We start from the raw sequence: 72,089 nt of genomic DNA, 5'->3' as shown, positions 1-72,089 counted from the left end.
TGGAGATGATTCCCCCTCCGGCAGGGTGCCAGAACGGGTCTAGATTGGTTTTTGGTGGCTACGGAGCCCTGCGGCAGCGGAACTTCTGATCTAGGTTAACCCCCAGGGTTTTTGGTATTTATAGGATTTTTCAGAGTTGGAATCACGCGAAGATGGGCCTCGTGGTGAGCACAACCCACCAGCGCACGGATGGCCCACCAGGCGCGCCCTGATGGGTTGTGCCCTCCTCGTGCCTCTTCTGGCCCTCCCACAAAGCTTTGGGGGTCTCTTTTGTTCCAAAAAATTATCAAAAAGTTTCGTCCAATTCTGAGAACTTCTATTTCTACACAAAAAACAACACCACGGTAGTTCTGCTGAAAATAGCGTCGGTCCGGGTTAGTTCTATGCAAATCATACCAAAACCATATAAAATTGTTGTAAACATGGCATGAATACTTCATAAATTATAGATACATTGGAGACGTATCAGCATCCCCAAGCTTAATTCCTACTCGTCCTCGAGTAGGTAAATGATAAAAGAAATAATTTATGAAGTGTGAATGCTAGCAAAGTGCACAAGTTTGATCAATGACAATTTCAATCACTTTCCTACCATCATAACAGCAATTCTTTCTTATAAAACTTCTCATGTTATAGTAGCAACCAATTCACATGTTAAGGTTCAAACAATGAATTCTCTTGAAAATCAACAACCTGTGTTATTAGTCGCCAAGCAATTGCAATTCAACTTATTCAACGGAGTTTAAGTAAGAGCTCCACATACTCAACCATCATATAGTCTTCTATGATTGCTAACACTCACCTTGTACACATGAGCAAAACGTCTCAACCGGACACATAGAAAGATAGGGGCTTATAATTTCGCCTCCCAACGTATTCACCTCAAGGGTAATATCAACAATAATAACTCATGCTACCCATACTCAACTGGACATATGTGCCTAGATCTTTCCTCACCACACGATGCTTATCAAAAGAGGAAAAAAATAAAAAGGAATAGAGAGAAGAACTTTGACTCTTTGCATGAAAGTAAATACATAAAAGTGAAACACAGGCCGTTCGCAGAGGGAAGTAGGGATTTGTAGAGGTGCCAGAGCTCAAAGCAAAAATTAGAGATAAAAACATTTTGAGAGGTGTATCCATCCCGCCAATGAAAATGACTTAGATTCCCAATAATTTCCATGCTTAGATATATCATAGGCGGTTCCGAAATAGAAAATAAAGTTTATTCCTTTTTGCACCATACTTTCACTTTCCATGGCTAACCGTATCAACGGGTGCCCTCCATACCAACACTTTCCAAGGAATTTATTATTTGAAAACATAAAATAAATTCAATTTTTTTGCATTTTGGGACTGGGCATCCCTAATACCTTTGCCTTACTCTCGTGCAATGGCAAGTGAATAAACACTCATCTTGAGAATAACACATCTAGCATGGAAAATAGTAGCCACCCCTCACCGCTCCGCGAGCGAAACAAACACACAATAGTGAAGTTTATTTTGAAAATTAGAGATGGCACATGCAAATTTGCTTAAAACGGCAAAAGAATACCGCATATAGGTAGATATAGTGGACTCATGAAAATAAGATTTGGGTTTAAGGATTTTTGGATGCACAAGTAGTATCTCTACTTGGTGCGGAAATTTTGGCTAGCAAAGATGGGGGGAAGCACCACATGTTGAAGGATCTATGACAATATAACTTCTATGTGAATATGAACAAACATAAACCATTACGCTGTCTTCCTTGTCCAACGTCAAAAATTTTGGCATATAATATTTTGATGGGGGCTCACAATCACAAAATATTTCCATGATAGTGTATTTATATGTGAAAGTTCTCTTCCTTATACTAATTATTCGTGAGTTGCTTGTATGACCAATATTGTGATTGTCAAGCCTCAAAAGATTTCACTTTCTAAACCCAATGTGAAGCTACCACTAGGCATGATATGATTTCAACTTCATGGCATTCAATTTATTCAACAATTTACTCATAGGATATAAGTGAGGCACAAGAGTAAATGACATGGAAAAGAGCTTTGTTGACGGGATGTGAATACCGCTTACTTAGCCTCTCTGGCAAAAATTGTTTGTCCATGAGGCATTTATCCAGTGCGTGCAACAGCAAGGTTAGGTGCCGTAGATGTTTTCGGTTGGGACACCGGGCAAAGGGCTGTTCCGATTCTAGTCTATATCCCTCTTACAAGTGGGTCCCACGGAGCAAATCCACCGTATCTAACCGGTCTACTAGTTTATCGGAGCGGGACTCCTCGATTTCTCCCATAGCTAGACCGGAGGGGTCTATGCCCAGTCCAATCAAGCCTGCCACCCCGTCCATCCCACCATTGCCAGTTGAGCCACCGCCCACAACGCCTCTGCCGCCCACCTCACCACCGCCTTCAGTCGTCTCGACTCCGGCTTTGGATCATCCCTCCCCAGCTCCGGCAATGGCCAACTTCCCGCTGGACCCGATGGATTTCCTCCCGCATGGCTTCGACATTATTGATGGAGGGGAGCTGCGCCTGCCTCGCACCTTCTTTGCGCCGGCGGTGGCTCCGGATAGACAGCATGAGGAGTATGCCATTGCCATTGTCGAGCCGGCTCCGCTACCTGAAGAAGTTGCCATCTTCCGGAACATGGTCAGTGATTTTGTTGTCAATAATCTGCAGAGAGCTGTGTTGGATGCCCAGCCGTGGATCCAAGGGGTTGGTTTGTTTAGATTGTGTAGTGCTCTGGCCCGCCAAGCATTAGTTGATCATCCTCCTTTCAACTTGGGCAACGATAGATTTGTCAGGTTTATTCCGCATGATGAAGGTATCAACTACAGAGCTGCACAGGGTTTTAGAAGGGGATGGGTTATGCTACTAGGCGTTCCTTTGGACTATAGGCGCTCTCAATATCTTGCAGATGTTATTAGTACTTTTGGCCGTTTTCATCATTGGCACCAGGATGATCCGATGATGGTCCGATCATTGGTCTATGTGTCTTTTCCTGCGCCGACTATGGTTCCGAGATCAGTCACATACAGAGAATTTGCAGACTTTGGAGGGGTTCGGATCTCTTGGTCGGCACCAGTTTATATTCTATCTACGGACTTTGCTGATATCCTACCTGCTGATGAGGACCCAATGCCCTTCAATGGCAATCCCCACCCTCTCCCTGGCAACATGCAGTTCAACAACCATAACTGGGTCTTGCCTGAGTTCCCAGAACTGGGCTGGAACGATGTGCCTGCACCTGACAATGGGCAGCCACAGAATGAGCCCCCACAGTTTCAAGAAGTTCTGCAGCAGGATAATGTTGAGGAAGTTCAGTCTCAGGAATCCATCGTGCTCCAGCTGTCTGAGGATTCAGTTAACAATGCGAATGATGCTGCTGAAATGGCTGTTCTCCAACACCCAATGGGACTGCAGCAGCCTCCTCTGATGATCGGACAAGTTCTAACTACTTTTGGGCCTGTTATGCCCCCTGTCATGCAGTGGAAACGTACTTTTGAGAAGGTACTGCCACTTATGGGGATCTCTGATATCCCAAAGTTTGGCTTCCGATCTGATCTTGGTGCTTTTCTGAACAAGCAGTCCTGGGCGACTCTTTTCAACAGTCCATCCCCAAAATTACAGCTTCTGCCTGCACCTGTTTCTGTGACTCAGTCTATGGAAGTGACACCTGTTAAACGGCCGGTAGCCCGAGCTCTTTGTTTTGATGATATTGATGAACCTGTTGCTGAAGCATTTGAGTTTACGACTGTTTCTAAAGTTACTCTAAAGCGTGGGAGAAAGCCAAAGGCCTCTCGAGTTATGGTGGATTCTGAGGTCAGGCGCAGTGCTCGTCTTAGTGCGATGCGTGATGGATATCGTCAGGTAACTTCTGGCACATCTCCTAGGAGGCCGCATACACTGAAGAAGCGCAAATCTATGCCTTCCCAGCCCGACGAAGACTCTACAGTGCCTTCTCTGATGGCCATAGTCGATCTTCAGCGAATTGGTACTCGTCTTCGTATCGCGCCGGAGAAGATCATGACGGATAAGCTTGCAGCTAATCCTACCTGCTCCAACAAAAGTGCAAGTTCAGATGATTAGTTGCTTCATCCAGGGTTTAGGTCCATGGCGTACCATAATCGCCATTTATCTGTTCTTATCTGTTTGGAACATTGCTGTTTTCGTCTGTTTAGTGGGTTGTAGGCCATTGCGTGGCTTACTTTTAATTGTGTGCTCTTTTGGTTTGTAATGAATCAAACTTCGTTTAGAGAGTGGAAAGTACTTTGTTGGAATGTTAGGGGTTTGAATTCTAAAGCGCGTCAGCTCGCTGTTAGGCAAAAGATCAATGAAAGTGGGTGCTCTGTTGTTTGCCTCCAAGAAACCAAATGCATGCATATTGATCAACGCTTCATTAGGAAATTTTGTCCTTGGTGTTTTGATAACTTTGTTTATGTGCCATCGGTTGGGGCATCAGCTGGTATGGTGGTCATATGGAATTCATCCTTCTTCACAGGCAATTTAATTGAGGCTAAGTCATTTGGTATTATTATAAAGTTTCAATCTAAGCATACATCAGAGACTTGGTCTCTTGTCTCAATTTACGGTCCGTGTCAAGGACCGGCGCGCGATGATTTTGTACAGTGGTTATATAATCTGGATATTCATTTTGAGGATAATTGGCTGCTTTTAGGCGATTTTAACTTTATGCGGTCGTTTGAGAACCGAAATCAGCCAGGTGGTGATGTGAATGATATCTTTTTGTTTAACGAAATAATTGGTCATTTGGGTCTTGTTGAGCTGCCAATAAAGGGTCGTCAGTACACATGGTCTAATATGCAAACCACACCTCTGCTAGAACAAATTGATTGGTTCTTTACATCTGTGGCCTGGACACATGATCACCCCAACACAATGGTCCTACCGCTTGCGCGCACTGCCTCTGATCATGTTCCGTGTGTGGTTTCCATTGCCACTTGTATTCCTAAGGCAAAAGTATTTCGCTTTGAAAACTATTGGGTTGATCTGCCTGGTTTTATGGATTGCGTATCTGAGGTTTGGAACAGACCTGTGGATAGCTCTTCATCTGCATTAATCATTTCTACTAAATTCAAAACCCTTCGTTGTGCTCTTAAGAAATGGCATCTCAACCTATCCACAGTCAAGGCTCTCATTTCGGATTGCAACAAAGTAATCATGTTTTTGGATAATATTGAGGAATTTAGGCACTTGAGTTGGCCGGAGTTCAATTTTCGCAAGATTGTAAAATTACATCTTGAAGATATTTTGCGCTGGCAGTTCATTTATTGGAAGCAACGTTGCACGATCAGAAATATCAAAGTTGGTGAGGAAAATTCAAAAAATTTCCATGCTATGGCAACGGGAAGGTATCGGAGAAACACCATCTCCTCGATCAAATCTGTGGATGGGGAGGTGATTTCTGACCATCATCAGTTAGCAGGGATGTTTTGGTCTGATTTCAATAGTAGAATGGGCCAGGCAAAAGGTATTCAAATGGGTTTTGACCTTGACACATTACTTACGCGGATTGATGGCTTGGAGAATTTGTCCTTGCCTTTCACGGACTCCGAGGTGGATACGGTGATTAAGAACATGCCTTCTGACCGCGCTCCGGGCCCTGATGGGTTTACTGGTCTTTTTCTCAAGAAATGCTGGAATATTCTAAAGCCAGATTTTATGAAGCTGGTCAAGGAATTTTATGAGGGAAAGTGTGACCTGGAGTGTCTAAATACATCTCTCATTACCCTTATTCCCAAGAAGTTGAGCCCGGAGTATATTGGTGATTTTAGGCCCATTTTGTTGACAAATACTTGCCTCAAGTTTTTAACTAAACTTTTGGCAAATCGTTTACAAAGTGTGGTCTTAAAATGTATTCACCGCAATCAATATGGGTTTCTTCGCTGTAGATCCATTCAAGATTGTCTCGCATGGTGTTTTGAATATATCCATCAGTGCAAGGCATCCAAAAGGCCTATAATCCAACCCAAGTTGGATTTCACGAAGGCGTTTGATACCATCGAGCACGAGCTGATTCTCAGGATCCTGAAATGTAAGGGTTTTGATGATCGCTGGACAGGTTGGATTGAGAGCATCTTGTCCTCTGGATCCTCTTCGGTTCTTTTAAATGGTGTGCCTGGTAGTCATTTTGTCTGTCGTTCGGGTGTGCGTCAAGGAGACCCATTATCCCCTTTGTTATTTGTGATTGCTGTGGATTTATTGCAGTCTGTGATTAATGAGATGTGTGCAAGAAACATTCTCACACTGCCCATACCAACCTCTTCACGGGACTATCCGATTGTGCAATACGCTGATGACACTTTAATTGTCCTTCCTGCCGTGGACAGCCAGCTCATTGCTTTCAAGGATATGCTTGAGACCTTTGCTAAGTCTACGGGTTTGCGGGTTAATTTTAGTAAATCTTCATTAATCCCAATGAATATGTCAGATGAGGAGGGTAAACGTGTGGCTGCTTTGCTTGGGTGTGATGTTGGCTCCATGCCATTTACTTACCTGGGATTGCCAATGGGTACTGGTAGACCCACAATTTATGACCTGCTCCCCTTAGTGGACCGCATAGAGCGAAGATTGTCTGCCTCCTCTTGTCTGTTGAACCAGGGCAGCCGACTACAACTCTTGAAATCTGTTCTTTCATCGATGCCAATATATTTCTTGTGCACTCTCTCATTACCTCAAGGAATTTTGAAGCAGATTGAACGCATAATGCGGTAATGTTTGTGGCGAGGCAACTCTGATACACCAAGACAATCATTGGCAGCTTGGGAGTTAGTATGTCGGCCCAAGAGCCATGGAGGACTTGGGGTTCTGGACCTGGGCATACAGAATGATGCCTTGTTGATCAAGCATCTCTTTAAAAAAATTAACAAGTTGGATGTACCTTGGGTTTCTCTTATCTGGGACACATATTATGCTGCTGCACCGCCCCAAGTAACTCGAAGTTGTGGTTCGTTTTGGTGGCGTGACGTGATGAAACTGTTTGATAAATTTTGTAAATTGGCTGTCCCTCACGTGCGCTCCGGAGACTCGGTGGTTTTTTGGCTGGATCGGTGGCAACTTAATAACGAGGTGGTTATCATGCAACAACGTTTCCCGAGGCTTCATTCTTTTGTGATTGATGACACGCTTACCATTAAGGAGGTGATGGAGTTGCCAGAACCGACCGACAATTTTCACCTGCCTCTATCAATTGAAGCTTTTGAGGAATTCAACCAGCTCTAGGCTTTAATGCCTCTGATCAATTTGCATGAGGGAGTTAATGATGTCTGGAAATGGCCTTCAAGGACTGGGGATTATCGATCCAGGATCTACTATCAGTTTTGTTTTTCCGAAGTTGTGGTTGACCCCATATTTGGGTGGATCTGGAAATGTTCTTGCACCCTCAAACTCAAGGTGTTTGGCTGGCTCCTTTTGATGGATCGTCTAAACACTAGGAATATGATGCAGCGACGACATTGGATTATTCAGGATGGTACATGTGCTATGTGCTCCTCAGGTTTGCATGAAGATAGAGCTCATCTCTTCTTTGCTTGCAACTTTAGTCAACGGGTCTGGAATTATTTGGGCATCTCATGGAGTGTTCACCCTAACCAGAATACTTTTGAAATGGCTTGCGCAGCCAAGAAGGAATTTGGTCAGCCTTTTTTCACTGAGGTTGTCTTTACGGCTACTTGGAATATTTGGACCCAAAGAAATGGAAGGATCTTCAGAAATGAGTTGCCCACTTTCAGATCTTGGAGGAGGAATTTTATTCATGATATTTCTCTTTTAGCTCATAGAATCAAGTGTAAATATAGATATAGACTAACCTCTTGGATAGCTTCCCTTCCCTAATCCCTCTCTGTGAGTAGCCTTTCTTTATCCTTTGTAATTTTGTACAGCGTACCTGTTGTTTTTAATAAAGGGCTGTGAGGCTGTTGCCTTGCAGTATATAGTCAAAAAAAACTATTTGAGGACTCTAATTTATTTAAAAACTTTCAGATCTAAGTACTTTATTTAAAAAGCAAGAAAAAACAAAATAAAATGACATTCTAATAATAGCATACATCATGTGAAGAAGCAAAAACTTAGGCTCAACCGATACTAACCGATAATTGTTGAAGAAGAAAGGTGGGATGCCTACCGGGGCATCCCCAAGATTAGATGTTTGAGACTTCTTGAAATATTATCTTGGGATGCCTTGGGAATCCCCAAGCTTGAGCTTTTGTGTCTCCTTAATTCTTCTCATATCACGGTTTTCCTAAATCTCAAAAGCTCCATTCACACAAAACTCAACAAGAACTCATGAGATAAGTTAGTATAAACTGATGCAAAAACCTTATCATTCTCTACTATAGAAAATCACTAAAATTATTATTCAAAATTTCTTACTGAATTCCTCTGCATATGTAATACTCCTATCCACAAATAGAATCATTAAACAAGCAAACATATGCAAACAATGCAACCATAACAGCAATCTGCCAAAACAGTACAGTCTGTAAAGAATGCAAGAGTATCAATACTTATTCAACTCCAAACATTATGAAAATTTACCACACTGTAGAAAATTTATCAGAGCTCATTCTGCAAAAAGTTTCAACATTTTATCACATTCTAACTTTTGTAGGGAATTTTTGCAACAGCGGTAAACTTTCTATTTTCAAACAGCAACAAGTATACTTGCAAAATAAGCATGGCAAAGGCTATCATTGCCACTTTTATTGAAATAAAAGATGCAAAAAATTATTCTAAAAAACAGAAAACAAATCCTAACAAAATAAATTTGTGCTCCAAGCAAAACACATATCATGTGACGAATGAAAACATAGCTCCAAGTGAGGTTACCGATAATATTGGAGACGAAAGAGGGGATGCCTTCCGGGGCATCCCCAAGCTTAGTTGCTTGGATCTTCCTTGAATATTTACTTGGGGGTTCCTTGGGCATCCCCAAGCTTAGGTTCTTTTCACTCCTTATTCTCCTCATATCGATATCGCACCCAAAACTTGGAAACTTCAATCACACAAAACTTATCGGAACTTTGTGAGATAGGTTAGTATGATAAAGAGCAAACCATTCCACTTTTGGTACTGCCAAAGACAAGATTCATAATTGTTCTCACACAATGACTACTGTATCATATCATTTCTACCATTTATATTGAGAAATATAAGCCATAGAAACTAGAAAACAAGCAAACTATGCATTGAAAACAGAATCTGTCAAAAACAGAACAGTCTGTAGTAATCTGTACTCAAACCATACTTCTGCTACTCCAAAAATTCTGAAAAATTAGGACAATCTGAGAAATTTGTCTACTAATATTCTGCAAAAAGAATCATCATTTTATCATGCTTGTGTTAAAAATGAGAATTGTTTTCCTGAGCGCAAAAGTTTCTGTTTTTCAGCAAGATCAAATCAACTATCACCGTAAGCCATCCCAAAGGTCTTACTTGGCACTTTATTGAAACAAAAGCAATAAAACATGATTACAATAGTAGCCTAATCATGTGAACACACGAAAAAGGTAGGTAAAAGTGTTGGGTTGTCTCCCAACAAGTGCTTTTCTTTAATGCCTTTTAGCTAGGCATGATGATTTCAAGGATGCTCGCATAACAGATAAGAATTGAAACACAAAGAGAGCATCATGAATCACATGGCAAGCACATTTAAGCCTAACCCACTTCCTATGCATAGGGATTTTGTGAGCAAACAATTTATGGGAACAAGAATCAACTAGCATAGGAAGGCAAAACAAGCATGACTTCAAAACTTTCATCACATAGAGAGGAAACTTGATATAATTGCAATAAGCATATGTTTATCCCTCATGACTTCAAAACAAGCAGCACAAGTCAGAACACACATCAGGATCAAGGGGGCGCGTCTGCTGGTCAGAACAAAAAGCAGCACAAGTCACTTCGGCTGCTGGTCAGATCCTTTCCCGGCTACTCCGGCTGGGTCGGAGAACCGAGGATCAAGCAGCGAAGACGGAGTGTACTTGTGCTTCTTTTTGTTCTCCGCGCAGACTACTTTCCTGGCTACTCCGTCTTCGCCACCCAAACCATTGAGGCCCATCGCGAGGCGCGCCGGCAGGTGGGGGCTGAAATCGCGCCGGACGCGAGCCGGACGCTCGAGGAGCAACTCTTGGCGGTCCAAGCCCGGCTGCAGCCGGCTCACTGTATGCTCCGCCGCCTCCAGCGCGCCGGGGCGCATGTGTTGGCCGCCCTCTGGCCAAGCGAGACGATTCCCCGCACCCCGAGTCGGACTGCCGACTGGCTGGAGGCTGTGGTTGGCCGCTTCGAGGCCTCGAAGGCATCGGCAGCCCGACTTGGAGCTGGGCGGGCGCTGGAGTTCGTCCGAGCCTGGTATCCGGGACTGAACCTGGACCAACTGTGCACCTGGCGGCTGGAGGCCGACGAAGAGCTGGAGGAGGTGCGGCCCGCTATCGCTTAGCGCGCCTCGACGATCGCCGAGTGTACTGACATCAGCGTCTTCGCCCCTGAAAATTAATGACGACGGCGTTGCCCAGCCGGAGGAGTGGTTCGGGCTGGACCTGGCAGCGGGTGAGGACTCGGCAGAGGAGATCGCCTCCAGCGATGAAAGCGAAGACGACGAAGGAGAGGAGGGCGAAGACGTTGAGCCGGCGGGTGAAGCGGCCAGCCAGCCTCAGCCTGATCGTGCCTCCAGCAACGAGGCGCATGCTAGCGCGCCCTCTGCGGGAGGCGGTGATCATGCCGAGGTTCGCCAGCCGGCCACTCCTCCAGCCGGCACTGCCGTCTCCTCCGACCTGCCCGACTCGCCAGTCGCTCCCTTGGCTTAATCTGCCGTCCTTGTTTTTTCCTACTTGTTGCCTTTTGAACAATTTTATTAAACTTGCGCAGTTCCACCCACCGGGGGTGTATTCAAACTATGTTGAATGCTGGCCTTTTGAAGGTCTTTTATGTAAATATTATTGTGTGCGTGTTTGGCTTCCATTTACGTATGCTTTTTGTCCTTAGGCTGTTTCCTTTGCCGCCTTCCCCTTTTGGGGAGGTAAGTACTTGAGCTTTTTTAGATTGAAGTGAGGTGAATGGAAGCCGGCCGGCCGGCTACTCTGGTAGTCGGTCGGTGGTGGGAGAAAAACCGGCTTTTGTTATATTAGTCCGTTAGTCCCTAGCTGTTTTTCGTGTGGGCGTCCTTTCCTGCCTTTAACTCTTGCCAGCCGGACAGCCGGTTCTTCAAACTGCGACTTTTGGCAAGAGAAGGCTTGGGTGCCGGCACACTACTTGTCTGACCGCGGGTAGGACTTCTAATATAACTCCAGGCGGCCAGTCCCCGGGCCGACTAGTCGAACCCGGTGCCGGACGGAAAAAGTAAATGTAATGACAAGGTCATAAGCGTGATACTCTTCATTCATAAATAAAAGATGGCAGTCCTCGAGCTCTCCTCGGGGGGCCTATTGTCTCGTACTTAGTACAAAAGTTAGCGTGATACATACTGTATTTCAACTGTAAAATCTACGGAGGAGGTTGGCGTTCCATGGTCGTTCCGACTCCTTGCCAGAGTCGTCTCTCTTTCGTGCCTTCGGCTTCTGCGCGTCGATTAGGTAGTAGGAGTCATTGCCTAAAGCTCTGCTGATGATGAAGGGGCCCTCCCAAGGGGCCGAGAGCTTGTGCTGGCCGGCTGTTCGCTGGATCAGCCGGAGCACAAGATCGCCCTCTTGGAAGGATCTTGGCTTGACCTTCCGGCTGTGGTAGCGGCGCGGGCCCTGCTGATAGATGGCGGACCGGCTGAGGGCTAACATCCGGTCCTCTTCCAGCAGGTCGACGCCATCTTCTCGTGCTTCCTTGGCCTCCGCCTCCTTGTACATGGTTACCCGAGGTGAGTCGCACTCGTTGTCGGTTGGGATGACCGCCTCGGCACCATACACGAGGAAGAAAGGAGTGAAGCCGGTTGACTTGTTTGGGGTAGTGCGCAGACTCCAGAGGACGGCCGGCAACTCATCGAGCCAACAGCCGGCTGAACGCTCCAGTGTTACGACCAGTCAGGGCTTGATGCCGGAAAGGATGAGGCCGTTGGCTCGCTCGACCTGGCCGTTTGACTGCGGGTGGGAAACGGACGCTAAGTCCAACCGGATGCCTTGCGTCGCGCAGAAACGTGCCAAGGCTCCCTTGGCGAAATTCGTGCCATTGTCAGTGATGATGCTGTGTGGCACGCCGTACCGAGTTGTTATATCTGCGATGAATGTCACGGCAGTCAGCCCATTCAGCTTCTTGATCGGCTTTGCCTCAATCCATTTGGTGAATTTGTCCATGGCGATAAGCAAATGTGTCATGCCGCCGCGCGCCGTCTTGAATGGGTCCACCATGTCCAGTCCCCAAACGGCGAAGGGCCAAGTGAGGAGAATGGTCTTGAGTGCTGAAGCCGGCATGTGTTGCTTGGAGCTGAAGAGTTGGCACCCTTTGCAATATTTAACTAACTCCTTGGCGTCATCCAAAGCAGTCGGCCAAAAGAAACCATGGCGGAAGGCTTTGGCGACGAGTGATCTTGAGGCCGCATGGTGGCCGCATTCTCCTTGGTGGATATCTCTGAGGATTGCGATGCCCTTCTCTTGCTCGACGCATCGCTGGAGGACTCCAGTGACACTGCGCTTGACGAGCTCTCTGTTGACGATTGTGTATGCTCCGGCTCGGCGTTGGACTTGTCTTGCCTCTGTTTGGTCAGCTGGCAGGTCTTGGTTTATTAGGAAGTTGAGGATGGACTGAGCCCATGATGGAGCTGCGACTTCTTCTATTGCCAATGTGGCTACTGCGACCAGGGCGGGCGGGCTGGGTGGTGAAATGCTGGAGTCGGCCGCCGCCTGTTGTGTTGGTGCAGTCTCCGGGCCGACTACCGCAGTCCCCGAGCCGGGTGTGGCGGTTCTTGGGTTAGGCATAACTATGGAAGTCCCCGAGCCGCTTACTGATGTCCCTGGGCCGACTATCGAAGTCCCCGGGTCACCTGCTTGGTTCTTCGAGCCGGACCCAGCTGTATCGGGGTTAGGTGGTACGAAGATGCAATCGGACTCTGGAGACGGCTTGATAGACGGCTTGAGGAGGCATTGTAGAGAGACACCGGTTGGTATTGCTTGCCGAGTGGAGCCTATTCGAGCTAGGGCATCAGCTGGCTCGTTGTCGGCTCGCGGTACGTGGAGGAACTCGCATCCTTCAAAATACCCACTGATCTGCTGAACGAGGAAGCGGTATCTTGCCATATTTGCGTCCTTGGCATCCCAGTCACTGGATGATTGCTGGACCACCAAGTCCGAGTCGCCATAACATAGGATCCAGCGAATGCCGAGCTCTTTGGCAAGCCGGAGCCCGTGTATGAGTGCCTCGTACTTGGCCACGTTGTTGGAGGCGGCAAAGTGAATTTGCAGCGTGTATCTGAGCTTGTCGCCTTTGGGATAGGTGAGGACGATGCCGGCTCCCAAGCCGGTGCGCATCTTGGACCCATTGAAGTGCATGCGCCAATGAGTGGAGTCGGGAGCCGGCGGTAGGTATTGGGTCTCGGCCCAGTCGACGAGGAAGTCGGCCAATGCTTGGGACTTGATGGCGGTGCGAGGCTGGTAGAAGATCGTGTAAGGGGCCAGCTCGATGGACATTTTGCCACCCGGCCGGATGCATCCCGGCTGCCTATGATCTCGGCCAGCGGGGCGGTGCATACGACCGTGATGGGATGCTCTTGGAAGTAGGGCAGCTTCTTGGCGGCGAAGTACACGCCATAGCACATCTTCTGGTAGTGCGGGTAGTTCTGCTTCGAGGCGGACAGTACCTCGCTCAAATAGTACACCGGCCTCTGGACCGGCTGGGCTCGGACCTCTTCTGGGCGTTGGACTACGATGACGGTGCTGACCACCCGACTCGTTGCGGCAATGTAGAGGAGCATGGGCTCTTTCTCAGTCGGCGCCGCCAGGACCGGCGGTGTGGCCAGCATCTTCTTCAGCTCGTGAAAAGCTTGGTCGGCTTGGTCATTCCACTCGAAGTGAGTGGTCTTCTTCATGAGGCAGTAGAGGGGGAGAGCTTTCTCTCCGAGCCAGCTGATGAAGCGGTTCAGGGAGGCCAAGCATCCGGTAAACTTCTGGATGTCTCGAAGTTTGGTGGGAATCGCCATTCTCTCAATGGCCTTGATCTTCACCGGGTTGCATTTGATGCCGCGTTCGGAGACCAGGAAGCCTAGGAGCTGGTCGGCTGGCACTCCGAACACGCATTTCTCGGGGTTGAGCTTGATTTGGAACCGGCATAGGTTCTCAAATGTTTCTTTGAGGTCTTCCAGCAAGGTGCCGCGCTTCTCCGTCTTCACCGCAATGTCGTATACGTAGACGTGGGCATTTCTGCCGAGTTGCTTGAGGAGGCACTTCTGGATGCAACCCTGAAAAGTGGCACCAGCATTTCTCAAGCCGAATGTCATAGTCAGGTAGCAGAAGGCTCTGAATGACGTGATGAAGGCGGTCTTCAGGCAGTCAGCCGGATCTAACTTTATCTGGTGGTATCCTGAGTAAGCATCCAAGAAACTCAACAGCTCGCATCCGGCCGTGGAGTCTATCACTTGGTCAATCCTCGGCAGGGCAAAGGGATCTTTGGGGCAGGCCTTGTTGAGGCTCGTGTAGTCTATGCACATGCGCCACTTATTGTTCTTCTTTAATACGAGGACCGGGTTGGCGAGCCACTCTGGAAAGAAAACTTCCATAATGAAGCCGGCTGCCAGAAGCCGGGCTATCTCCTCTCCCGCAATCCTTCTTTTCTCCTCCGACAGTCGGCGGAGGGGTTTTTTGACTGGTTTTGCGTCTTCTCAGACGTGTAGTTTGTGCTCGGCGAATTCCTTCGGAACACCCGGCATGTCCTTGGGGGACCATGCAAAGATGTCCCGATTCTCACGGAGGAAATCGGCAAGCTCGCCTTCCTATTTGCTGTTTAGGTTTGCCCCGATGACAGCAAACCTCTCTGGGTGCTCGGGGTCAAGAGGTACCTTCTTCGTCTCCTTGGCCGGCTGGAAAGATCCTTGGGCATCATACTCCTTGGGATCAGGGGACAGGGCCGACTGTTTGCCGGCCATGGCCACGACTCGATCCAACATCTTCTTCTCTTCGGCAATCACAAGGGACTCGGCCAGCCGGCTGCTGGCTGCTGCGCACTCGGAAGACTTCTTGTAATCGCCGGCTATGGTGATGACGCCCTTGGTGCTCGGCATCTTCATCTTGAGGTATGCATAGTGGGGAACTGCCATGAATCTGGCCAAGGCAGGTTGGCCAAGCAATGCATGGTAGGGGCTCTCCAGGTCCACCACTTCAAACCAGATCTCTTCCCGGCGGAAATGCTCCTTGTCCCCAAAGAGTACGTCAATCTTGATCTTGCCAATGGGGGCGCAGGACAGGCCGGGTATGATGCCATGGAACACTGTCCGAGTAGGCATGAGTTGCTTCGTCTTGACGTTCAGCTTCTCCAGGGTGTCACATTATAAGATGTTGATGCTGCTCCCTCCGTCTAACAACACGCGGGAGAAACGGGCGGCGCGTCTGTCTGTTGCAAGGGTGGCATCTAGAACCAACGCATAAGAGCCGGGAGATGGCATCACCTCTGGGTGGTCGGCCCGTGTAGGATCTAGAAGTAGATGTGTCTAGAAGGCGGGGTTAGACACTTGGTGCTAAAGTTGCAATTTTTAAGCTTTTTCGATTTAAGTGGAGTTTAGGCACAATTTCAACACACACAATACATATCAAGCACGCATGCAAAGAGTATATGAGCAGCGGAATGTAAAGCATGCAACTTGCAAGAATGTAAAGGGAAGGGTTTGGAGATTTCAAACGCAATTGGAGACACGGATGTTTTTCCCGTGGTTCGGATAGGTGGTGCTATCCTACATCCACGTTGATGGAGACTTCAACCCACGAAGGGTAACGGTTGCGCGAGTCCACACAGGGCTCCACCCAAGGGCAACAGTTGCGTGAGTCCACACAGGGCTCCACCCACGAAGGGTCCACGAAGAAGCAACCACCCACAAAGGGTCCACGAAGAAGCAACCTTGTCTATCCCACCATGGCCATCGCCCACGAAGGACTTGCCTCACTAGCGGTAGATCTTCACGAAGTAGGCGATCTCCTTGCCCTTACAAACTCCTTGGTTCAACTCCACAATCTTGTCGGAGGCTCCCAAGTGACACCTAGCCAATCTAGGAGACACCACTCTCCAAGAAGTAACAAATGGTGTGTAGGTAATGAACTCCTTGCTCTTGTGCTTCAAATGATAGTCTCCCAAACACTCAACTCTCTCTCATAGGATTTGGATTTGGTGGAAGGAAGATTTGAGTGGAAAGCAACTTGGGAAGGCTAGAGATCAAGATTCATATGGTAGGAATGGAATGTCTTGGTCTCAACACATGAGTAGGTGGTTTTCTCTCAGAACATATGAGTAGGAATGGTGTGTGTGTTCTGATGGCTCTCACTTCGAATGAGAAGGAGGTGGAGGGGTATATATAGCCTCCACACAAAATCCAACCGTTACACAAAATTTACCAATCTCGGTGGGACCGAAGCAGAAAACTCGGTCTGACCGAAGTAGTAAACCTAGTGACCGTTAGGAATTTCGGTGGGACTGACATGCAACTCGGTAGGACCGATTCGGTTAGGGTTTGGGCATAACGTAATCTCGGTGAGACCGATTACACAAACTCGGTGAGACCGAATTTGGTAATTAGCTAACCAGAGAGTTGGTCGGGCAAACTCGGTGGGACCGATTTGCTCTTTCGGTGAGACCGAGTGGAACTCGGTGAGACCGAAAAATTACAAAGGGGAAACACTGAGTTTACATTGCAATCTCGGTGGGACCTATTCGCTCTTTCGGTGGGACCGAAAAGTTATGAAAGGGAAACAGAGAGTTTGCAACCCCATCTCGGTGGGACCGAGATCCTTATCGGTAGAACCGAATTGCTAGGGTTTGGTAGTGGCTAATGACAAGTGAAACTCGGTGGCGCCGGATGGGAAGAATCGGTGGGACCGAGTTTGGCTTAGGGTTTAGGTCAAATGTGGATATGGGAAAGTGGTTGAGGATTTTGGAGCATATCATTAAGCACATGAAGCAAGAGGCTCATTAAGCGACACCTCATCCCTCCTTGATAGTATTGGCTTTTCCTATGGACTCAATGTGATCTTGGATCACTAAAATGTAAAATGAAGAGTCTTGAGCTTGAAGCTTTAGCCAATCCTTTGTCCTTAGCATCTAAGGAGTTCCCACAACCTTTAGTCCATGCCACTCCATTGTTGAACTTATCTGAAACATGCTAGATAGAAGTGTTAGTCCAACAAGAGATATGTTGTCATCAATTATCAAAACCACCTATGTTGTCATCAATTATCAAAACCACCTAGGGAGCACTTGTGCTTTCAATCTCCCCCTTTTTGGTAATTGATGGCAACATACATCAAAGCTTTAGATAAAGATATAAAGAACAGCAAGTAAAGCTTTGGAAGAACATGTAGCAAGCATAGGCTCCCCCTACATGTATGCACTCATGTAAATATGAAATATAGAGGCATGTGAGAGCATAAACATGACAGAGTAGGCAATGTGTTACATGTATCTTGGCCATATGCATCAGAGCAAAAGATTATCAAGAAAAATACCTTCATGCTCATGAGTCCTTCTTGCAAACAGTATGTACATAAGCAAGAACTCCTCATACTCATGATTTTGATGCATATACTTACCTTGTGGTCTCGAGTTGGCTTAGGATGGAATGAACCTGCACAAACAAGGTTAGATAACACAGGTACGTCCACTAGCCAGAGCAAACAAAAGAAACCACAAGAATACCAGGACTGGGATGACATGTAGAGAGTGAGTACAAGGTACCACATTGGATTCAACATGTCCCCACGAATAAAGATATGCAATGAATTTGGCTGATTTCTTTTCCTTTAGGTGTCTTGCTCCCCCTGAATCTTACATGGGATATTGGGAGAAGATAGGAAACAGAAAATCAGAGCTGAATAGAACTAAATTCAAATGATGTTATATGAACATGTCTTTCCCCAAAAAAAAACATGTGGCATCTCTCCTCTTGAACATCAAGCGTCTGGGATCCTCGAGACTTTCTCTCCCCCTTAATACTTTCTCTCTGTCCTACAAGCTTTGATGTGATCTCTCTCCCCCTTTGACATCAATTTCCAAGAAGGTTTTTCCTGGAATCCGCCAAATAGGTTTGGTCCTTGAGATTCAGCACAAAGCAGAGGATAAAATTGTGATGCTTGTGGAGGACAAGATTCATTGAGTGGAGCTGGATCCGAAGAAATGTAGAACAAGTGGCAAATTGTTTTTCTGATTGTAAAGTCGGTGGCACCGAGTGGCATATTTCGGTGGTACCGAAAAGATTCGGTTGGACCGAAATTTGCAAGTCGGTGAAACCGAGTTTACACAGAGAAAAACATTTGTCACCTCAGCTCACTAGACAAGTAAGATCTCACAAAGATTTGCAATGAATTAGCTGAAGGATTTGCAAGAAATTTGATGCAGAAATATGCAGAACAAGAGCAAAAGGAAAAGAGTGAAAGTTTCTAGATGAAGTTTTTTTTTGTGTGAGAGAGAAGGAAATAAATATGCAAGGAACAAATGCAATAACCAAAAAAAGAACATAAGAGAACTTCATCTAGAATTGGGCGGTGACATAGTCACCTATGTTAGAGTATATTGACTTAGGAGTTAAGTGAGGACACTTGATCATAGGTCATACTCATCGTTTAAGCTCAAAATGGGGTTACCATTTTTCGTTTAAGCATCTTGATGTATTCACATCTTGTTGAGTTGCTTTGACTCATGTCTTGGAGTAAAGCTTCTCTAAGATGGAACAACATACCTTGGGTGGTGGTGTGGTTCTTGCTCATGTAGTTGAACTTGTGTGGGTGCTCAAGGTTGATGTAGCTCATCAAGAGTTGGGAGCACCACTTGGAGTTTGAGTTCATCTGCCTACATGGGTTAGTTCTTGCAAGGAAGAGCACTTGTGTATCCAAAAATGACAATCATGAAGCTCAACATAGAATTTGTCAAAGGATATGTTTGAATGGTTTTGTGCTTCCTTGTCTTCAACCACCATTGTGTAGAGTCTTGGTGATGTAGAGATTGCTCAAGATGTGAGTGAGTCGCAATCTCATGGAATTAGATTCAACCAAGTACCTACATGGGTTAGACAACATGCAAGGTGCAAGTATATCCAAGACATAAGATAGTTATCATAAGAGATACATCATGGATTAGTCATAAGCTCATGTCTTGCATGTATCCAATGGAGTTCCTACTCCAAATTCGAAGCATCAATGATGTTCAATTCTCCTCTCAACCTGCAAAACACTTTCTCATCAAGCGGTTTAGTGAATATATCCGCCAACTGCTTATCGGTGCGAACATGCTTAAGATTGATGTCACCCTTAGCAACATGATCTCGAATGAAATGATGACGAACTTCAATATGCTTAGTTCGAGAATGTTGTACAGGATTATGACCAATTTTGATAGCACTTTCATTGTCACAAAGCAGGGGAACATGTTTCACATAAATCCCATAATCTTTAAGAGTTTGAGTCATCCAAAGTAATTGAGCACAACATGAACCAGCGGCAATGCATTCAGCTTCGGCAGTGGATAAAGATACCGAGTTTTGTTTCTTGGAAGACCAAGATACAAGAGATCTACCAAGAAATTGACAAGTACCCGAAGTGGACTTTCTATCAACTTTGTCTCCGGCATAATCCGAGTCGGAATAGCCAACAAGATCAAAAGAAGACCTCTTAGGATACCAAATGCCAAAATTTGGTGTATGGATTAAATATCTCACTATCCTTTTCACAGCCTTAAGATGACAATCTTTAGGAGCAGCTTGATATCGTGCACACATGCATACACTTAGCATAATATCGGGACATGAAGCACATAGGTATAACAATGAACCAATCATAGAGCGATAAACCTTTTGATCAATTGGTTCACCATCTTTGGTTAAATCATTATGTCCACTAGTAGGCATGGGTGTAGACATACCTTTGCATTCTTGCATATTGAACTTCTTGAATAAGTCCTTGGTGTACTTTGTTTGAGAGACAAATGTACCTTCCTTAGTTTGCTTGATTTGCAATCCAAGAAAGAATTTGAGTTCACTCATCATAGACATCTCAAACTTCTCTGACATTAGCTTTCCAAACTTTTCACTAAAGAGAGGGTTAGTTGAACCAAATATGATGTCATCAACATAAATTTGGCATACAAAAAGTTCTCCATTAACCCTTTTAGTAAAAAGAGTAGAGTCAATTTTACCAATTTCAAAACCACTTGTAGTAAGGAACTTGGTCAAGCATTTATACCATGCTCTAGGAGCTTGTTTAAGACCATAAAGAGCTTTGTGAAGTTTGTAAACATGATTTGGTTTCTTAGGATTAACAAAGCCGGGAGGTTGTTTGACATAAACCTCCTCCTATATTTCTCCATTTAGAAAAGCACTCTTAATGTCCATTTGGTACAAGGTGATATTATGGTGATTAGCATAGGCAAGTAAGATGCGAATGGACTCAAGTCTAGCAACGGGAGCATACGTCTCACCATAGTCCATACCTTCGATTTGTGTGTATCCTTGGGCGACGAGACGTGCTTTGTTGCGGACCACTTGTCCATCTTCATCTTGCTTGTTGCGAAACACCCATTTGGTACCAATGATGTTGTGGTTGTTGTCGGGCCTCTCAACCAATGTCCAAACTCGGTTTCTCTCAAAATTATGTAGCTCTTCATGCATAGCGTTTATCCAATCCGGATCTTCCAATGCTTCTTCAACCTTCATTGGTTCAATGCTAGAGATGAATGAATAGTTTTCACAAAAGTTAGCTAAACGAGTTTTTGAGCGAGTGATTCTCCCGGTTTGTATATCATTGAGGATTTGCTCGACGGGATGATCTTTGGCAATTCTTGCTCGAACTCGTGAGAGCTTTTGCTTGGGTCTTCGTTGAACATCTTCTTCATCTTGTTCTTCTTCTTGGCCTTCTTCATTGTTGACGTCGTCGTTCTCTTGTCGTGGTGGAGAAGGAGGTTGTTGATGTTCGTCTTGACGTATTTCCTCGTCTTCTTCATCTTGATGTGTCCCACTTGTGGATGCTTCCGTATCGATTCTTGGTTCACCTTGACGTGAAGTAGAAGCTTCCACTTGGACGGATGAAGTACTCTCCTTCACCTCCGTTGGACGAATTTTGCCAATGGACAAGTCTCGAATTGCTTCTGAAGGATCTTTGTCTCCTACATCAATTGGCAATTGCTCTACTTGCGAGCCATTAGATTCGTCAAACTTCACATCTACCGTCTCTTCAACCTTTCGGGTGAAATTGTTGTAGACACGGTAAGTGTGAGAGTTTGATCCATAACCAAGTAGAAAACCTTCATGAGATTTAGGAGCAAACTTTGAACGACGATGCTTATCAAGAATGTAGCACTTTGAGCCGAATACTCGAAAGTATCCAACTTGGGGTTTGTTACCGGTGAGAAGCTCGTATGCCGTCTTGCCGAGTAGCTTGTGAAGATATAAGCGATTTGTTGCGTGACAAGCTGTCTCGACCGCTTCTGCCCAAAAGTGCTTTGGCGTCTTGTATTCATCAAGCATCGTTCTTGCCATTTCGATGAGCGTCCGGTTCTTCCTCTCAACAACTCCATTTTGTTGAGGTGTGTACGTGGCCGAGAACTCGTGTGAAATCCCTTCTTCGTCAAGAAAGGTGTCCACATTTGCGTTCTTGAACTCCGTACCGTTGTCACTCCGAACCTTCTTGATCTTCACATCAAACTGATTTTGGGCCTTCCTAGCGAAGTTTCTGAAGATCTTCTGGACCTGCGACTTGTCATTAAGAAAGAACACCCACGTAAATCTTGAAAAATCATCAACTATAACTAGACCAAAAGAATTTCCACCGAGACTCTTGTAGGGGTTGGGACCAAAAAGATCCATGTGAAGTAGCTCGAGTGGCCTTCTTGTGGTCATGATGTTCTTCACGGGATGTCATCCTCCAACCTGTTTACCTGCTTGACAAGCACTGCAAAGTCTATCCTTATCAAATATGACATCATTAATTCCAAGGATATGATTTCCTTTAATAAGCTTGTCAAGGTTTCTCATGCCAACGTGACCTAGTCGTCTATGCCACAACCAACCTTTTGAGGATTTAGCAACAAAGCAAGTTTTAGGTTGGGCCTTTTTAGAGAAATCGACAATGTAAAGATCACCTCTACGCATACCAGTAAAGACCATTTTATGATTGTCTCGACGAAATACTTGGCAATCTACCTCAGTAAATAGGACATTCAAACTGAAATCAGCAAGTCTAGATACTGAAAGTAAGTTGTAGCCAAGAGATTCAACGAGCATGACATTTTGAATGGAACTATCATGTGAGATGGCCACCTTACCAAGGCCAACCACTTTACCCTTTGAATTATCACCAAAGGTGACATATTTTCGAGGGCCGTTGTTTTCAGCAAGCTCACGAAACATCTCTTCATCTCCGGTCATATGATCAATACATCCACTATCAAGAACCCATTTCTTTCCTCCTGATTCATATCCCCGAAGATTTTCCATAAGACCAAAATGTCTCATTGCATCGTCGAGATCGAAGTCACTATCATCATCATCATCATAATATTCATGTTCATCATGATCTTGTTATTCATCATTTCCTAGAGAGGGTAATTCATCAGACAAATGATCATCAAAGTGGTCACTTTTATGAATTCTTACGGCTTTGAGTATGATATCATTAATGATTCCAACATCTCCTTTAGCATGCTTAAGATTGGCAAGTTCAAGGATCACTAGAGTTCATCTTACTCAAGGCAATGGATTTATGGAGAATTTCATCCAAAGTTTTCAAGGAATGATTGGGAAATCGTTCCTCAAGAAATTTCCATATAGTATAGGCACAATTTTGAGTAGGCAAACTAGCAATCAGATTTTTGGGCAATCCTCTAATGATGAGCTCAATAGTTCTAAGATTGCGAATCATGTCAATATCTTCATCTAGGGTAGGATGCAAGGGATCAATATGGGGTGCACAAGGGCTAGCAATATACTTGTTCAAATGGTATTGATTGAAGATTACAAGCATCTCATTTTTCCACTCATGAAAATACTTTCCATCAAGAATAGGCACTCTATGTCTAAGACTCCCTAGAGTAGACACATCCATCTTCCTCCACTGGTGATTAAACCAAGGCAATGGAGACCAAAGCTCTGATACCACTTGTAGGATCTAGAAGTAGATGTGTCTAGAAGGGGGGGTTAGACACTTGGTGCTAAAGTTGCAATTTTTAAGCTTTTTCGGTTTAAGTGGAGTTTAGGCACAATTTCAACACACACAATACACATCAAGCACGCATGCAAAGAGTATATGATCAGCGGAATGTAAAGCATGCAACTTGCAAGAATGTAAAGGGAAGGGTTTGGAGATTTCAAACGCAATTGGAGACACGTATGTTTTTCCCGTGGTTCGGATAGGTGGTGCTATCCTACATCCACGTTGATGGAGACTTCAACCCACGAAGGGTAACGGTTGCGCGAGTCCACACAGGGCTCCACCCAAGGGCAACGGTTGCGTGAGTCCACACAGGGCTCCACCCACGAAGGGTCCACGAAGAAGCAACCACCCACAAAGGGTCCACGAAGAAGCAACCTTGTCTATCCCACCATGGCCATCGCCCATGAAGGACTTGCCTCACTAGCGGTAGATCTTCACGAAGTAGGCGATCTCCTTGCCCTTACAAACTCCTTGGTTCAACTCCACAATCTTGTCGGAGGCTCCCAAGTGACACCTAGCCAATCTAGGAGACACCACTCTCCAAGAAGTAACAAATGGTGTGTAGGTAATGAACTCCTTGCTCTTGTGCTTCAAATGATAGTCTCCCAAACACTCAACTCTCTCTCTCATAGGATTTGGATTTGGTGGAAGGAAGATTTGAGTGGAAAGCAACTTGGGAAGGCTAGAGATCAAGATTCATATGGTAGGAATGGAATGTCTTGGTCTCAACACATGAGTAGGTGGTTTTCTCTCAGAACATATGAGTAGGAATGGTGTGTGTGTTCTGATGGCTCTCACTTCGAATGAGAAGGAGGTGGAGGGGTATATATAGCCTCCACACAAAATCCAACCGTTACACACAATTTACCAATCTCGGTGGGACCGAAGCAGAAAACTCGGTCTGACCGAAGTAGTAAACCTAGTGACCGTTAGGAATTTTGGTGGGACTGACATGCAACTCGGTAGGACCGATTCGGTTAGGGTTTGGGCATAACGTAATCTCGGTGAGACCGATTACACAAACTCGGTGAGACCGAATTTGGTAATTAGCTAACCAGAGAGTTGGTCAGGCAAACTCGGTGGGACCGATTTGCTCTTTCGGTGAGACCGAGTGGAACTCGGTGAGACCGAAAAATTACAAAGGGGAAACACTGAGTTTACATTGCAATCTCGGTGGGACCGATTCGCTCTTTCGGTGGGACCAAAAAGTTACGAAAGGGAAACAGAGAGTTTGCAACCCCATCTCGGTGGGACCGAGATCCTTATCGGTAGAACCGAATTGCTAGGGTTTGGTAGTGGCTAATGACAAGTGAAACTCGGTGGCGCCGGATGGGAAGAATTGGTGGGACCGAGTTTGTCTTAGGGTTTAGGTCAAATGTGGATATGGGAAAGTGGTTGAGGATTTTGGAGCATATCATTAAGCACATGAAGCAAGAGGCTCATTAAGCAACACCTCATCCCTCCTTGATAGTATTGGCTTTTCCTATGGACTCAATGTGATCTTGGATCACTAAAATGTAAAATGAAGAGTCTTGAGCTTGAAGCTTTAGCCAATCCTTTGTCCTTAGCATCTAAGGAGTTCCCACAACCTTTAGTCCATGCCACTCCATTGTTGAACTTATCTGAAACATGCTAGATAGAAGTGTTAGTCCAACAAGAGATATGTTGTCATCAATTATCAAAACCACCTATGTTGTCATCAATTATCAAAACCACCTAGGGAGCACTTGTGCTTTCAGCCCGGCTCCAGCTGATAGGTTTTTCTGACCAGTGCATGTGCTCGGCGGGGTTGGCAGCGACCATGCTGACTTCCTGGTGCTCTCGGCGTTTGATGCGCCGGTCTTCGGGCTGGCTTGTAAAGATGACATAGGCGGCATGCTCGTCGGGGAACTCATCATGCACGGCTCCGACCGCGGGCCGAACGGTCGGCGGCTGCGGAGCCGGAGGCGGCGGACCGGTAGGCGGAGGCGGCGCGAGCCCTTCGCCTTTGGAGATTCGGGTGAGCCAATGGCACTTCCGGGTTGTGTGGTTGGACGGCTTCGCGCCGCTGTGGAACTTGCACGGGGCGTCGAGAGTTTGCTCGTAGGAGAAGGCTGGCTGCCAAGCCGGCCTGCCTCCCTTGGGTTTCTTGGGCGCGGGCCGCCCTTCGGGCTACTCGTCTTCGATTGTGGCCACCTGCCGACTGGCAGGAGGTGGCGCAGGGCCCTTGCGCTTGTGGTCGTTCGGGTGTGGGCGTCGGCCGGAATCCCCAGCCGATGTCTTGGGCGCTGGGTTGAGTACTTTCCCGGACGCGTCTACCCGGAGCTCGGTCTTCATTGAGGAGTCGGCGGTGGCGTACTTGTCTGCTATGTCCAGAAGCTCGTCGAGGGTAGTCGGCTCGTCGCAGAGAATCTTGTGCTTGAGGAGGGTGCCTTCTCGACACCCGGTAGTGAAGTATTCTATGGCTTGCACCTCGTGCACCCCTTCGCAAGAGTTGCGGAGCTCGGCCCAATGCGTGAGGTAGTCGCGAGTAGACTCGGCGGGGCCTTGTACGCACAAGGAGAGCTGTCTGGGCTTGGGAGCCCGCTTGTAGGTGCTGGTGAAGTTGCGAACGAAATCTTCTATGAAATCTAGCCAGCTGTTGATGTTGTATGGCTTGAGGCTGTTGAGCCAGGTCCGCGCCGTGCCCTGCAGCATGAGGGGCGCGTACTTCACGGCAACGCGCCTGTTGCCATTGGCTATGCTAACCGCCGTGGAGTAGTCGATCAACCAATCTTCCGGCTTCACGGAGCCGTTGTATTTGGGCGTGTCTCTTGGGAGCGAGAACCCTTTGGGGAAGGGCTCGTCGCGGATGCGGGGGCCAAAGCAAGGCGGGCCGACATCGTCTTATTCTTCCAGCGCCAGGTGGTCGATCCGATGGCGGGCGTCGTTCTCACCGACTCCTTCGCGGCGACCTAGCGGGCTGCTGAGAGTCGGATGCGCAACAGGCGGCGGGGTGGGATATCTCTCTCCACGGGGCCGAGGCGGAGGCGGGTTGCCCCGCCACTCCACGGCCCGGGGGTGGCCTTCTGCGTCTCGCTCGATGGAGATTCGGGTTTGGCTTCGGCCGACAGCCGGCTCTTTCTCGCGCCGCGCGCGGGTTTTACCCGTAGTCGGCGTCCGGGACGTCGCGCCGTGATCTCGGCACGGGGGAGGGCTTTCCGCGCGGGCGTCGGCTTCGTGCTTCTGCGCGGCTGCATCAATTAGCTGCTGGATGCGTCGGGTCATGTGGGGGAGTTCTTCGCCCCCCAGTCCGTCTAGCTCGTCTACGGCCGCCTGGGCGGCGCGCAGGTTCTTGAGTGGAGTGGCATAGACTGGGCGGTCAACTCCTAACGTGTCGGCGACGACAGCGCCGCGCTGTCTGACAACGCCGACCCGGCTGGGCCCGCCTGGGGGCGGCGTGCCAAAGGCGGCGCGGTCGGCTTCGCGTCGGTGGGCCTCAGCGAGGCGTCTCATGGAAACCAACTTCCGGCCCTCCGCGAGGAGGGCGAGGCGGCGAGCCTCTAGTGCTTCAGCATCGGCATCGGCCAGGAGGGGGATGGACAAGTCGTGGACCGCCGCGTGCGGGGCGTCGTGGGCGCTCTCGTCAGCAGCGCCGCCGCGGCCGATGACCATCACCTCGGTGGTGACAGTGTCGCGGCCATCGGCCCGGGGAAGCGGGTCGTTGTAGATCGTGACGACGGTGGGGAAGGTGTCGAGTGAGGCCGTGTCAGAGTCGACAGGCATCGGGTCGGTGGAGCCAACCGACTCCAAGTCCACAGCAGGCTCGTCGGAGACATGGAGCTGGCCGAGGAGGTTGACGAGGTGGTCGGTGCCCGCGTCGAAGGCGAGCTCGTCGGAGATGAGGGTCTTGTCGAGGAGATCAGCGAGGCCACTCGCTGCGCAGACATTGGTGACGCCTTGCAGCGCGTCGTGGCAAGCGCCATCGGGCGTGCCGGGCTGGCTACGCTCGCGGGGGAGGAAGAAGGTTCCCGTCCAGAACAGGTCTCCGGACGACGGTGCACCTGGCCCCACGGTGGGCGCCAAATGTCGGGTGGTAGGTGCGACATATGCCAACGGGTGGATTATCATTGTGGGAGCCAGTAAGACGTCGCCAGTGCCTGGAAGCGGGATGAGGCGAAGACATGCACGCCGGCGAATCTTACCCAGCTTCGGGGCTCTACGGGGTCTCCGCATGATCACTAGATGAACAAGTAGCTACACGATGCTCCTTGACCTGTTTGCGAGAGGAGGAAGAAGGGCTCTGCCCGCTCTCCTCTCCTCCCTATGTGGTGTTTAAAACTAGCAGGGATCAACCCTTTGCATGGGTGTCCCGAGGGGTTTATATAGGCCTACCCCCCGGGGATATTATGGTAATCCGGCTGGGCGCGGGGCCCGGCCGTCTGTGTCTGCCCTCGCCGGCTTACGCACCGACTGCTGGGGCCCGCCGGCTGGTGGGTCCCGCCGGCTGCCGTCTCCTTGGTCGACAGGCAGGCCCCACTGTCCAGGGCCTTGTCGGTGGCTGGTTACTATTGCTCAATCCTGGTGACGAGGGCTTCGCCGAGGTGGGCGTGGCTACAGTGCCGCCGTCCGGCAGGTGATCGTTGTAGCCTCACCGCGTCTTGTCTCCTTAATGGGGCGTCTCCTTCGAGGGGGTGGCAAGCCGGCTGTGGAGAGCCGCCTCTGTCTTGGGCCGACTGGGAGAGGCCGGGCCGCCTTCGGGTGTCTCTCTGCCTGAAGGGGCCCACCGCCCGTGGGCCACTCTGGCAGCCCGTTGTGGATGACATCAGGGTCAACGTGGCAACAGTGCCGTGCCGGACGGGTCATGGCCACCCGTACGACGCACTGTGCCAGGCGTGCTCCGGGATTCGGGGGTGGCAAGCTTTACTGTAGCCACGCCCCGTCACATCGCCGTTATGTGGGTGCAGACTTCAAGGGTACGATCTCAACCGCTTTATGGGAGCCGGCTTCTAGGAGTCGGCTTTCTCGCGGCCGGCTCCCCGCGGCTTTCTTCATGAAGGCTGAAGTCGGGCCACCTTCCGATAGTCGGCCTGGGAAACAGCTGGCGAGGGGAAGGCAGCCCCATGTCTTGGATTCTTGAGGGTCGGATGGGCTCGTAATTTTTTTCCAGAAGGGCCAGGGGGAGCCGGCTTGGCTACCCATGGTTATTTCCTCCGACAATCAACGTAACCCTTTTACGATGAATCTTTTGTCACCTCTATAATCGAGAAACATATCCTTATTCCACTAAGGATAATTTTGACCGTTGTCCAGTGATCTATTCCTAGATCACTATTGTACTCCCTTGCTAAAAACAGTGTAGGGTATACAATAGGTCTGGTACATATCATGGCATACTTTATAGAACTTATGGTTGAGGCATAGGGAATGACTTTCATTCTCTTTCTATCTTCTGCCATGGTCAGGCTTTGAGTCTTACTCAATTTCACACCTTGTAACACAGGCAAGAACTCTTTCTTTGACTGTTCCATTTTGAACTTACTTCAAAATCTTGTCAAGGTATGTACTCATTGAAAAAACTTATCAAGCGTCTTGATCTATCTCTATAGATCTTGATGCTCAATATGTAAGCAGCTTCACCGAGGTCTTTCTTTGAAAAAACTCCTTTCAAACACTCCTTTATGCTTTGCAGAATAATTCTACATTATTTTCGATCAACAATATGTCATTCACATATACTTATCAGAAATGTTGTAGTGCTCCCACTCACTTTCTTGTAAATACAGGCTTCACCGCAAGTCTGTATAAAACTATGTGCTTTGATCAACTCATCAAAGCGTATATTCCAACTCTGAGATGCTTGCACCAGTCCATAGATGGATCGCTGGAGCTTGCACATTTTGTTAACACCTTTAGGATTGATAAAACCTTCTGGTTGCATCATATAAAACTCTTCTTTAAGAAATCCATTAAGGATTGCAGTTTTGTTATCCATTTGCCAGATTTCATAAAATGCGGCAATTACTAACATGATTCGGACAGACTTTAAGCATCGATATGAGTGACAAAATCTCATCGTAGTCAACACCTTGAACTTTGTCAAAAACCTTTTTCGACAAGTCTAGCTTTGTAGATAGTAATACTACTATCAGCGTCCATCTTCCTCTTTAAGATCCATTTATTTTCTATGTCTTGCCGATCATCGGGAAAATCCATCAAAGTCCATACTTTGTTCTCATACATGGATCATATCTCAGATTTCATGGCCTCAAACCATTTTGCGGAATCTGGGCTCATCATCGCTTCCTCATAGTTCATAGGTTCGTCATGGTCAAGTAACATGACCTCCAGAACTGGATTACCGTACCACTCTGGTGCAGATCTCACTCTGGTTTACCTACGAGTTTCGGTAGTAACTTGATCTGAAGTTACATGATCATCATCATTAGCTTCCTCACTAATTGGTGTAGTAGTCACAGGAACATATTTCTGTGATGAACTACTTTCCAATAAGGGAGCAGGTATAGTTACCTCATTAAGTTCTACTTTCCTCCCACTCACTTCTTTCGAGAGAAACTCCTTCTCTAGAAAGGATCCATTCTCAGCAACGAATATCTTGCCTTCGGATCTGTGATAGAAGGTGTACCCAACATATTCTTTTGGGTATCCTATGAAGACGCACTTCTCCGATTTGGGTTTGAGCTTATCAGGATGAAACTTTTTCATATAAGCATCGCAACCTCAAACTTTAAGAAATGACAACTTTGGTTTCTTGCCAAACCACAATTCATACGGTGTCGTCTCAACGGATTTAGATGGTGCCCTTTTTTTTAACGTGAATGCAGCTGTCTCTAATGCATAACCCCAAAACTTTAGTGGTAAATCGGTAAGAAACATCATAGATTGCACTATATCCAATAAAGTACGGTTATGATGTTCGGACACACCATTATGCTGTGGTGTTCCAGGTGGCATGAATTTATGAAACTATTCCACATTGATTTAATTGAAGACCAAACTCATAACTCAAATATTCATCTTCTGCGATCATATCGTAGAAACTTTTATTTTTTGTTACGATGATTCTCCACTTCACTCTGAAATCCTTTGAACTTTTCAAATGTTTCAGACTTGTGTTTCATCAAGTAGACATACTCATATCTGCTCAAATCATCTGTGAAGATCAGAAAATAATGATACCTGCCATGAGCCTCAATATTCATCGGACCACATACATCAGTATGTATGATTTCCAACAAATCTGTTGCTCGCTCCATTGTTCCGGAGAACAGAGTCTTAGTCATCTTGCCTATGAGGCATGGTTCGCAAGCATCAACTGATTCATAATCAAGTGATTCCAAAAGCCCATCAGCATGGATTTTCTTCATGCGCTTTACACCAATATGACCTAAACGGCAGTGCCACAAATAAGTTGCACTATCATTATTAACTTTGCATCTTTTGGTTTCAATATTATGAATATGTGTATCACTACGATCGAGATCCAATGAACCATTTTCATTGGGTGTGTAACCATATAAGGTTTTATTCATGTAAACAGAACAACAATTTATTCTCTTACTTAAATGAATAACCGTATTACAATAAACATGATCAAATCATATTCATGCTCAACGCAAACACCAAATAACACTTATTTAGGTTCAATAGTAATCCCGAAAGTATAGGGAGTGTGCGATGATGATCATATCAATCTTGGAACCACTTCCAACACACATCGTCACTTCACCCTTAACTAGTCTCTGTTTATTTTGCAACTCCTGTTTCGAGTTACTAATCTTAGTAACTGAACTAGTATCAAATACTGAGGGGTTGCTATAAACACTAGTAAAGTACACATCAATAACATGTATATCAAATATACTTATGTTCACTTTGCCATCCTTCTTATCCGCCAATCACTTGGGGTAGTTCCGCTTCCAGTGGCCAGTTCCTTTGCAGTAGAAGCACTTAGTCTCAGGCTTAGGATCAGACTTGGGCTTCTTCACTTGAGTAGCAACTTGCTTGCCGTTCTTCTTGAAGTTCCCCTTCTTCCCTTTTCCCTTTTTCTTGAAACTAGTGGTCTTGTCAACCATCAACACTTGATGCTCTTTCTTGATTTCAACCTTCATTGATTTCGTCATCATGAAAAGCTCGGGAGTCATTTTCGTCATCCCTTGCATAATATAGTTCATCATGAAGTTCTACTAACTTGGTGATGGTGACTAGAGAATTCTGTCAATCACTATTTTATCTGGAATATTAACTCCCACTTGATTCAAGCGATTGTAGTAGCCAGACAATCTGAGCACATGCTCACTAGTTGAGCGATTCTCCTCCATCTTTTAGCTATAGAACTTGTTGGAGACTTCATATCTCTCAACTCGGGTATTTGCTTGAAATATTAACTTCAACTCCTGGAACATCTCATATGGTCCATGACGTTCAAAACGTCTTTGAAGTCCCGATTCTAAGCCGTTAAGCATGGTGCACTAAACTATCAAGTAGTCATCATATTGAGCTAGCCAAACGTTCATAACGTCTGCATCTGCTCCTGCAATAGGTCCGTCACCTAGCGGTGCATCAAGGACATAATTCTTCTGTGCAGCAATGAGGATAAACCTCAGATCACGGATCCAATCCGCATCTTTGCTACTAACATTTTTCAACACAATTTTCTCTAGGAACATATCAAAATAAACATATGAAAGCAACAACGCGAGCTATTGATCTACAACATAGATATGCTAATACTACCAGGACTAAGTTCATGATAAATTAAAGTTCAATTAATCATATTACTTAAGAACTCCCACTTAGATAGACATCCCTCTAATCCTCTAAGTGATTACGTGATCCAAATCAACTAAACCATGTCCGATCATCACGTGAGATGGAGTAGTTTCAATGGTGAATATCACTATGTTGATCATATCTACTATATGATTCACGCTCGACCTTTCGGTCTCCGTGTTCCGAGGACATATCTGTATATGCTTGGCTCGTCAAGTATAACCTGAGTATTCTGCGTGTGCAACTGTTTTGCACCCGTTGTATTTGAACGTAGAGCCTATCACACCCGATCATCACGTGGTGTCTCAGCACGAAGAACTTTCGCAACGGTGCATACTCAGGGAGAACACTTCTTGATAATTAGTGAGAGATCATCTTAAAATGCTACCATCAATCAAAGCAAGATAAGATGCATAAAAGATAAACATCACATGCAATCAATATAAGTGATATGATATGGCCATCATCATCTTGTGCTTGTGATCTCCATCTTCGAAGCACCGTCGTGATCACCATCGTCACCGGCGTGACACCTTGATCATCATCGTAGCATCATTGTCGTCTCGCCAATCTTATGCTTCCACGACTATCGCTACCGCTTAGTGATAAAGTAAAGCATTACAGGCAGTTGCATTGCATACAATAAAGCGACAACCATATGGCTCCTGCCAGTTGCCGATAACTCGGTTACAAAACATGATCATCTCATACAATAAAATTTAGCATCATGTCTTGACCATATCACATCACAACATGCCCTGCAAAAACAAGTTAGACGTCCTCTACTTTGTTGTTGCAAGTTTTACGTGGCTGCTATGGGCTTAAGCAAGAACCAATCTTACCTACGCATCAAAACCACAACGATAGTTTGTCAAGTTGGTGCTGTTTTAACCTTCTCAAGGACCGGGCGTAGCCACACTTGGTTCAACTAAAGTTGGAGAAACTGTCACCCGCTAGCCACCTTTGTGCAAAGCACGTCGGGAGAACCGGTCTCGCGTAAGCGTACGCGTAATGTCGGTCCGGGCCGCTTCGTCCAACAATACCACCGAACCAAAGTATGACATGCTGGTAAGCAGTATGACTTATATCGCCCACAACTCACTTGTGTTCTACTTGTGCATATAACATCAACACATAAAAACCTGGCTCGGATGCCACTGTTGGGGAACGTAGTAATTTCAAAAATTTCCTACGCACACGCAAGATCATGGTGATGCATAGCAACGAGGGGAGAGTGTGATCTACGTACCCTTGTAGACCGACAACGGAAGCATTATGACAACGTGGTTGATGTAGTCATACGTCTTCACGACCCGACCGATCAAGCACCGAAACTACGGCACCTCTGAGTTCTAGCACACGTTCAGCTCGATGACGATCCCCGGACTCCGATCCAGCAAAGCATCGGGGAAGAGTTCTGTCAGCACGACGGTGTGGTGACGATCTTGATGTTCAACTGTCGCAGGGCTTCGCCTAAGCACCACTACAATATTATCGAGGATTATGGTGGAAGGGGGCACCGCACACGGCTAAGAAAACAATCACGTGGATCAACTTGTGTGTCTATGGGGTGCCCCCTGCCCCCGTATATAAAGGAGTGGAGGACGGGAGGGCCGGCCCTCTCTATGGCGCGCCCTAGGGGAGTCCTACTCCCATCGGGAGTAGGATTCCCCCTTTCCTAGTCCAACTAGGAGCCCTTCCATGTAGTAGGAGTAGGAGTCAAGGCAAGGGAAAAGAGAAGAGAAGGAAGGAGGGGGCGCAGCCCTTCCCCCTAGTCCAATTCGGACTAGGCCTTGGGGGGCGCCCAACCTCTCCTATCTCTTTCCCCTAAAGCCCAATAAGGCCCATATACTCCCCGGCGAATTCCCGTAACTCTCCGGTACTCCGAAAAATACTCGAATCACTCGGAACCTTTTCGATGTCCGAATATAGTCGTCCAATATATCGATCTTTACGTCTCGACCATTTCGAGACTCCTCGTCATGTCCCCGATCTCATCCGAGACTCCGAACTCCTTCGGTACATCAAAACTCATAAACTCATAATATAACTGTCATCGAAACCTTAAGCGTGCGGACTCTACGGGTTCGAGAACAATGTAGACATGACCGAGACACGTCTCCGGTCAATAACCAATAGCGGAACCTGGATGCTCATATTGGCTCCCACATATTCTACGAAGATCTTTATCGGTCAGACCGCATAACAACATACGTTGTTCCCTTTGTCATCGGTATGTTATTTGCCCGAGATTCGATCATCGGTATCTCAATACCTAGTTCAATCTCGTTACCAGCAAGTCTCTTTACTCATTTCGTAATACATCATCTCGCAACCAACTCATCAGTTGCAATGCTTGCAAGGCTTATGTGATGTGCATTACCGAGAGGGCCTAGAGATACCTCTCCGACAATCGGAGTGACAAATCCTAATCTCGAAATACGCCAACCCAACATGTACCTTTGGAGACACCTGTAGAGCTCCTTTATAATCACCCAGTTACGTTGTGACGTTTGTTAGCACACAAAGTGTTCCTCCAGCAAATGGGAGTTGCATAATCTCATAGTCATAGGAACATGTATAAGTCATGAAGAAAGCAATAGCAACATACTAAACGAACGGGTGCTAAGCTAATGGAATGGGTCATGTTAATCATATCATTCTCCTAATGATGTGATCCCGTTAATCAGATAACAACACATGTCTATGGTTAGGAAACATAACCATCTTTGATTAACGAGCTAGTCAAGTAGAGGCATACTAGTGACTTTTAGTTTGTCTATGTATTCACACAAGTATTATGTTTCCGGATAATACAATTCTAGCATGAATAATAAACATTTATCATGAAATAAGGAAATAAATAATAACTTAATTATTGCCTCTAGGGCATATTTCCTTCATCACTATGGTTCAAACCAAGTCAAGTGAATTACCATCATATTTGTTATTCCAATGCTCCTCATGGCGGTAACTTGTATCTATGTTGTCTACATTGAAAGTTACTAGCCCCATGCATGTTTAGGTTTTGTACCTAGCATGTGTTTGTATATGTTGTGTCTCCTAATATGCTTGATCTGGCATGTGTAGGTTGCAATGCACGTCATATATTTGTGTGTGTAGTCTCGAGCCTTCATTGCTTTTTAGTTGCATCTTATTGGGCTGTTGCGAGATATTAATGGATCACCACATTATGGAGGAGTGATATGCTTTGTGCATATCACAATCCTTGTTAAATGTTGACAATTATGGGATGCCACTTAGAATATATTTGAGAGTATCCTATATCTCTGTGGCATGCAATGCCTTGTTTACATATGGCATTCTTGTGCGGTTTTGCCCATGGTTATCTTCAAAATCATATTTGGAAAATCGTTTGATTAAAGCTATTCCAATTGTTCCTTTGCATGATGATCTATCTAATTGGAATGTTAATAATATACTATCCAAGCATTGTGTTTATTTCTAAACTCTCATGTTATGCTTGTATTAGTATAGATGATCTTGTACTTATTTGGTTTCTACACCGAATGATAACCAATACCATGTTGTTCAAATTCATATTATTGGTTTGTATGGAGTTATGGGAGTTTTCTATATCATTGTTTATAGTGTTCTACATCTACTTGTGTGAGATATTCCTATGGGTATGTGTGCAATGCATATCTTATATGCTCATTGGTTTTTCCTTGGTTCATATCACTGGTGCGCGTCGGTCCTAAACAAACGGTTTTTAACCCCTTTCCGTGCAGCATTTGGAACCGTCGCCAAGTGAGTGTGTGCGATCGCGTGTCCTTCACACACGACCCAGGAATCGTCGGGGATAGGCCCTCCTGGGACCCAGGCTGGGGCTGTGTGCGATCGGGCAAGGCATTGAAACCCAATCATTTTCATAGGTATGTACATCCCACACGGTAATCCGAGAAAATCATTTCTGTAGGTATGTACATCCCACACGGTGAATCCCAGAAAAACATCTCCGTTTGTATGTATATCACACACAGTCAATCCAAGGAATACGTTTCCGTTCTTATGTACATCCCACACAGTCAATCCAGGGAACACGTTTCCGTTCAGACGTACATCCCACACAGTTTTATGTGTAGGCTCGTGTGTGAAAGGTGTAACTATCACACACAGTTTTCCATGGTTAACTGTTTGCTTTTATCAACTATATCACACACGATTTGATGAAGAAAACTGTGTGGCATTGGGCTATTCATCGCAAGCGATTTTTCTGCTAGAACCGTTTGCAAAGGTCCATGACACATTTAGAAGGTTTATTAGTTTACAATTAATAATTCCAGTATTACGAAAATTCACATTTCATATCGAACACCTGTTTGCCAATTTCATATCAGGCATATAAATATATTATAACATCACAGTACGGTAGCTACATGAAACAACACAGTACAACATATAGCTAGTTCAACTTCATAAGAACAATACATTCATTTCCCTAATCGAGATCATCCAGGCTCGTCTTATCCACCTCTGCTTTCAGTTCAGTAAGAACCCATTTTGCACGGGCCAACTGGGAAAGTTCCTCATCCTTCGCCAGCACCATCTTAGCAAAGTCTGATTTAAAAAATCTGAGCTCATTCTCCACCTTCAACTTTTTATCCCGCATCTTGAAATATGCTTCAGCGTTGACAACACTTTCTCTAAGCCTACGTGTGTTCTCTTCCTCATACATGCTCCAGAGCTTCGCTAGGCACATCTTCAAAGACTGTGGCCACTCTTGATCAACCCACTCCAAGTAAGAACACTTCCATTCATCCTATAATATTTAAAACTAGATTAGTAACAATTGTAGGGGAAATGGGTTTATAGCAACATGGAAAATCACCAATGCTTATTTTGAAAAACTGAAGAAACATGTTAATTATGACATATCTTCTCAAAAAGATCAATGTGCAAATGAAATAATTGGTACTGAGACAACCACCAAATTCTGGAACATCAGAAGCTATAATTAACTACAACAATGCTACAAGTTCTTACTCATGTACAATAAATAACAAATTGAACATTTTATGAGGAAGGTAAATATAACTGCAACATCATAGCGACAGTGTTTGGATGACAACAAATTGATATTAACAGGTGTGTACATGCACAAATTTAGTAACATAGAAATAATAGCACTAAGGCCGTCCACTGTGTATGCCAAAACTGGGGTAAAGACAACTGTTGCTACATCTCGCATTGGTGCCCTGCACTGGCGAGCCGATGCAGCGGAAAAAAAATCAGGGACCCGGACTTCGGAGCACGTAGTTGCTCCGATGCCCAGTTCCTTCGTGTCATAAAGATTTAGTATTTTACTGCTTGGCTGCTCGGATGTGTGGACCAAAGTTGGCTGCACAAACTACTGAAGCGGTGCCAAATAATTTTCTAATAGCACCGCTATTGAGATGGCAACAATTTAAGATACTAGGTACAAACCGTGACACTGTCTTAGGATGCGTTTGGTTGAAGGTGTGGTATGAATGGGTTGGGACCGTGACAGTGTCTGAATCACATCTAACAAATGATTTGTAACAACGAAAGAGGGTCTAACCTTCTCTGCACATGCCAGAAACTTCCTCCCATTGTCCATAGAATCAAACGCAACTAGCTTCACGCATGGAGATTGACGGTGACAACGAGCAGATAGATCTTCAACCACCCCGCTCCATTCGTTGCCACTGATGGTCTTAGGGAGCTACAAGAGGAAGAAATGACTCAAATCGACCGCCGGGTAAAAATCCTTCATTCCAAGTCATAGCCCGAGAGAGAGAAGAGAGGCATACTCAGGTGGTGAAGGAGTAGTTGCCGGAGGAGGAACCGCTGGAGATGTCTTTGAAGAAGACCATGGCGACCCCGCGGTAGGATGCGAGACGGCGAGAGCGAGGAAGCGGCTATAACTTAGCGAGGAAGGAAGGAAGGAAGGAGGAAACAGGGGAAATGTGACTTGTGGTCGGGGAGAAAAGGGGGTGGGGAAGGGGGGCGGGGGTAGATATTTTGGCGGTAGGCCAAAATTTTGGAAATGTGGAGGGAAACTTTGCGCGCGGTGTCGCTGGACCATTCACTTTGAACGATTGTGTGCATCACAAACGATTCTTCTGCTTTACGCGCATGGGATGAGTTTGATAATTCAAATTTTGGTGGAAATTTCCCCGGGTACGTCATTGCATAATTTAACATCGCTTGCTAATTTGGGCACACAAAAGAGCGTACAACAAAGAGACCACACTTACTGAATCGAGCGGTTTTAGTAATTAAACAGAGCCAGTTGATGACTTGTCCGCTGCCGCGCCGGCCTATGCATTGCCAGTGTGAGATGAGACGTCGATGACTTGCCCTAGCGACATGCCACCGTTGGTGGACTCCGCGCGCCCCCCTGCTGAATTTGACTGTGTCCTCGTCCTTGTCCGCGCCCCCTCAAGCTTGCAGTACTCGTAGTAGTGGCTGCACCAGAGCTAGCATTGGTACTCCACCGCCGATTCCTCGATGGACATACTCTTCTCTACCTCAAACTCGGCCACGTGCAACTCCTCCTCCCGGCGTTCCTCGATCTCCGCCACCTCTTGCATCTCCAGCTCCCGCTCGGCGACCTCATGAGGAAGCAGGTGCTCCATGGCCACCACCGCCTTTTCAGACGTGGGTTGCATGCTGGAGTCCGAGGTGGCCTGGAATATCTTGGCGTGTGCATCCTCGATCTAGGCGTGGATGGCCTCGACCCGGGCCAGGGCGACATCAGCGGCACGGACGGCAGCTCGAGCGCTCTTGGCGTTTGCAGCCCCCGTCACAGCAGCAGCTGCAGCCGTCTCGGCTGCTGCAGCTGCCCTGTCGGTTACCGCAGACGCCCTCTCGGCGGAAGCGGTCGTGCTCAATGCGGATGCGGCGACACTCTCAGTGTAGGCAGCCACGCTCTCGGCGCAGGCGGTGGCGCTCGGGGGAGACGCGACCATCGTACGGTCCTTCACGAAGCGTTTCCACGGCGTCATCTTTGCAAGAAGGGGGTGCGGGAATGGGGGTCGGGATTCAGGGATTTGGGGGTTGCCGGCACTAGGGCAGACGAGCTGGCGAACCTTAAGGAGGGAGACTTCAATAGACCCAGATATTTTCATCGCAAACGGTTCCTCGAAAACAACTGTGTGTGATGTTGTAGATAATTTTTATTAGCAGTGAAAGACGAATTTGGAGTACAGTGGCAACGGATGGTGTTTTAAATGTACGAGAAATTTTGTAGTACTAATACACATGTCATGTCAAATTTTGGAAAATTTCAGGGGTCATTTGACCTTTTATGACATTTAAGTGATTTTCTAGCCATTTAATGACCGTAATTGAAATTTAAACTACATGTACATGCAACAGCTAACCATAACGGTTTGAAAACTCATATTTTGTATACTTGTGTGTGATTTAATTCCATGTGCAGTAAATTGGAAGGAATTTTTAAACATATTGGTCTCACAATATGGACACATGCATACGTATGCATGGAGTGACATGGCATTTTAATTCGAAAAAATTAAAAAAATGATCAGAAAAACATGAAACCTTGGTTGACTTAATGTCATGCCACCAAGATGATGTGGTAAAAAAATTGGCCTATTTGACGAAAGTTTGGACACACACCCCTCACAAACCGGCGCAACTCACTAGAAGGCTCGTGGTTCCGAGAGGGAACAATGCATGTTTGATGACGAACGGGAGATAGCTTCCTCTTACGGCCTTCAATTTTTTTCTACGTCTAACGTGCACTACTACAACTGTAATGTGAATTTTTTTGAAAATTATAGGGGTCATTTGACTTTTTGAAAAATTTAAGTGATTTTCTATCCATTTAATGACCATAATTCAAATTTGAACTGCATCTACATGCAACGCCTAACCAAAACGGTTTGAAAAATCATATCTGTGTACTTGTGTGCAAGTTAACTCCATGTGCAGTAAATTAGAAGGAATTTTCAAACATATTGATCTCACAACATGGACACATGCATACGTATGCATGGAGTGACATGGCATTTTAATTCGAAAAAAATAAAAAAATGATCAGAAAAACATGAAACCTTGGTTGATTTAATGTGATGCCACCAATATGATGTGGTAAAAAAATTGGCTTGCTTGACGAAAGTTTGGACACACACCCCTCACAAATCGGAGCAACTCACTAGAAGGCTCGTGGTTCCGAGAGGGAACAATGCATGTTTGATGATGAACGGGAGATAGCTTCCTCTTACGGCCTTCAATTTTTTTCTACGTCCAACATGCAGTAATACAACTGTCATGTGAAATGTTTGAAAATTTCAGGGGTCATTTGAGCTTTTAAAGACATTTAAGTGATTTTCTAATCATTTAATGACCGTAATTCAAATTTGAACTACATCTACGTGCAATGCCTAACTATAACGGTTTGAAAAATGATATTTTTGTGTACTTGTGTGCGAGTTAATTCCATGTGCAGTAAATTAGAAGGAATTTTCAAACATATTGGTCTCAAGGCATGGGCACACATGCATGGAGTAGCATGGCATTTTAATTCCAAAAAATTAAAAAATGATTAGAAAAACTTGAAACCTTGCTTGATTTAATGTCATGCCACCAAGATGATGTAGTAAAAAAATTGGCTTGTTTGACGAAAGTTTGGACACACACCCCTCACAAACCGGAGCAACTCACTAGAAGGTTCGTGGTTCCGAGAGGGAACAATGCATGTTTGATGACAAACGGGAGATAGCTTCCTCTTACGGCCTTCAAATTTTTTCTACGTTTAACGTGCACTAATACAACCGTCTTGTGAAAATTTGGAAAATTTAAGAGGTCACTGGACCTTTTAAAGACATTTAACTGATTTTCTAACCATTTATTGACTTTAATTCAAATTTGAACTACATTTACATGCAACGCCTAACCATAACGGTTTGAAAAATCATATTTTTGTGTACTTGTGTGCGAGTTAAAAAATCATCACACTATGTAAATATCTGGTGTTCAAAAAAGAAAATGTAAAGATCTGGCAAGACATCCGTCCCCCACATGATTGGCACTCTATCTCGTGGCTCGAGGTTTGGTAGGTGAATGGCGGGGTCATTAATCAGACACGGTTCTGCATTGGAAACCGTCAGCTATTATGTTCACACACGGATTTTGGCTATTATGTTCACACATGGATTTTGCTGCGAGAATCGTGTGTAATTCAAACTACAGTACTCATAAATTCCGGCGACCGGCGTTTGTACTGTCCCGGTCGATCTATATTCCGGCCGCCAATAAATACTACCTTGCTCATGTCGTCCCGCCTGCATTCTCATCTACATCCTCCCCCCTCCTCTCTCTCTCTCTCTCTCAAATCTCTGCCACGGCGCCGCCGGTCTGCCCACGCGCCGACTAGGAGTCGCCGCCCCTAGAGGACGCTCACTCGATTAGCAGCGACGAGGATCCCTACACGCCGCCTGACGAGGTTGTGCTGGACCCCCCAACTTTGGATTGGTTTTGGGCCAGTACAATCTTTGTCTGTGGAAGTCGCTGCTGCCGGCTGAGAAAGCCAGTCAAGTGGCATTCAAGAAGGAGATGGCGGAGGAGGAAGCCAGGTACCCGGCGGCCTGTGAAGCCCGTGATGCTGCCTGGAAAAAGGAGGCGGAGGAGCTTTGGGGCCGGGCGCGTCGTCGTGCCGAGGAGGTGTATGAAGACGGGTACTTCACGAGGAAGGTCATAGGCGCTGGGCGCCTCGTCGCCGCGTGGAGGTGGGCCGATAAGCTCCAGCGTGCCACCGACGAGGAGCTCCGGTGGGCGCCCAACGAAATGGCAAGATTGACCGCGCACGTCCGCCAGCAAGAGAGATCGGTACGTTAAGCACTGTGAGGCGGAGGAGGCAGAGTACTGCCTCCGCGCTGGGAAGACACCTCGCACCAGGGAGCTGCTAGCAAGGGGCTGCCGAAATACTGGCCCCAGGAGGGGTTATTAGTTTTAGTATTGTTCGTTTTCCATTTTATGCATTGTACCTAGTAGTTAAGTATCATCACGTATATGTGATGATATTATATATATATATATATATATATATATATATATATATATATATAGTGTTACTATTCATCACCTAAGGTGTAGAATAAATTATTCTTCACCCGAGATAATCTTATGATCGCTTCCTAAATAAATTACGTTTATAATATAAATAGTTACATGCATATTGATTCAATATGTAAAATTTGGTATAAAAAAGGTTATAAGATCAGAAAAATCACATTTTATGTACGTTTTACACTATGTTCTTACATTCGTAATTTTACGTAACATAAAATATTTTTTACGGCGAATACATATTTTCTTACGTCCTCTTTTTATGTATAAAATAACACAAAACGTAAAAATACGTTGCATTTATGTCAAAATTGAGAGGGGGTGAAGAATAACTATTCCTCACCCAGGGTGACGAATAGCGCGACAGTGTTACTATTCATCACCTAGGGTGTAGAATAAATTATTCTTCGTAAAAGGGCCCGTGCGTTGCAACGGGTAACAAAACTATGTATTGACCAGTTATTACAATTGCCTAAAAAAACTTATTACAATGAGTATTGCTAAAAAAACTCAGTACAATAACTGTTGAGTGCATGAAGATTTTGACCGTCTCGCGTCTAGTTGATGTATGATTCTTAGATAATAATCTAACACTTTATGAGGTAATTCATCACTAACGATTATAATTCTAATGCACAGACTAATTCTAGCATTGTACATTCTTCTAAAAAGAAAATGTAACCATCTAAGTGAACACACTACTAGCTCTAGTTATCAATGGAGTGGTACTGTCCATCAATTTTATTTCATTCTGATAAACATGAAAATATTTGTTTGACCTTGATTGTCATGAAGAAGAAATAAAAACATTATTATGCTTCTCAATAGCTAGTCATCATCTATGTTTTTCTAAATTACCATCTTTGTAACTACAGACCACTGCAGAGGCAATCTCTGAATTTATTGGACACCATACCAGGCAATAATCTTAAGAAGCAAGAGGCACAAGTTATATGTGCGGAGGGGTAATAAATGCATAAGAAACCAAACCACTGTAGGAGTATTAGTCTATGGATCTACATCCTTTTTGCATAGTAATGACATGGTTATTGATCCAGTTGCCAAAAATGTATCATCTACATGCTTGAGCAGTAATCATTAGTATGTGCACTGCCGAGGAAGACCTTACAGTGTTGCTAACAAAAAACAACCATATAAAGACCATGCTATCATTTTCCAATATATATATACATTACCAAATCCATAATGTCTAGACTTGGCCAACCTAGCTCATTTCAAGCTGTTATTGCTTGTGTTGAGTTGATCTAACCTTGTAATAAGAGGGTTGTGCTTACTTAGCCAGCACTCAGTTGAAAGAGAAAAAAATATGAAGGCATTGGTTCCTGAAACCTAACCGTGTGTCCTCCTCTATTCTAACCGAACACCACTGCTCTGTTTTCTCCCCTGGCCGAGCAGTTCGTGGGCACGTGTGTGTAACCACCAGCGAGGGACTTATTGAGAGAGACAACGACAACACATGCGCTATGACATTCTGCAACCACCACACGAATTTAGAATCAACCATATAAAATGTCCAACGACTAAGATTACATGCTTTAAAGGCATGCAAGGACTCCAGGAGCGGAAAGGGGCCAGGTATGTGCCTTGTTTGGGACAACTCCATCAGTATGAGCCTTCTTCAATAGTTGGGTGCCGAAGCTCTGGATGCTTAAGTGAATGGTAAGCCAGCCGTTCCTTCTTCATCTACAAACATAAGAGAAGGTTTGTTTCTGTTCATACAATTGGACTGAAGATTGGAAGAAGGAAAGAAGGGGGAAACGAAACCTCAGTGGTGGGGAACGACGGCCAGCATGGGTCGAAGCGTCTCATTGACGCCACAGTTATTCAATTCAGAGAGGGCGATGCGTCACTTACTACCTTTGTATTATAGGGACTACAACAGGCTTACACTGGCCTGAAACACTTTCTACACACAAATGAAGTGCTCCAGCCTCTAAGGATGTCTTTCTTAATTTCATTTGAATACCTGTTGGACTACAACATAAGATCATCATCAATCTTGCTAGTAGTAATGTGCAATTCCTCAAAAACATCCCGGAAGAGCTTGGAGTTTCCGCGCTTCCATATATTCCAAGGTACCAAGCAATTTAGAGACAAAGAAGCAATTCAGAAAATTCAGACCGAAAGAAGCAGTTTAGCAGTTTAGTAAACTGAATAATTCTTAGGCCGTTCGACAATTCAGCAAATTCAGACCCAAAGAAGCAGTTCAACAGTTTATTAAACTGAATAATTCTTATACCGTTTGATAATTCAGCAAATTCAGACCCAAAGAAGCAGTTCAGCAGTTTAGTAAACTGAATAATTATTAGACCGTTCAGAAAAACTAAGATCTTTGAACGGTATACCATTTAACCTAGCAATCCATTTGAATGTATAAGCATGTGCAATAATCACTGCTATTCACTTCCTCATGTAAGAAATCAAATCGAAGCATGACACCATTAGGAAGAAAAGCACACATATTAGGCATTGACCGAAAAGTTTAGCAAGAAAATGTAATCTCCACTGCTCTTATTCTCTTGACTTGATCAGCAGGTCGGAAGGAGTTGGAAAAGGCACAGTGCCCCATCTTCCACTTGAACGACATATGCGCAGAAAAACACCTTGATGGCTAGTCCTTTGTGAGTGATCATTAATTCTGCTGCCCGAAACATAAACGCATGAAAGTCATGCACGTCTAGCTAGCTCTTGTTGAAAGAGTGATCTGGTGAGCCAATTCCTAGCCAAAGCAAAACACGCACTGCCCAGCGAACCGCAGGCTGCAGGCCGGTAAACCACAGTCCACGGCCCGGCGAACCGCACGACACCGCCCGGCGAACTGCACGTCGCTGTAGCGCGACCACCAGCGGCGAGGAGCAGAGCACCAGCTCACGGCGGGAACTCGTCATCCGGATGCCCGGTGACACACCCAATCCCCACCCAACTACCTGGATCGACCGGGGCGACGCCAGTAAGCAGGAGATAGCGGGATTGCAGCCTCACGACATAGAGCAAAGCAAAGATAACTGAATTGAACACAGAAAAATTCTACTGTAATGAACTGCACAGGAAACTGACAGCCGAACTTGTAAGTTCTGAATTGCACTTGACGCAGGCAAATTTTTACAACCTGGATGCAAACATCATCCAGAGAACCAATACTCAAAGAGAAGAAAGAACTGCACTGAATTGTATTTTTGCACATCAAAAATCTGAAACAAAAATGAAAAAACTATGAACTCCATGGCAGAGGAATCCATAGAGCAGAGCACCACACTACGGTCTTCCTGGGGCGTCACCGCCGGCGCTGCTGCTCCTCTCGCAATCTCGGGTCCACGAGACCCCTTCCAGCCTCGTGGTCGCCATGGGCGCCATGGTCGGCGATACAGAGAAAATAGGGGAGGGTACTGGAGGCAATCAGTCGCGGGGGAGGAGGGATTAGTTGCCGGCCCGGATCCGCCGCCGGGAGGAGCGCTGGGGGCGGTGGGACCGTGGGAGATTGAGGGAAGCCTAGCCAAGGGCGATGAGGGGTGGCGTCCACCGGATACAGCTCGTGGCGAGAGCTCTGGAGGTGGGAGGGGTAGCCAGGGGATAGGAGGTGTGGTTCGGCGGGAGTTTTGTGGAGCGGCGGTGCGACACGGTGAGGAGGTAGATGGATGGGGGCGCCGGGTCTCGGGAGCGCGTGGCTCGTCGGGGTCGGCGCCAGTGGGAGGGTGGGTGGCCGACGGCGCGTAGTGAGGCGGGGCGGGCGGGGCAGGGTTCCGGGGCAGGAGGTGGGAGGCAGGAGGCGGCCGACAGCGTGGGGCATGGCAGGAGCTTGGTGGGCCGTGGCGGAGCGCTACGAGGCAGAGCGTGGTTGCGTTATTTTCGCCTTCGTACCGGTTCGATTTAGACTGCCGGTTGAATATCAAAAATCACAGGGGCCTTTGTGTAAAATGTCGCGACGGTGAACTCGAAGACTCAATCGGTGCTTTATTATTATTAGGGAGATATATATATATATATTCTGTGATGAACTAATGAACATTTAATATATATATATATATATTATGAATTCTATTTTCTATCTGTTTTTGTATACTAATTTTAATCTAGTTATTATCATCCACATATACAGAATGGACAACGCACTACTAGAAAAAGGCCTGTTAGTGGTGCACCTATTTTGGCCATTAATGGCGCACTATAGGTGCGCCACTATTACCACGCCACTAGTAACAAATACTAATGGCGCACCTCTGGTGTGCCATTTGTATACCAGATAATAGTGGCACACCTGGCAGTGCGCCATTACTATGTCCAACAATGCGCTATTACTATGCCTCCTAGGGGGCCATATTGACCTTCACGTATGCCCCCAAGTGCGCCATTACTATGCCCCGTAATGCACCACTTGTATTTAGCCCCGGTGCGCCACTAATGCTCAACAAGGTGTGCCACTACTATGAATATTAGGATTTTTTTGCTTTTCTGATATTTGCACAGGTTACAAAATACATTACAACACATAATATAAATAGCACAACATATAAACAACAGATTTATCGAATACAATAGAAGATTAGTCTCCGAATAAAATTCATCATATTAGTCTCTGAATTCAAAATAGCGAACAAAGTTAGAACATTACAAGTTTCGAGACCGCGAGTAGCGAGTTTGTCGTTACATTACAAAGTCGATATCGATCATCTAAACTACCATCACATAGAAGAGATATGCGGTCATGATGAGCATCATCACGATGAAACTGGTCTTCATCCGGTTCCTCCTCCGCTCCCTCCTCTCTCCCGCTAGATAGCGCGCGTATCTAGCTTCCGCCTCTGCCCTAGTGGTGTACCCTTTGTAACTATTACCGCTGAAACGGTGAACCTGTCTCCGACACTCCTCCCAGTCGTCGTAGACTCCAGGAACCTTACCCTTGTACATGACATACAACGGCATCTCTATGCACTAGACAAACAAAACTTTAGTAGCAATTCACAAACAATATATAAGCAATATATAAGTATGCAACAGAAGGATCGGAAGAGAAAAACAACACATTAATAGCACAATTCATGGTCCTACTAATAAACAGCTTCGATTACATATAAGTTGAACGACTGTCCAAACTAAAGAGACATACAAGTTCATTAAAGTTTAATTATAACATGAGCTAATCAATATTTCAGAACTACATAACATCACTACTTTCGACTCGACTCAGGGACCGGAGCGTGGATGAAGCCGCCGTCTTTCGTGATGGTCATGAAATCGCGATCGTTGTTAGCCTGCATTTGTAGCGTTGTTTCTATTTCACTGTTGGACGATTGATATTTGAGGTAGAACTTCCCCGAGGTACGAAGGACATCTTGATGGATGATTTCCGCAAGCTCCGACTGGATGCGAAAGAATTCTTGTCCGAGGTTCGCGTCCTGGATTGCCGACAAGCGTGCGGCACACTCTTTGAGACTATTTGGTAGCAGAAGGTGATTATGGTACCGTACGATCGTTTGCATGTGATGGAGGGCATAGTAGGCATCCTTCTGACGGCCAGGCGTCTGCTTGACGCAGGGGAACGTCGTTACGTGGGTGAACACGTGCTTGCCGTACCTAAAAATTGGCCTCCTGAAGGTGCCTCTAGATTTGGCGTAGCCAGGGAGAACATCATCAAGAACTTTCTTGATATTTGTGTAGTCTTTCTTCGACTGACGGTCTGAGTCAAAATACGTGGCCATGGAATAGTTCGGGCTTAAGAGGATGAGTGTGCAACGTGTGTCACTGCACAAAACACGGAATGTTAGAAAAAAATAGAATGATGGAAATCTAAGAAATCATATGTTATGGGGCGGTGAGGGGATGACTTACTAGGGAAAGTAAGGAACGAGGAAGTTATCCTTATCTGGGTTCGCCAGAATGACGCCTTTGAGGTATGAACTCGCGACTTGCCGGTCCCCGGCGCTGCCCAAGATCTTGGCATGCATGTAGAAGGGGTCGACTATCACGATGTCCGGGGTCTTGTCTCTAATGATCCGCATCTCCATACTGAGCGAAAATAGCTGAATGAAGGTGTAGTGCAGCGGATGACGGTTAAACATAGCGAAGATGTCATCAAACCGCAGGACGATCATACCCTCGATGGTGCTATCGACAAAGCCCTTGCCCTTTGGCACCTTGGCCATGAAAACCGGGTATGCCACATCATTCTCGGAGAGACACAGCTTCTCCAAAGAAAGAACACTGTCATGCAGACTCCGCATATCACCAGTTGCTACATTGAGCAGATTAGTAGGTAGCATCGGCCTATCCGCCATATGCACCCTCCTCGAGATATCCTTAGGTGAAGGTGGCCCGTCCTGAGCACGGATCGTACTCGGTGCCGGCTGGCTCGCACCCTTGTTATTCTTTCTTTTCCGTCCCTTCTTCTTCTGCTGTAAATGGGATCGAGTTCTTCTCAGAGACCACCTTCTTGAGTGTGTTCGGGCTGATAATATTTCGCACCTCGACTATCTGAGGCTCGGTGAAGGCGGCAGCTGGAGGCGTCTCCTGAGAACTGAACGCCAGACGACGCCTGTTGCAATTGGGTTTCTCCGCGGTACCAGCTAGATCGCGATCGTCTTTTGCAGGGTTGGGTTCTTGAGAAGGAGGCCCCAAGAATTCGTCATCGTACCCATGTTCGTTGAAGTACTTATCGACCCTGGTAAATGTACCATCATCGTCCGGATCCTGTGCCATATGCATGTCCGGATCAGCTGACGGCGGTAGCGTTGCGGCGGTCTTGCCATGGCTTGGCGTCGGCACGACTGGCGGTGTTATCTGTGGGGTGGTGTCCCCACCCCCAAACGAATCTGACTCTTCGGCCAAAGCATGGACCAGCTTATGCAGGCATTGAGGGTCATCACATCATCTTCGTCGGCCCCAGGTGTAACGCCCTCGATGCGGCTATATCTCCTACGTGTCGAAGCACGACTTAGAGGCATAACCGCATTGAAAGCAATGTCGCAACTAAGGTAATCTTCACAACAACCCATGTAAATAGATAAAAGGGGAAAGGATACATAGTTGGCTTACACTCGCCACGTCACACAAATACATGAATAACATTACAATCATCCAATACACTCATGGTACGACTACGGTACCAAAATAAAGATCAAACCCCACATGCGACACGGTCCCCGATCGCCCCAACTGGGCGCCACTACTGATCATCTGGGAAAGACACATAGTAACGACAAGAGTCTTCATCGAACTCCCACTTGAGCTCAGGCACATCGTCTGGAACAGTATCATCGGTCCCTGCATCTGGTTTGGAAATAATCTGTGAGTCACGGGGACTCAGCAATCTCGCACCCTCGCAATCAAGACTATTTAAGCTTATAGGTAAGACAAGGTATAAAGTTGAGCTGCAGCAAGCGATTAGCATATATGGTGGCTAACCTATTCGCAAAAGAGAGCGAGAAGAGAAGGCAAAAGCACGGTCGAACAACTATGATCAAGAAGTGATCCTAGAACAACCTACGTCAAGCATTACTCCAACACCGTGTTCACTTCCCGGACTCCGCCGAGAAGAGACCATCACGGTTACACACGCGGTTGATTCATTTTAATTAGGTTAAGTTTCATGTTATCTACAACCGGACATTAACAAATTCCCATCTGCCCATAACCGCGGGCATGGCTTTCAAAAGTTCAAATCCCTGTAGGGGAGTCCCAACTTAGCCCATCACAAGCTCTCACGGTCAACGAAGGATATTCCTTCTCCCAAGACAATCCGATCAGACTCGACATCCCGTTTACAAGACATCCTCGACAATGGTAAAACAAGTCCAGCAACACCGCCCGAATGTGCCGACAAATCCCGATAGGAGTTGCACATATCTCGTTCTCAGGGCACACTCAGATTGTCCAAACTTTCGGTAGGCCAGCCCAGAGTTGCCCCTGGTGACCACCGGCGGCTGACGAGGTGGACCAACACTCAGAGGAGCACTGGCCCGGGGGGGTTAAATAAGATGACCCTCGGGCTCCGGAAACCCAAGGGAAAAAGAGGCTAGGTGGCAAATGGTAAAACTAAGGTTGGGCATTGCTAGAGGAGTTGTATTCAAGGCGAACTGTTAAGGGTTTCCCATTATAACCCAACCGCGTAAGGAACGCAAAATCCGGGAACATAACACCGATATGACGGAAACTAGGGCGGCAAGAGTGGAACAAAACACTAGGCAAAAGGCCGAGCCTTCCACCCTTTACCAAGTATATAGATGCATTAAGATAAACAAGATAACATGGTGATATCCCAACAATAAACAATGTTCCAACAAGGAACGATCTCCAATCTTCACCTGCAACTAGCAACACTATAAGAGGGGCTGAGCAAAGCGGTAACATAGCCAAACAACGGTTTGCTAGGACATGGTGGGTTAGAGGTTTGACATGGCAATAGGGAGGCATGATAAGCAAGTGGTAGGCATCGTAGCATAGGAATAGCAAAAGAGCGAGCATCTAGCAAGCAAAGATAGAAGTGATTTCGATGGTATGGTCATCTTGCCTGCAAAGTTGTCAGAGTTGACTTGATCCTCGTAAGCGAACTCAACGGGCTCATCGTTCACGAAATCGTCTCCCAGCTCTACCCAAACAAGAAAAACAAGAAAACGGAACACAATCAACCACGTGCAATGCTCAAACAACATGATGCGAACATGGTATGATATGCGGGATGCGGTATGTGATGCATATGCAAGATTTGACAAGGAATGATTGAACCTGGCCTCAACTTTGAAATCCAAGAGTTCCACTAGAAAGGTGAGGTGATTTCGGTTGAAATCGATATAAAGATCACCGGAATCGGATGCACGGTTTGGAAATGGCAAGCAAAACAAATATGGCACCGGTCTGCGATAATCAGCAAGTGACCAACTAAATGCATTAAGATAAATATGCTACAACACTCAAACATGACAACAAAATACATGCCAGGGATCCACTCATGATTCTTGACAAAAGATGAACACTGAGCTACGGCTAATTCATCCATTAACAGGTTCAAACAAGCATGGCAAAAGAGCAAATGATAACAGGTTTCAGACTTAGAGAAATTAACACAAGTCTGGAATTTATCAATAGGAAGCACACTCTAGAGCATGAAAACTACATGCTATAGGAACTTAACATGGCAAAGCAAGGCATGGCATGAAGCTACTCAAAGCACTTAACAAAAGTCCCTTAGTGACCTTGAGCCAAAAGGGATCAGAAAATACAATTGCAAGCATGTGAACATGGCAAAAACATAAACAGATTCAGACTTAGTGAAAAACTGGAGCATGCAAAACAGTTAACGAGTAGGCATGTTTACGAGCTCGATGCACTAACTACAGAGCATTGCATAACAAACTAAGCATACACCCATCAAGAAGACATGGCATAGAAGCTAGACATGGCAAGAACAATAACATAGCATGCATAGATCAATAGCAACATCCTCGGCAAAATCGCTAAACATGTCAACAATCTGCCAGGATTCACTTTATAGCAAAAGTAGAGCTCGATTGACTCAAGCTAGGTTGCTCCATAAATGCAAACAAAGACATGGATGGATAGAGCACCACAATGTTAACAAAACATCCTTATTGATCATTCTCAAAAGAGGCACGGATCACTAGGAAACAACATGAACATATGGCATAACAACAAAATCAGGATAAGGACTTAGTGAAATTCTAATCCCTGAAATCAGCATTGCCGATTACGCTACTTTGCAAGCTTGTGCTAGTCACCACAAAAATCACAAAAATACATGGCAAGCACCTCTATAAAGATGGCATGGCATATAACAAAACACATGTAGAGCTCAGGATCATAGCATGCACACATTAATCATGGCAAAAATGACAAAAGGCCATTTGCTGAAATAGATCTGACAAATTCATCACATAGCCGGGCATCAATATGAGCTCAAATGAAAATGATGCAATGATATGAAATGATGTACTCGTCGAGACGAACATTTTGATACGCTACACGCACGAATCGGATCTACGATGAGAGAGTTATGACATGCCAAAGTTTGCAAAAAATTAGGGTTCGGGGATGAAAAAGTCAACCCGCGGGAAACGGATCTGGATCTGGAACTCGAGCACTGTAGCACGTACACGTCTCCCGAGGTTGAACGTCGCCGAAGTCGAGGTCGGAGGTCGCCGGAGAGGAGGGAGCTCGACGGGGCAGGGACTCTCGCCGGAGCACGGAGGAAGGAGCCGGAGCTCGGTCGGAGATGGGAGGCGGCGCGGCGCCTCTTGCCGGCGACGAGGCGGGCCGGGGTGGAGTAGAGCGACGCCGGCCCGAGGCGGCGAAGGGCGGCGGAGGTCTGCGCCGGCGACGAGGTGGCCAGGGTGCGGCGCGGCGGCGCGGAACAGATCCGGGCGGCGCGGGCATGAAGGCGAGCGGCGGCGAACTCGGGCCCTCGGGGTTCCCATTATAACCCAACCGCGTAAGGAACGCAAAATCCAGGAACATAACACCGATATGACGGAAAACTAGGGCGACAAGAGTGGAACAAAACACTAGGCGAGAGGCCGAGCCTTCCACCCTTTACCAAGTATATAGATGCATTAAGATAACATGGCAATATAATGATATCCCAACAAGTAAATAAAAGATGTTCCAACAGGGAACGGCCTCCAATCTTCACCTGCAACTAGCAACGCTATAAGAGGGGCTGAGCAAAGCGGTAACATAGACAATCAACGGTTTGCTAGGACAATGGTGGGTTAGAGGTTTGACATGGAAATTTGGGAGGCTTGCAAGCAAGTGATAGGCATCGTAGCATTGGCATAGCAAAAGAGCGAGCAAACTAGCATAGCAAAGATAGCAGTGATTTCGAGGGTATGATCATCTTGCCTGCACAGTTGTCAGAGTTGACTGGATCCTCGAAAGCAAACTCAACGGGCTCCTTGTTAGCGAACTCATCTCCCGGCTCTACCCAAACACGACAAACAAGCAACAAGGATACAATCAACCACGTGCAAGAACAAGCAATATGATAAAATGATGATATGCTATGCGGGATGCGATGCGGGATGTCAAATGCAATATATGACAGGAAAACGCATGAACCTGGCCTCAACCTGGAAATCCAAGTGTGCCACTGGAAAGATGAGATGAAATCGCTTGAAAACGATATAAAGAACGCCAGAATCGGAGTTACGGTTTGGAAATGGCAAGCAATTCAAAAATGACACCGGTCTGCGATTTACAGCAAGTAGGCCTCTAAATGCAATGAAAGGAACATGCTACAGCACCCAAACATGACAAAAAAAATATACGGCAGGGATGCACACAAGATGCTTAACAAAAGTCTAGCACTGAGCTACGGCCAAATCATCCATTAACAGGTTCAAACAAGCATGGCAAAAATGCAAATGGCAAACAGATCTCAGACTTAGTGAAATCAACACTTGTCTGGAATTTCAGATCAGGTAGCCCTCTTCGGAGCAACAAAACTACATGCTACAGGAACTGATCATGGCAAAGTAAAGCATGGCATGGAGCTACTCAAAGAGATTAATAAAAGTCCCTTAGTGACCTTGAGCCAAAAGGGATCAGAAAATACAATTGCAAGCATGTGAACATAGCAAAAACATAATCAGTTTTCATACTTAGTGAAAACTGACACATGCTGAAATATAACTCAAGTAGGCATGTTTACAAGCTCGATGCACTCACTGCGGTGCAAGTCATGGAAAGACAAGCATACACCCATAAGGAAGGCACAAAACACAAGCTAGACATGGCAAGAACAATAGAATAGCATGCACGGGTCAACTACAACATCACCGGCAAAATTGCAAACAACTTGACAATCTGCCCAGATTCACAAAGTAGCAAAAGTAGAGCTCGATTGACTCAAGCTAGGGTGCTCCATAATTACAAACAAAGACATGTATGGATAGAGCACTACAATATTAACAAAACTCACTTACTGATCATCCTCAAAAGAGGCACGGATCACTAGGAAACAACATGAACATATGGCAACATGAGATAAACAGCTCCAGGACTTGGTGAAATTACTAAGTCCCTGAAAACAGACTTAGCAAGTGCACCACTTTGCAAGCTTGCACAAGTCACCACACACATCCTAAAAATACATGGGTTGCACCTCTGGAGAGATGACAAAACCCTTAACAAAACACATGTAGAACTCACGGGCATATCATGCACACAATAATCATGGCAAAAATGACAAAAGTGCTAAACGGAGTAGCAGATCTGACAATTAACTTAAGTAGCCCTCTTCTAACAGCATTTCGGGCATCAAGATGAACTCAAATGAAAATGATGCAATGGAATGAAACGATGTACTCTCTGAGATGAACATTTTGATATGCTATATGCATGAATCGGAGCTACGGATGCAAAGTTACGGAGCCGCGGACATGGGCATATGAACTAAAAAATTCTGGGGACTTAGGAAAATTTCAACCTCCGGATCTGGATCTAGGGTTTCGGGGGCACGCGGGCCGAGGTTCGCTGGCGCGAGCTGGAGCTCGCCAGAGTGGCCGGGGAGCAAGGGGCCGGCCGGATCTTCGCCGGATCCGGGCCGGCCGACGGCGCGCGGCGAGGCGGCGGTGGCGGGGCGGCGCGGTGCGGTGCGGGCGAGGCGGCGGCGGCGGGGCGGCGCGGTGCGGCGGCGGCGGAGGCGGCGCGGTGTGGCGGCGGCGGCGCGGAGGGAGGCTGGCGGCGGGGCGGCTCGGCCCAGGCGGCGGAGGAGGAGGGCCCGCCCCGGGCCTGGCGGGCCGGCGGGAGGCGGCGGCGGGGAACGAACGTGGTGGCGACACGTGGCGGCGGCGGGGACGGCCGGACAATGTCCGTCGGCAGATTTTTGTCCGGCGCGGCGCGGGGACGATTTCTAGGGTTTCAGAGGTAGGAGGAGATCCGAAAACGGAGGGGGTCTATTTATAGGCATAGAGGGAGCTAGGAGAGTCCAAATGAGGTGCGGTTTTCGGCCACGCGATCGTGATCGAACGCTCTAGATGATGGAGCAGAGTTTGGTGGGTTTTGGGCCAAATTGGAGGGGTGTTGGGCTGCAACACACACGAGGCCTTTTCGGTCCCTCGGTTAACCGTTGGAGTATCAAACGAAGTCCAAATGATACAAAACTTGACATGCGGTCTACCGGTAGTAAACCAAGGCCGCTTGGCAAGTCTCGGTCCAATCCGAAAATGTTTAATCCCCACACACGAAAGAAAGCTAGAAATGACCACCGGAGGAGAACGAAGCGCCGGAATGCAAAACGGACAACGGGGAAAATGCTCGAACGCATGCGATGAACACGTATGCAAATGCAATGCACATGATGACATGATATGAGATGCATGACAACGATAACAACACACGGAGACAAAGGCCCGAACCCGAGGAAATAAATATAACTTAACGCCGGAAACGGCAAGAGTTGGAGTACAAATAGGGAAAGTTACATCCGGGGTGTTACACCATGGCCTTCTGAAAAGAATCCAAAAACTTTAAGGTGAAGATGCTGCCACAATCTGAAGAAATCAACTGCGGAATGCCGTGCAGTGAGACAATCCGAGAGGTATATAGCTCCGCCAATTGAGCTGTAGTGATAGACTCTTTGATAGGCAGAAAGTGAGCCACTTTAGTGAGTTTGTCGATGACAACGAATATAGCATCATTGCCACGCTTGGACTTCGGAAATCCCGTCACGAAGTCCATCTCAATGTGGTCAAACTTCCATTCTAGAATGGCAAGAGGTTGGAGGAGACCAGCTGGTCATTGGTGTTCTGCCTTCAATCTTCTGCAGACATCACATTCATTCATGAACTGAGCAATCTCATGCTTCATTCGAGTCCACCAATACGCCTGCTTGAGGTCCAGGTACATCTTTGTACTCCCAGGGTGGATAGAGAGGAGTGAATTGTGAGCCTCGTTCATAATGACTTTACGAAGGTCACCTTTAGGCACAACAATGCGATCCTCGAAGAATAGAGTATCCTTGTCATCAAAGCGATAGCACTTGTACTTGGGTTGACTCTTGGCAATCCCAATCTTCACCTTCTTCACCATAGCATCAAGAAGTTGAGCCTCGCGAATCTAATCTTCCAAAGTAGGAGAGACTTGAAGGTTGGAGAGGAAACCTTGAGGAACAACTTGTAGATTGAGTTTGCGGAAAGCTTCACAAAGCTTAGGTTGGTAAGGCTTGAGAATCAAACTGTTGCAGTAAGCCTTCCTGCTCAATGCGTCAGCAATTACATTGGCCTTGCCTGGAGTATATTCGATACTCGGATTATACTCTTGAATTATTTCGACCCAACGAGTCTGCCTGAGGTTGAGATTAGGCTGAGTGAAGATGTATTTGAGACTCTTGTGGTCAGTGAAGATGTCCACTTTTCTTCCCAATAAGATATGTCTCCAAGTCAAAAGAGCATGCACAACTGCCGCCAACTCGAGGTCATGAGTGGGGTAGTTCCTTTCATTGGGCTTCAACTGGCGAGAAGTATAAGCCACAACTTTCTTCTCTTGCATCAACACTGCACCAAAACCTTGAAGAGAGGCATCACAGAAGACCTCGAACGGTTTGGATTCATCAGGAGGAGTCAGAACTGGAGCAGTGACTAATTTCTCTTTCAGGGTGTCGAAAGTGATGTCACATTCCGGAGACCAAACGTACTTGACGTGCTTCTGGAGAAGGTTGGAAAGAGGCTTCGCGATCTTTGAGAAGTTCTCAACGAACCTTCGACAATAGCTTGCGAGACCAAGGAAGCTGCGGAGTTGCTTCACGTTCTGAGGTGGTTCCCAATTCACAATTGCAGACACCTTCTCAGGATTCACCGCTATGCCTTTGGCAGAGATGATATGCCCAAGATAGAGAACCTCATCGAGCCAAAACTCTCACTTTGAAAACTTGGCATAGAACTGATGTTCTGTGAGATTATCCAACACCAAACGCAAGTGCTTGGCATGATCTTCCTTGTTCTTGGAAAAGACCAAAATGTCATCGAGGTAGACCAAGACGAAGTCATTTGTGTAGGGGTTGAAGATGAAGTTCATCATGCGAGAGAAAGTCGGAGGAGCGTTGACGAGGCCAAAAGACATGACAATGTATTCATATGAACCATAGCTTGTTCTGAATGCCGTCTTGGGGATATCTTGCTCACGAATTCGAATCTGGTGATAGCCCATACGGAGATCAAGCTTGGAGAATAATTGAGCACCTTTGAGTTGTTTAAACAGCTCGTTGATGTTGGGAAGTGGGTACTTGTTCTTTATAGTCTTCTTATTCAATGGACGGTAGTCGACACAGAGTCGGTCTGCTCCATCCTTCTTCTTCACAAAAAGAACTCCACAACCCCACGGAGAAGAACTAGGTCGGATGAGACCCATACGCTCTTGTTCACCGAGTTGTTTCTTAAGCTCCTTCAACTCTTTGGGTCCCAGCTTGTAAGGATGTTTGCAAACAGGTTCCGTGCCAGGCTCAAGATCGATGACGAATTCAACTGGCCGATGCGGAGGCATTCCTGGAAGCTCTTCTGGAAAGACGTCTTGATATTCGTAAATGACTGGAATTTGAGAGATGGCATCCAGTTCATCCTTCTCATTGAGAGAAAACAGAAGGATGGTATTATCCCGAGCGGCAAAGACAATTACATCCTCAGACGAATGAGTCAATTGAATCTGCCTGGCTGCACAATCAAGCTGAGCCTTGTGCTTAGAAAGCCAGTCCATTACAAGAATAAGATCAGTATTCGAGTTACCAAGAACCATTGGAGAAGCCAGAAACTTGAAATCACCCATCATGATAGAAATATCCGGAATCTCGTAGTTTGCGAGCAAACATTTACCTAGTGAGACAACTGCTAACGGTTTATGCAAAACTTGAGAAGAAAACTCATGCTTAGATGCAAAAGGTCTCGAGATGAAACAATGCGATGCACCAGTGTCAAAAAGTACTTTTGTGGGAACATCATTAATAGGAAGGTTACCCATGATGACATCTGACGAGTCCTCTGCCTGAGCTGCATTCATCAAGTTGACCTTGGCGTGCTTGGGGTTATGCTTGACCACAGCTGTACTTGCAGATCTCACAGGAGGAGGAGGAGGGAGACGCCTCTGATTGAAGCATTTGTTGGCATAGTGACCTTCTGTTGGCACTTGTTGCACGTGACCTCCGAGAGAGGATGGTGATACGGAGCACTTGATCTTGGAGCTTGAGACGAAGTCTTGTTCTGAAAGCCAGGGTTGGGTGGGTGGGAAGATCCACTGCCACCTTTGCTCTTCTGCTGATAAGGCTGACAGAACGGAGGAGGAGGAAGCCAATACTTTTGCTGCTTAGCCACTTGAGTTGAGGAAGATGGAGTTGCATCTCTGACTCGCTTCTTGGAAGCATCGCACTTCAGTTGAGCAGTCTCTTGGTTCATTGCCATATTGTAAAACTCATCGTACTTCTTGGGCTCAAAGAGGACGAGAGCTAGCTGGAGTTCTTCTCTGAGACCACCCCTGAACTGGTATATCATGCTCTTCTCGTCAGGGACGTCCTGCTTAGCAAAACGTGCGAGCTTTTGAAACATGATGTTGTACTGGTAAACAGACATAGTGCCTTGCTCCAGGTTGTGGAATTCCTCACGCTTGCTTTCAACCACACTCTGAGGAATATGATGAGCTTTGAAGTCTTGACGGAATTCATCCCAGGTAACTGCACGGCCTCCTCTGGAATCTTTGTACTGCTGAAACCATTCTGCAACTTGGTCTTTGAGTTGGAAGGAAGCAAACTTGACAAAGTCCTCAGGCCTGACGTTACTGCACTTGAAATGCTTGCATATGTCCACGAGCCAATCATCAGCGTCTATTGCCTCAACACAATTGCCGAAGGTCTTTGGCTGGTTAGCGAGGAACTGGTTGAGTGTAGCAAACTGATTATGATTGTTGCCATGGCCCTGGTTCCCTTGGTTACGCTCTTGAAGAAGTTGCATGATTAGCTGCGTGTTTGCATTGGTAGCGGCCATCACAACTTGCCATGCCTCCGGAGGTGGAGGTGGTGGTGGCAGATCAGGATTCGGAGTCATGCGTGTTGGAGGAGCCATCCTGAAGAGGTTGACATCCATTAGCATCTTGACAGACAAATATTTAAGCTGAATCAAACGGGTTGAAATTGCAACATATAGTCTTCACATCCGAACAAAATGAACGAATGCATTCCAATTGAAATGGTCACATTTCCATAAATTGAGAAGCCACTTAGAATTTGAGGTAGAAGAATAAAACCAACAAGGTACGAACAAGAACGAATACTTGGTGAGGATTACCCAATCCCAAACCAAATATCCGCGGAAGAAGAACTAGAGCTACAGGAATTCCGACCTATGAAACTTCCGAACCTTTCCAGTTATGCAATCAGGTGTTGGGGATACAGGGGAAGCATAATATCTCACCCAAATCTAGCAAATCCTACATCCAACTGTATCCATCCTTCAACACATAACTGAGAAACCTTCGGAAATCATTTACCTCAACCTTCGAAAAGCATCTGTTATACAAGTTATGGCAATACTCCTGAACCCAGTACTGGGTGGCGTCGAGGTTATCTCACCAACAACTGCATAAAAGAGATTTTCGATGTCGGCGAAACTCAGGTATTCCAGAATCTCAACGATAAAATTGTGACGACAACACCTCGGAGCTCAACTCCCCGGGACACTGCCACAACCCCTAAATGACAGGAGGCACCAAGAACAATGTTCTCGTCACAAATCAATCGGAACAATTCGAAGATACCCGCGTGATCCTAATTTTTTCGTGAAATTTGAGAAGAGAAGAGTCAAAACTCTACGTCAGGATGCCTCACCAGAGCGATGAAGGGACTGGGGAGTAAAAAGAATTCCTAAACTCTCCGATATATATAATCCTAGATGACTCAAAACATTTTTCTAGACTCAACAACGCCAACAATTCGATCAAGCAGGGGGCTCCTAAGGTCGGGGAAGGCTCTGATTACCAACTTGTAACGCCCTTGATGCGGCTATATCTCCTACGTGTCAAAGCACGACTTAGAGGCATAACCGCATTGAAAGCAATGTCGCAAGTAAGGTAATCTTCACAACAACCCATGTAAATAGATAAAAGGGGAAATGATACATAGTTGGCTTACACTCGCCACGTCACACAAATACATGAATAACATTACAATCATCCAATACACTCATGGTCCGACTACGGTACCAAAATAAAGATCAACCCCCACATGCGACATGGTCCCCGATCGCCCCAACTGGGCACCACTACTGATCATCTGGAAAAGACACATAGTAACGACGAGAGTCTCCATCAAACTCCCACTTGAGCTCAAGCGCATCGTCTGGAATGGTATCATCGGTCCCTGCATCTGGTTTGGAAATAATCTGTGAGTCACGGGGACTCAGCAATCTTGCACCCTCGCGATCAAGACTATTTAAGCTTATAGGTAAGACAAGGTATAAAGTGGAGTTGCAGCAAGCGACTAGCATATATGGTGGCTAACCTATTCGCAAAAGAGAGCGAGAAGGGAAGGCAAAAGCACGGTCGAACAACTATGATCAAGAAGTGATCCTAGAACGACCTACGGAAAGCATTACTCCAACACCGTGTTCACTTCCCGGACTCCGCCGAGAAGAGACCATCACGGTTACACACACGGTTGATTCATTTTAATTAGGTTAAGTTTCATGTTATCTATAACCGGACATTAACAAATTCCCATCTGCCCATAACCGCGGGCATGGCTTTCGAAAGTTCAAATCCCTGCAGGGGAGTCCCAACTTAGCCCATCACAAGCTCTCATGGTCAACGAAGGATATTCCTTCTCCCAAGACAATCCGATCAGACTCGACATCCCGGTTACAAGACATCCTCGACAATGGTAAAACAAGTCCAGCAACACCGCCCGAATGTGCCGACAAATCCCGATAGGAGCTGCACATATCTCGTTCTCAGGGCACACTCAGATTGTCCAAACTTCCGGTAGGCCAGCCCAGAGTTGCCCCTGGTGGCCACCGGTGGCTGACGAGGTGGACCAACACTCAGAGGAGCACTGGCCCGGGGGGGGGGGGTTAAATAAGATGACCCTCGGGCTCCGGAAACCCAAGGGAAAAAGAGGCTAGGTGGCAAATGGTAAAACCAAGGTTGGGCATTGCTGGAGGAGTTTTATTCAAGGCGAACTGTCAAGGGGTTCCCATTATAACACAACCGCGTAAGGAACGCAAAATCCGGGAACATAACACCGATATGACAGAAACTAGGGCAGCAAGAGTGGAACAAAACACTAGGCAAAAGGCCGAGCCTTCCACCCTTTACCAAGTATATAGATGCATTAAGATAAACAAGATAATATGGTGATATCCCAATAATAAACAATGTTCCAACAAGGAACGATCTCCAATCTTCACCTGCAACTAGCAACGCTATAAGAGGGGCTGAGCAAAGCGGTAACATAGCCAAACAACGGTTTGCTAGGACATGGTGGGTTAGAGGTTTGACATGGCAATAGGGAGGCATGATAAGCAAGTGTAGGCATCGTAGCATAGGCATAGCAAAAGAGCGAGCATCTAGCAAGCAAAGATAGAAGTGATTTCGAGGGTATGGTCATCTTGCCTGCAAAGTTGTCAGAGTTGACTTGATCCTCGTAAGCGAACTCAACGGGCTCATCGTTCACGAAATCGTCTCCCAGCTCTACCCAAACAAGAAAAACAAGAAAACGGAACACAATCAACCACGTGCAATGCTCAAACAACATGATGCGAACATGGTATGATATGCGGGATGCGGTATGTGATGCATATGCAAGATTTGACAAGGAATGATTTAACCTGGCCTCAACTTGGAAATCCAAGAGTGCCACTGGAAAGGTGAGGTGATTTCGGTTGAAATCTATATAAAGATCACCGGAATCGGATGCACGGTTTGGAAATGGCAAGCAAAACAAATATGGCACCGGTCTGCGATAATCAGCAAGTGACCAACTAAATGCATCAAGATAAATATGCTACAACACACAAACATGACAACAAAATACATGGCAGGGATCCAGTCATGATGCTTGACAAAAGATGAACACAAGCTATGGCTAATTCATCCATTAACAGGTTCAAACAAGCATGGCAAAAGAGCAAATGATAACAGGTTTCAGACTTAGAGAAATTAACACAAGTCTGGAATTTATCATCAGGAAGCACACTCTAGAGCATGAAAACTACATGCTACAGGAACTTAACATGGCAAAGCAAGGCATGGCATGAAGCTAATCCAAGCACTTAACAAAAGTCCCTTAGTGACCTTGAGCCAAAAGGGATCAGAAAATACAATTGCAAGCATGTGAACATGGCAAAAACATAAACAGATTCAGACTTAGTGAAAAACTGGAGCATGCAAAACAGTTAACGAGTAGGCATGTTTACGAGCTCAATGCACTCACTACAGAGCATTTCATGACAAACTAAGCATACACCCATCAAGAAGACATGGCATAGAAGCTAGACATGGCAAGAACAATAACATAGCATGCACAGATCAATAGCAACATCCTTGGCAAAATCGCTAAACATGTCAACAATCTGCCAGGATTCACTTTATAGCAAAAGTAGAGCTCGATTGAATCAAGCTAGGATGCTCCATAAATGCAAACAAAGACATGGATGGATAGAGCACCACAATGTTAACAAAACATCCTTACTGATCATCCTCAAAAGAGGCACAGATCACTAGGAAACAACATGAACATATGGCATAACAACAAAATCAGGATAAGGACTTAGTGAAATTCTAAGTCCCTGAAATCAGCATTGCCCTCTTCCAACAGCATTTCGGGCATCAAGATGAGCTCAAATGAAAATTATGCAATGAGATGAAGTGATGTACTCGTCGAGACGAACATTTTGATATGCTACACGCACGAATCGGATCTACGATGAGAGAGTTATGACATGCCAAAGTTTGCAACAAATTAGGGTTCGTGGATGAAAAAGTCAACCCGCGGGAAACGGATCTGGATCTGGAACTCGAGCACTGTAGCACGTACACGCCTCCCGAGGTTGAACGTCGCCGGAGTCGAGGTCGGAGGTCGCCAGAGAGGAGGGAGCTCGACGGGGTAGGGACTCTCGCCGGAGCACGGAGGAAGGAGCCGGAGCTCGGTCGGAGATGGGAGGCGGCGCGACGGCTCTTGCCGGCGACGAGGCGGGCCGGGGTGGAGCAGAGCGACGCCGTCCCGGGGAGGCGAAGGGTGGCGGAGGTCTGCGCCGGCGACGAGGTGGCGAGGGTGCGGCGCGGCGGCGCGGAACAGATCCGGGCGGTGCGGGCGCGAAGGCGAGCGGCGGCGAACTCGGGCCCTCGGGGGCCCTCCGTGGGCCGGGCAGGCCGCGACGCGGGAGGTGGCCGGCGTGCCACATGGCAGGTTCTGATTGGCTGGGCGCGGCGGCGCGGGGCGTGTCCGGGGGAGCGGACACGTCCGGCGACGGAGGAGACGCAATTTTAGGGTTAGGGTTGGATCTCATCCGGAAGTTTTGGGGAAGAGACCATTTTATAGGTAGGAGGAGCTAGGAAGCTCCAAATGGAGTGCGGTTTGCGGCCACGCGATCATGATCGAATGCTCTAGATGATGGAGAGGGTTTAGTTGGGTTTTGGGCCACTTTGGAAGGGTGTTGGGCTGCAACACACACGAGGCCTTCTCGGTCCCTCGGTTAACCGTTGGAGTATCAAACGAAGTCCAAATGGTACGAAACTTGACAGGCGGTCTACCGGTAGTAAACCAAGGCCGCATGGCAAGTCTCGGTCCAATCCGGAAATGTTTAACCCCCACACATGAAAAGAGGTAGAAAGGACCACCGAAGGGCATAGGAGCGCCGGAATGCAAAACAGACAACGGGGAAAATGCTCGGATGCATGAGACGAACATGTATGCGAATGCAATGCACATGATGACATGATATGAGATGCATGACAAAGACAACAACACACGGAGACAAAAACCCGACAATGACAAAATGAAATAACTTAGTGCCGGAAACGGCAAGAGTTGGAGTAGAGATAAGGTAAATTACATCCGGGGTGTTACACCAGGGGGTCGATACGGAGGTAACAAGTCGTCGCAACCCCACAGCACCCGAACCAGTTGAACCCTATACACGGTGGGTGGCATCGGATTACCGTGGAACAGGCGGTTGCCCGGTTGAATGATTCTGGCCTTGGTGACATCGATCAACTCACCGTCCACGAAGTGTAGGAGAGTGCATGGAACGTCGGCGGCGCCCTGCGAAAAGATGTAGGGCGTCAGGTATGCCTAGTCAATGGCAAGGAGATGAAGTCATCAGCCGAGACGCTTAGTTACCGTGATGGCGTCGAGCTCGGCTAATGTCGAGGCACCGCCAACGGCGGGCGTGCAAGTGACGGAGGGGCCGCTTGCTGCCGAGGTGCCGGCCGGCGTATTCTTCCCACACCCGGGTGCATTAAGCTCCAATGCCGGCGCCGGCGCCGGAGACACCATTGCCGCCTCCGCCGGAGACACCAATGGTGCCACCGGCGTGTTGTGCGAGTTGCTGCCCATGAAGATGGGAATCGGGGGCGGCCCCTGTTGGCCGCCCGCAATCCACGCCTGCAGCCCCTCAAGCAAGGTTGGCATAATGGTGGTGATCGTTGCTCCCAGTTGGTCTCGCACTTGCTCTTCGACTATCTCCAGAATCCGTGCCACTTGTGCCTTGAGTTCTTGAACCTCGCGCTCCTGGCTTTCCGAGCTGGTCTTTCTCTCCTTTCGCCCAACGTTATAGTATTCCGAACATTTCATGGACAAGCCTTTGCCGACCACACGACCAGCTGATGACGGCTTACTGAACTTATCCTTGTGTTTCATTACGTTCAATGCCCTATTTAAAGTGATGTCCCAAGGGGAGCTCTCAGACGACCCCGCGCTACTGCTTTCAGTTTCCTGCGTAAGGAACGTGAACCATTTAGAAATTTGGCTTCATTAATTAGAATGCAACCATATGGAGCTAATTACGCGGGGGTGTATTCCTTACCAGAACAAGCTCAAGCGCCTTGGTCTTCGGATCCGTGGTAAGCTCCTTTGTTACCGGGTCCACCTTGTACCGGGCCCTGACATAGTTCCTGGTCTGCTTGCACAGTATCTATCAAAGAGGGGCGGTAGGCCTTGCTCGGCACGCTCCGCGTCCTCCTTGTCCCATATAGGTTCCGCCACTCTGTAACCGTCGGGACCGAGTTTGTGGACCCCTAAGTTCAAGTCCCGCATATCTTCCCCCCATTGACTTGATTCTGCAGTTGCGTTGCTCTCGCACTTGATCTTAAACTCCAGGTAGCCAGCTTCGCTGATCGAAGGATTTGTCTCCTTGATCTTCTCATAAATATCACCTCTTAGAATCCTTCTGTTCACCGCGGCTCTCCAAGTAGCCAGGGTTGTGCTCATCTTCGTGAGGGCAGCACTGTTCACCTTATTCCCTGAGAGGCGTGTGTTTGTGAATTCACCGAGGAACTTGTATCGTTTGTGCAGCTTCATGAAGAGGAGGTTGCGCAAATTCCCTCGATCACGATGCCTTAGGTTCTCAGTGTTGATCGAGACGGTGCTCTGGATAATGCACCCGAGTTGTCCCACGTACCCACTGACTAATTCTTTGGGCGCCGTTGGATGCCCACTGGAGGACACTTCAATAAATTCCTCCTTGACGGTGCCGAGCATGTTCGGGCGCCGGTCCTTCCGTTGCCTCTTCGGTTGGCTGCCATCTGTGCGTGCGCTGCCATCATCAGTGGTGGCATCCTTGGCGGCACCATCAGTGGTGTCATCCCCGACGCCACTAGGGGTTGTGTAGTCGGGATCGGTGTCTTCGGTGGCGTCCTCATAGTGGCGAGGTTCTTCCTCCATCTCCTGGGACAGCTCCCAGAATGCTTTGCCTAAACCCCTGGCCTCATCGTTGTGGGCCATGTTCGCTCTAAATAGGAAAAAAGTTTGGTCAAAAAGTTGGTTATTGTCAAGGAACAAGATCTCTAAGTTGACCAAATAACCTAATTCTCAAGGAATGTCGCCAAAAAGTTGGTTATTGTCAAGGAACAATTGAGAGATGTTTGTGATATTGCCTAGGTGTTTTGGGATGGAACCTGTTAGTGTGTTGTTGCTAAGGTCCAAGTCCACGTTCTCAAGGTAACCTAGTTCTTGAGGGATGTGTCCAAAAAGTTGGCTGCTGCAAAGATACAATGCTCCGAGTTTGGTCAAATTGCCTATGTTGTTTGTGATATTGCCTTGGATCTTGAAGGCACTGTTGCATGATGCAGTGGTACAGCCAGCATGGGACCTCATCTTTGCAGGCTAATTTTCTAGCTTGTAACACTGGGATTAGTAGCTTAATTAATCGACTAGTCGGTCGTATGGTGGTGTAATTAACTTGTTTTAATACTAGCCAGTCATGTGGAGTATACTAGCTCACTGGGTGCCCCTAAAGATACCCCGGCCGTATCATTTGATTAATTAGTAAGTAAGCAATCGATATAGCTAGCATTGCCATGCCATGCATCCACCTTTACCAAGTGCAAGCAACTGATATGATACAGATCCAGATAGATACCGACAATTAGTTATTGTTATCATGTAAGATAATTTAATCAGGGCAGTGGCAGTGGATTTGTGCACAAGCTAAGCTAGCTAAGACAGTAGCTTCCTTGCAACCAAGGCCACACACAATGACACACGTCTTAATCCAAACTGATTGATGCGTTTGGCCTAGCAGAGTTTATGAAAACTAAGGCAAGCTATGAACATGGCAGCTGTATGTGCATGGCCAAACTGAAACTGCTCAGGTAGGTTAGGTTTGGCTTCAAAACATATATGTTTCGTATGACTGAATGTTTCTAGTATCTCTCCTTTTTTTGCTGAAGAAAACAGTGACACTTCTGCTAAGGAGAAAGGGACGTAGATAGCACTAATTGTTTGAATGAAGAAAACTATACTAATTTGAACTACCTTTAGCAATCATACTACAATCTTCAAAGTGCATGTGCTCAAGTGGCAACAGGCACTTTTTGGCACCATGTTTCAGTCTATTGTCATTCAAATATCTTGGAAGATTAGGCCTCCCATAGGGAGGAACTAGACTTTTCTGATCATACCAACTCTTCAGTTAAGCCAAGCAATCCGAAAGCTAATCCCTTAACTCTTCAGTAAAGACAAGCAAGCCAAGCAATCCCTTAACTCTTCAGTTAAGGGATTCGTTTCTTGTGTGAAGTCAAGTTGAAATATTTTTTTTCCTTTCAGAAAGATAAATATCCGAGCATTGTTAGGTCCCAACAAACAGGAGCTAGGTGCTTAAGATCACCCTGTCACTAATTATTAGCCATTACGTGAATGTGAGTGGAGTGAAATTCCTTGTTAGTGGGAAGCAACCTTTGGGTCCCTCCATTGTACTGCCTCACTTTTATGAGTTTAATCACCACCCCCCTTTTTGCAAATTCTACCTTTCCTAGTTGCTACCTGTCCATGCCCATGGTCAAATAATTCTTCCTAACCCCCTTATTCTTGTCTCCTCTCACTATCTCTCTCAAACACATGGCAAGCAAGGGTGTCTGAGTGTGTGAAAAAATGCACTATATCATACAAGACTAAATATATAGCAATTTCACATGCTAGTCAGATCTGAACCTTACATCAAATACACTTCTCAATGTTCACTGAAATTTAGAGAATAGATTGAGAGAGATAGCAGCAACAAGAAGTTGAGGTTCAGACTCTGAAGAGGAACAACAGGGGTGCAAGGAGATGGAGTAGAAGCAGTAGAGAGCGGAAGCAAGAAGGATTCAGAGAAGCAGCATCAAGATTTGAGGAAGTGGAGTAGCAGCAGTAGGGGCGAGGGGAGAGGAGCAGCAGCGACAGTAGCACGTAGAGCAGCAGAGCAGCGCATCGGCGTTGGCAGTGAGCAGCAGCACTACCAGCGGCAGGCACATTCGCGCACACGCACATCGATGCAGGGGTGCGACCAGGGCGACGGTGGGCGTGGCGCTCGCGATGCGTAGGCGTGCAACCATGATAGAGCAGTGATAGCAGGGTCGCGCGGGCGGGGTCGGGGCTCAGCCGATGGTAGGCCGAGTGTGATGTCTACTACACAACCTTCTTCTTGTAGACGTTGTTGGGCCTCCAAGTGCAGAGGTTTGTAGGACAGTAGCAAATTTCCCTCAAGTGGATGACCTAAGGTTTATCAATCCGTAGGAGGCGTAGGATGAAGATGGTCTCTCTCAAGCAACCCTGCAACCAAATAACAAAGAGTCTCTTGTGTCCCCAACACACCCAATACAATGGTAAATTGTATAGGTGCACTAGTTCGGCGAAGAGATGGTGATAGAAGTGGTATATGGATAGTAGATAAAGGTTTTTGTAATCTGAAAATATAAAAACAGCAAGGTAACTAATGATAAAAGTGAGCGTAAATGGTATTGCAATGTGTGGAAACAAGGCCTAGGGTTCATACTTTCACTAGTGCAAGTCCTCTCAACAATAATAACATAATTGGATCACATAACTATCCCTCAACATGCAACAAAGAGTCACTCCAAAGTCACTAATAGCGGAGAGCAAACGAAGAGATTATGGTAGGGTACGAAACCACCTCAAAGATATTCTTTCCAATCAATCCGTTGGGCTATTCAAATAGGTGTCACAAACAGCCCTAGAGTTCCTAGAATAACACCTTAAGATACAAATCAACCAAAACCCTAATGTCACCTAGATACTCCAATGTCACCTCAAGTATCCGTGGGTATGATTATACGATATGCATCACACAATCTCAGATTCATCTATTCAACCAACACATAGAACCTCAAAGAGTGCCCCAAAGTTTCTACCGGAGAATCACGACGAAAACGTGTGCCAACCCCTATGCATAGGTTCATGGGCGGAACCCGCAAGTTGATCACCAAAACATACATCAAGTGAATCACATGATATCCCATTGTCACCACAGATACACACGACAAGACATACATCAAGTGTTCTCAAATCTTTAAAGACTCAATCCGATAAGATAACTTCAAAGGGGAAACTCAATCCATTACAAGAGAGTAGAGGGGGAGAAACATCATAAGATCCAACTATAATAGAAAGCTCGTGATACATCAAGATCGTACCACCTCAAGAACACGAGAGAGAGAGAGAGAGATCAAACACATAGCTACTGGTACATACCCTCAGCCCCGAGGGAGAACTACTCCCTCCTCGTCATGGAGAGCACCATGATGATGAAGATGGCCACCGGAGAGGGATTGCCCCCTCCGGAAGGGTGCCGGAACGGGTCTAGATTGACTTTCGGTGGCTACGGAGGCTTCTAGCGGCGGAACTCCTGATCTATTGTGCTCCCCGATCGTTTTAGGGTATATGGATATATATAGGTGGAAGAAGTACGTCAGGGGGGGCACGAGGGGCCCACGAGGGTGGAGGGCGCGCCCAGGGTGGGGTGGGCGTGCCCCCCTACCTCGTGGCTTCCTCGAAGCTCCCTTGACATGGACTCCAAGTCTCCCGGGTTGCTTTCCTTCCAAAAATAAGTTCCATGAAGTTTCAGGTCAATTGGACTCTGTTTGATTTTCCTTTTCTGCGATACTCTAAAACAAGGAAAAAACAGAAACTGGCACTGGGCTCTAGGTCAATAGGTTAGGCCCCAAAATAATATAAAAGTGTAGAATAAAGCCCATAAACATCCAAAACACATAATATAATAGCATGGAACAATCAAAAAAATTATAGATACGTTGGAGACGTATCAGCATCCCCAAGCTTAATTCCTGCTCGTCCTCGAGTAGGTAAATGATAAAAACAGAATTTTTGATGTGGAATGCTACTTGGCATAATTTCAATGTAATTCTTCTTAATTGTGGTATGAATATTCAGATCCGAAAGATTCAACATAAAAGTTCATATTGACATAAAAATAATAATACTTCAAGCATACTAACTAAGCAATTATGTCCTCTCGAAATAACATGGCCAAAGAAAGTTCATCCCTACAAAATCATATAGTTTAGTCATGCTCCATTTCGTCACACAAGAATGCTCTCATCATGCACAACCCCGATGACAAGCCAAGCAATTGTTTCATACTTTAGTAATCTCAAACTTTATAAACCTTCACGCAATACATGAGCGCGGGCCATGGATATAGCACTATGGCTGGAATAGAATATGATGATGGGGTTTATGTGGAGAAGACAAAAAGGAGAAAGTCTCACATCAACGAGGCTAATCAATGGGCTATGGAGATGCCCATCGATTGATGTTAATGCAAGGAGTAGGGATTGCCATGCAATGGATGCACTAGAGCTATAAATGTATGAAAGCTCACAAAAGAAACTAAGTGGGTGTGCATCCAACTTGCTTGCTCACGAAGACCTAGGGCACTTGAGGAGGCCCATTGTTGGAATATGCAAGCCAAGTTCTATAATGAAAAATTTCCACTAGTATATGAAAGTGACAAAACAAGAGACTCTCTATCACGAAGATCATGGTGCTACTTTGAAGCACAAGTGTGGTAAAAGGATAGTAGCATTGCCCCTTTTTATTTTCTCTTTTTTGGCCTTTTTTGGGACAATGCTCTATTAATGATGATCATCACACTTCTATTTATTTACAACTCAAAGATTACAACTCGATACTAGAACAAAGTATGACTCTATATGAATGCCTCCGGCGGTGTACCAGGATATGCAATGAACCAAGAGTGACATGTATGAAAGAATTATGAATGGTGGCTTTGCCACAAATACTATGTCAACTACATGATCATGCTAAGCAATATGACAATGATGAATGTGTCATGATAAACAGAATGGTGGAAAGTTGCATGGCAATATATCTCAGAATGGCTATGGAAATGCCATAATAGGTAGGTATGGTGGCTGTTTTGAGGAAGATATAAGGAGGTTTATGTGTGAAAGAGCGTATCATATCACGGGGTTTGGATGCACCGGCGAAGTTTGCACCATCTCTCAATGTGAGAAAGGGCAATGCACGGTACCGAAGAGGCTAGCAATGATGGAAGGGTGAGAGTGCGTATAATCCATGGACTCAACATTAGTCATAAAGAACTCACATACTTATTGCAAAAATCTACAAGTCATCAAAAACCAAGCACTATGCGCATGCTCCTAGGGGGATAGATTGGTAGGAAAAGACCATCGCTCGTCCCCGACCGCCACTCATAAGGAAGACAATCAAATAACACCTCATGTTTCAAATTTGTTACACAACGTTTACCATATGTGCATGCTACAGGACTTGCAAACTTCAACACAAGTATTCCTCAAATTCACAACTACTCAACTAGCACGACTTTGATATTATTACCTCCATATCTCAAAACAATCATCAAGCATCAAACTTCTCTTAGTATTCAAAACACTCATAAGAAAATTAGGATTATTTAAGCAAATTACCATGCTATTTAAGACTCTCAAAATAATATAAGTGAAGCATGAGAGTTCATCTATTTCTATAAAATAAAACCACCACCGTGCTCTAAAAGGATATAAGTGAAGCACTAGAGCAAATGACAAACTACTCCGAAAGATATAACTGAAGATCAATGAGTAGTCGAATAATTTTGCAACTATGTGAAGACTCTCTAACATTTAATAATTTAAGATCTTGGTATTTTATTCAAACAGCAAGCAAAACATAAGTAAGTAAATGACGCTCCAAGCAAAACACATATCATGTGGCGAATAAAAATATAGCTCCAAGTAAAGTTACCGATGAATGAAGACGAAAGAGGGGATGCCTTCTGGGGCATCCCCAAGCTTAGGCTCTTCGTTGTCATTGAATATTACCTTGGGGTTCCTTGGGCATCCCCAAGCTTAGGCTCTTGCTACTCCTTATTCCATAGTCCATCGAATCTTTACCCAAAACTTGAAAACTTCACAACACAAAACTTAACAG

This window comes from Triticum urartu, chromosome 6A (assembly GCF_056163025.1).
Source record: "Triticum urartu cultivar PI428250 chromosome 6A, HENAU_Tu73, whole genome shotgun sequence".
In the NCBI taxonomy this organism is placed as follows: Eukaryota; Viridiplantae; Streptophyta; class Magnoliopsida; order Poales; family Poaceae; genus Triticum; species Triticum urartu.
Note: the sequence above shows the minus strand (reverse complement) of the source record.